The 52,579-nt window shown below is 39.2% G+C and overlaps 1 protein-coding gene across 3 annotated transcripts; it reads left to right on the top strand.

Annotated features, from left to right (window-relative positions):
• Positions 1 to 21,811: 21,811 nt before the first annotated feature.
• On the top strand, positions 21,812 to 52,276 carry SLC25A14 (solute carrier family 25 member 14). 3 transcript variants are annotated; one of them, XM_028122762.2, is made up of 10 exons: positions 21,812 to 22,057; positions 27,538 to 27,631; positions 28,921 to 29,068; positions 31,886 to 31,980; positions 33,450 to 33,535; positions 38,076 to 38,171; positions 42,929 to 43,053; positions 44,354 to 44,489; positions 50,784 to 50,864; positions 51,828 to 52,276. In XM_028122762.2, the coding sequence occupies exons 1-10, from the start codon at positions 21,926 to 21,928 to the stop codon at positions 51,867 to 51,869; spliced, it is 1,035 nt and encodes a 344-aa protein (XP_027978563.1). In that variant the 5' UTR covers positions 21,812 to 21,925; the 3' UTR covers positions 51,870 to 52,276. The 3 variants fall into 3 exon arrangements, with proteins under 3 accessions (XP_027978563.1, XP_027978565.1, XP_027978564.1); XM_028122764.2 differs by lacking the exon at positions 21,812 to 22,057 and adding an exon at positions 22,193 to 22,427; XM_028122763.2 differs by lacking the exon at positions 21,812 to 22,057 and adding an exon at positions 22,193 to 22,436.
• Positions 52,277 to 52,579: the final 303 nt, after the last annotated feature.

The following is a 52,579-nucleotide window of genomic DNA, read 5'->3' as shown; positions in this document are numbered from 1 at the left end:
ATGTTTTCTTGACCTCTGCTTTATTTTAACTTGGCTCTTTGTTATGTTGAGATATGGCTGCCCACAGTATCAGGAGCTCCTTGTTTCTTTGAGCACATGCAGAAGAGGGGATTGCCTCTGAAACTCCTCCAGAACATGAAAGAAAAACTTTTCCCAAAGCCCTCAGGAGATTGCTACACTCACTGGCCCCAACTGGGTCATGTTCGTAGTCAATCAATGGCAGGGAATGGGATTATGCTGATTAATTTAGATTTGAATTGTGCTAATTCGCTAAGATTGGAATCACACATATCAGAAGGGATTCAGGGCAGGGATGTAACGTTAAAGAACAGCAGGTGTTTACTAACAAGGAGAAGCGGATATTGGGGAAGTTACCATAGGGTCAGTCTGCCTCAGGGTCTTGGTTTAAGCCATTGATATCATGGAAATTCCCACCCCCAAGCTACAATTGCCTTCCCTGCCGGACACTTTCTTTTCTTTTTAAGATTTTATTTATTTATTTGACAGAGAGACACAGCGAGAGAGGGAACACAAGCAGGGGGAAGGGGAGAGGGAGAAGGAGGCTTCCCGCGGAGTAGGGAGCCCGATGTGGGGCTCGGGGCTGGATCCCAGGACCCTGGGATCATGACCTGAGCCAAAGGCAGACGCTTAACGACTGAGCCACCCAGGGCCCCCGGACACTTTCTTTTGTAAGTGTAATATATCCATATATTTTCCATTGACTCTACCTCCCTGTTTTCATCCAATTCAGAGTACCAATGGCTCCTTCTTGTCCTGGTGTTGCCCTCAGCTATGGCTGTTTCCTTCAATTTACTACTCTGGATTGTCTTCTGTCTCTGCACTGCCTCTTCTGCTTGGGCCTTACGGGTTCTATTGCATTCACTGACCGAAAAAGTGACTGGTTGTCAGTGGAGAAGTCCTTACTTCCATCCCTGAAATGAACATAATAGAGGTCTAGTAATGTTTTCTTTCTCCGTTTGAGGCTTCTTCCTCAAGTCAAGTTCAAAATTTGTGCCAGATAGTGGCTATGTGACAAAACCTGTCTTGTTCACCTCTGTGAAATGAAAAGGATTTTTCTGATCCATTTCCAAGGACTGGTTCCACTGCGAAATTCCGTGGAGCATTCCGAACAGAATTCGGATGGGAGGACATGATTTGTGGACATGGAGGGGGTTGAGTGATTGTAGTGTGTGGAAACATGAAGCCCACACTGCTTTGTGGAATTCAAGGGCGGTTCTGCCCTTTATTCTGCATTGGGTGCCGCACGAATTTGACCAACCAAAACCTACTTCGAGAGTGGGCCGAGATGGGCCGACAGGGCCTGGCCTCCCCTCCCCCACGCGCCCATCTTCAGCGCGGAGCGCAGCGCAACCTCGCGGGGCATGAATCTCCAGCATCCAGCGCGGCTTGATGGGGGCCGACAGCTAGCCGTGGCATGGGCAATGGATCCAGATGCGTTCGCTGCTGCTTCTCCTTCTGGCTCCTCTTCGGAGCGGAGTAAGGAGTGAGAAGAGCGGGAGGCAGGCTGTGCCCACGCCCGCCGCGCTGCGTTCCCCAGGGGACCTGCATGCCTCTCCCGCCAGCCCTCCCTCCCGCCACTGAGGGCTTTGTACCGGCGCGCACAGCGGTTCCTCCCGGTTCCCGCCGGCTCTTCCGCGTCCCCCCACCCACCCTACTTCCTCCGCGCAGGTGACGACAGCGAGCTGGGGACTAAGGGGTTAACTAGGGGCTTTTCCAGGCATAGAGGGCGCCAGAGCTGGAGCCGTGGCCAAGCCCCGGGCTAAAACCACCCCAGGGAACAAATGCCCGCCCCAGACCCACCAGTTCAAGTCCCGGGGAGGGGGGGGGGCGGCCACTTGGTCCTGGGAGGAAGGGGCGGGCTGGGAGCACCCTCCGCCCTCGCTCGGACCCAGAGCCCTTTGGGGCAAAGTAAACCCAGCCAAGGGGAACTTTAATCCCGGTGGTTGGATGCGACCTGAGGGTGGCAGGCAATTTCAGGCGGGGGGGGCGGCCCTGGCCCGCGCTCCTCTGCAGGGTGCCGAACTCGGAGTCAGCTCCACGTTGGCGAGCTGAGCCGCGCAGCGACTCACGGTCACGAGCTCGCGGGCGGCTGCCGGGGCTCCCGGGCAAGTGGGAGAACACGTGACTTTGGCGCGCAGCGGGCTTCGTGGGCTCGGCGCGTCCAGGGGTAGTCGCTCGCGCACAGGGCAGCAAAGGCAGGAGGAGGCCAGGCGAGAGTGACAACTAGTGGTCGGTATCTCTGTTTTCTTTGTAACAACGCGCCTTGGACCTGCAGAGGGGAGCTTTCCGACTGCACACCTGCCTGGGGATATAAGGCGGTTGTAACACCTCAGACGTGCGCCCTGCAGCTTGTCAATTCTATCCTTGCGGGGCCAACGGGTCACTTCTCGTCTCTCCTCGCCGCCCAGCTGGCGGGACGCCGAACTGAGCCTTCACCCGTTCCGGGCTCTGCCGCTTCCTGTTCACACTACTTTGGGAAGGAGTAGGGGACGTTGGAAATCAGCCCAGCGCCCCCAACTTTCTTCCTCTTTCCTAACGCGCTGCCTCATCTCCCCACTCTCCACTTTGGGCTTTGGTGGTCTCCTACTGAGCCCCTCTTCGCAGCTTTAGGACTTCCTAAGAAGTGGCCAAAGATGAATCCCAGCAGCGCATGGCCGCTCACAGGGATCAACAAGCAGCTGAGCGACCTGCTCGACTTTAGTGCCCTTTGAGAATTTTCCACGGCATCTTGGACTTCTGACGAGGTTTCCACAAAGAGAAAGAAAGAAAAAGGGAAAAAGGCGATGTGTAGACTAGGTAGCGTGAACTCCATCTGTTTTGGGTGGTAGTTCCTGGGACTGGAGTCCATCCAGCTTCCCCAAGTTGGACATCTAAATTTTGATGTAATGTCTAGACTTGCAGATTTAAAATGTGAATGCCAGAGGGGTCATTTGATTTAACCAGTTAAAAAGGATAAAAGTGTAATCATGAGTCACCCTCTGATCCTGCTGTTTATTAGGAATTTAGGGATCAGGTCTTACATGCAAAAAGAATATTAATTTTTTTCAACATCCCTTTCCATTCCCCTCCCAAGATCAGATTAATAATGGTTTATGATACCTGAAATGTCAGTTATAGGAAAGCCAGTACAGGGCTGGAATTTCCAGCCATTTGAGCTGGGCACTTTTATTTTAAGACTGCTTTGGAATTTTGGGGGAAGGGGGGAATAACTTAATGACCTAAAAAAATATATCAACTCAAACCAGAGGGCCTGCCCTTACTTTTAATGGGTTGAATTTTGTTGTTAAGTGCTGGGTAGGAGGCAGGACCAACACCTGCTCTATAGAACTGTGTGTGTGTGTGTTTTTTTAAGATTTTATTTATTTATTTGACAGAAAGAGAGACAGCTTGAGAGGAAACACAAGCAGGGGGAGTGGGAAAGGGAGAAAGCAGGCTTTCCGCGGAGCAGGGAGCCCAGTGTGGGGCTCCATCCCAGGGTCCTGGGATCATGACCTGAGTGGAAGTCAGACGCTTAACCACTGAGCCACCCAGGCGCCCCTAGAACTGTGTTATAATAAATCTTTCCTGCGGTAGAGTTATTGAACACGACTTTGACTGCATCTGTGTAAATGTAAATGTAATGAAATTTACTTTTTTCCAAAGCGAAGATCATAGGTTAACTTTACAATTTAAACTTAATCTTAAGATCTCTCATCTCATCTAAGTGACTAGTTTTCTACAATAGAGCATAACTAATATTTCCAAGTGGTGTTAGGAAATATTATCAATATAGTTGCCTTATATTTGTGGACTATTATTTAAAATGTTACTGAGTGATATAAATGAATAGAAATTTATATGTAAAGTTAAATTAGGTTTTATTCCTGTAGTAGTGCTGTCTTTAAGTTTACTTTATGTATATTTATGACTAATTTCCATTCTTAAACATTTATCCCATTTGTGTCCCTTGTTTTTCTAACTTTTAAAACTCGTAATTTTTGATAAACATTCCGAAAGCAAGGTCCATTTTATCTCAAAAGGAAGGTATGAGAATTATATACAGGAAGCTTTTTAAAGTGTTTAGCACAATATCTGGAATTTATTAAGCACTCTATAAGCGTTCATTCCGCTTTTTCTTCTCTTCCCATGAAAAGTTACAAATTGATTTTGATACAAAACCCATATTAGGAACTCTTAAAAGTCTTGGATGCTCCTTAGAGAGGCAGCTGTTTTGAATTCCTACAGTTTGTCCTGAACAAGATGATGCACCTGTTATCATTATTAAATGCTCAACAAGAAGTTATGTGAGTCAGAAAAATTAAACTCTTTTTATAAAATTGAGGTCACTGGAGAAGTTCACCACATTAGAGCAACTTTGGTTTTGGAAATTATTGGAGGGAAAATTGGGGCAACCCAGATTCTTATGACAGAATGCAGATTCTTAGAAGAGAAGATTTAGTTCCTCAAATCTTTTTATTTTTTAATTTTTAAAAAGATTTTATTTATTTATTTGAGAGAGAGAGAGAGGGAGAGAGCATGAGCAGGGGAGAGAGGCAGAGGGAAAGGGAAAAGCAGGCTTCCTGCTGAGCAGGAGCCCCTGTGCTCAATCCCAGGGCCCTGGGATCATGACCTGAGCTGAAAGCAGACCCTTAACTGACTGAGCCACCCAGGCACCCCTCCTCAAATCTCTTAAAAATGAACAGGGAAATGTTTACCTTACAGGGTAGTTATTAGACCTAAATGAGCTTATGTATGCTAACAGCTTGTTGTGATCAATAATGTTCTTTTTGTGATGTAATTTTGTTTTCATATATTTGATTTTTATTTTGAGAGTAACAAGCTTGAAATGATTTCCCCCAACATATTGAACTGATACTTATGATAGATATTCAGTGTTACCCAACTGAAATAATTATTTATTTACCTATTTCTTAAAGCACACTCCACCCCAACGTGGGGCTTGAATTGAGTACCCTGAGATTAAAAGTTGCATGCTCTACTGAGCCAGCCCGATGCCCCTGAAATAATTATTTTAATGTGGTTATGTCATAATATGTTATTTTTTTTGCATGGAGGAGAGCATTTTCTTGGCATTTAGTATAGCTAATTATTTAGAGATTATGCAATAATGCACCAGCTGTCCTGAACCAAATATCTTCTCTGCATTGGTGACTACTTTCCTGATTCCTTGTTGTGAGAATACTGTTCTTAATTTTTCTTCAGTCCTGTCTCCCTCCCCTGGATCACTGTTCCTCAGTATCTTTTTTCCCAACTTGGAGTCTTGTGCTCTTCTCTTGGATATCTGTACTCTCGTTATTGGGCTGTTCACATGGAAGTCCTTCCCCCACCCCAAGTCCTTTTATTCGTGGGACAATTACTGAGATTCCACTATATTCTAGTCACTGGAACTACCTGGGCAAAACAAAATATATCCATCCACATTCCCTGGGCAGAGAGAGTGCTCAGTCTAATGGGGAAGACAGATTACTGTACTATATGATGATAAGTGCTATAATAGGGACAGGCCCTGGAGTAGTGGAAGCACAGAAATAGAAAGAGTACTTGCTTATGAAACCTTCAAGACTTATCCCATATCTAATGAAAATGATAATCTGTTGCATAATACAAGGAGCAGAGAATTTATGCCTGGAGACATCATTAGACAAGTGGTCTTGGTCAAGTGAGTTACTGTCTTTGAGTATCAGATTCCTCAGAAGTAAAGCAAAAGTGATGAACAGAATCATGGTTTCCAAAGTGTGTTTCATAGAGTATTACTAATGTGCAAATAAAGAGCTCCATGATCAAATACATTTGTGTATTACTGGATTAAACAAAATTAAAGAGATTTGTTTATTGTTGGATTTCTCAGTTTTTAAAAAAGATTCATTTATTTGTCAGAGAGAGAGAGAAAGCACACACAAGCAGCGGGAGCAGCAGGCTCCTCGCCAAGCAAGGAGCCCGATGCGGGACTTGATCCCAGGACTCTGGGATCATGACCTGAGCCTAAGGCAGACGTTTAACTGACTGAGCCACCCAGGCGTCCCATATTTCTCAGTTTTTAATCGGTTATTTTACATTATAAATATTTAAGAGAGGAATATAATTCTTCATATTTTTTAACACCACGGAATCCCTCTATATCAGGAATTAAGTTTAACTGCTGCATAACAGCTTCAAGTATTTTAATACCTATAGGTCTATAGTACATTGTGAATTTATTTTTGTATATGACAAAATGAATCAAACTTGATTTTTTTGCATAAGGTTATCCAATTTTGACAGCATCATTTGTTGAAAATATTATCCTTGTCACTTTGGTAAAAAATCAGTTGACCATATATGCAACATGGACCCTCTATTCTGTTCTTTTTTTGTTTGTTTAGTAATCCATTATGTTTTATTATTAATACATCTTGGATTTTACCCTGCCCTTTTACCAAGGGTATTACCATTTTGGAAAAATCTAAACAACAGACATATCAATCAAAATAATCCTGCAGAATCTTTCTGAAATGATCTAGAGAAGACTATCAAATGGTGTTCGCTGGTCCCAGGATACAGAATCTGTGACTTCCTGGAATTCTAGAAATGCAGCCATATGCTGAGGGGATTGATGCAAAATGTTCAGCAGCTTTTCCAATGTATCTTAGGCAGCTTTCATCATTTGTGTGAAAGAAGTGCCTTCACCTCAGGGAAGAGATCCAGTGCAGATTCAGTATCTTGAGGTGGCAAGTTCAGGGCAGAGGACAAAGGCACCATGCTGTCCACGAGTTCCAGGGAGAGCAGCCTATGGAAAGAGAAGCACCAAGGCGTGGATGCTGCTGGCTGCTGGCTTTAGCAGCCCCATTACCCTTCCTGTGATGTCCAGGGTTAATGAGATCCTGGTCCCATCAGGGCTAGGCATAGATGCATGAAAAAGAATCTTACTGTGGTCTTTCCTCTTCAGAATAACATCTCAGCCACCACCTCGGCTGAGGATCTATCCATCTGCTCCTTGGTCAGCACAAAGCACGTTGGGCAACCTGGTGCTGCCTGGCGTCTTTGCTCACCATTGGCTCCCCATAGAGGTATATACCCATGCCCTGATCCTCCTGGAGGAATCTCTCCACGTCTTTGTACGCTTTTGTGCATTTGTGCTTAACAATGAGTTCACACCACCTATGGCGACCCTCTGCATCCTGTTGGGGGAGGTGGTGTGTCCTCTTGAGGCTTTGCAGAGTTTGGGAGTTCAGTCTTCTGCTCCAAGAGATGCTCCAGAAGAAAGACAAGCTGGTCTGGAAGGAGCTTTTCAAACACTTCTTCTGTCTCCCTTCATTTCCGTTATTGGGGTCTCCGTTTCACTTGAATCCATTTCTCCACCTAGGCGCTTGCTCACCCCGGGGGGCCCCGCACTCCGCCCCGGTCTGGCACTCCCTCTGCAGGGGCTCCTCCTTCTTGGAAGGTGAGGGTGGGAGTGAGGGCCCCACCCCCCGCGCCTAGCGCCTGACCCCCGCCAGCCTGGGAGAGAGCAGTGGACCCTTTATTCTGTTCTGTTGATCTATATGGGTCTATCCTGGCTATACTACTGTCTTGATTACTGTACCTTTATAAGAAATCTGGAAATCAGGTGGTATGTCTTTTAACTTTGTCATTATTATTCAAAATTGTTTTTGCCTATTCTAGGTTCTTTGCATATCAATTAGGAGTTTTAGAATCAGCTTGTCAATTTTTGCAAGAAAGTCTCCTAGGATTTGGTTGGTATTTTGTTCAATCTATTCATCAATTTGAGGAGAATTGACATTAATACCAAGTCTTCTAATTCATAAGTATAGTATATCTTTCTATTTAAGTCTTCTTTAATTTCTCTTAGTAATTTTTTTGTAGTTTTCAATATACAAGACTTGGACATTTTTCATCTAGTTTATCTCTAAATATTTCGTATTTTTGATGCTTAAAAATTTTTAATGTCCAGTTATTCATGGCTAATATATAAAAATACAACTGATCCTTGTATGTTGACTTTATATCCTGCAAACTTGCTAAACTCACTTATTAGTTGTGGCTTGTTTATGCATTCTGGAAGATTTTCTGTGTTGCCAATTTATCATCCATGACTAATGAGAGTTTAATGTTTTCCTTCCCTTAAGGTTTTCCAGTCTAGATGTATTTTTTTTTTTTAATTTACTGGCTTGGCTAGAATTTCCAGTATAATATTGAATGGAAATGGTAAAAGTGGATAGCCTTGCTTTATTCCTGATGTTAAGGGGAAAGCATTTAGTGTGTCATCATTAAATGTGATGTTAGCTGTAGGTTTAATGAGATGATGATATGGTTTTTCTTTATTCTTTTGTTAATGTGGTGAGTTACAGTGATTTTGATTGTTCAACCTACTTTGCATTCCTCAGATAAACCTTCATTTGGTCATGATGAAGTATCCTTTGTACATATAGTTAGATTCAATTTGCTAAAATTTCACAAAGAATTTTTGCATCTAAGTTTTTGAGCAGTATTGGTCCTTGTTTTCTTTCTCATAATGTCTTTAATTTTGGTATCACAGTAATGCTTTCTTATAGAATGAGATGGGAAGTATTCTATTATCTTTTATTTTCTGGAAGAGTTTGTATAGAATTTTAATTATTTCTTAAATGCTTGGGGAATTCACCAGTGAAGTCATTTGGGCCCAGAGTTTTCTTTGTGGGAAAGTTTTTAACTACAAATTTTTAGAAAATATTTATTTATTAATGTGAGAGAGAGAGTGCATGTGCATACGCTGAGAGGTGGGGGGCAGAGGGAAAGAATCTCAAGCAGACTCCCCACTGATTAGGGAGCCCAACCAATGTCTGGCTCCGTCTCACAATCCTGAGATCATGACCTGAGCCAAAATCAAGAGTCTGGCGCTTAACTGACTGAGCCACCCAGGTGCCCCTACAAACTTTTGTAATAGTAATGGGACTATTCAGGTTATTGATTTCTTCTTGAATGAGTTTTGATAGTTCATGTATTTTAAGAAGTTTGTCCATTTTTCCTTTTAATCAAAGTTCACAAATTTATTAGCATGAAGTTGTTGATACTATTTCCTTATTTTAACATTTGTACTAGTTACCTATTTCTACATAACAAATTACTGCAAACTTAACAGCTTAAAACAACACGCATTTACTATTTCACAGATTCTGCAGATCCAGAAGGCACAGCTTAGTTGGGTCCTCTGTTTGGGGTCTCTCACAAGGCTGTAACCCAGGGCCAGAGTCTCATCTAAAGGCTTGACTGGGGGGAAGGATTCTCTTCTAAACTCACATGGTTGTTGGCAGGATTAAGTTCTTTGTGGGCTGTTGGACTGAGGGCCTCGATTTTCTGGTGGCTGTTGGCAAAAGTTTGCCCTCAGTTCCTTGCCATGCTGCCTTTCCAACATGGCAGCTTGCTTTATTAAAGCCAGCAACAGAGAGACTATAACAAGATGGTAGTCATAGCTTAGTCATGGAAGTGATACCACACTACCTTTTTTGTACTTTATTGGTTAGAAGCAAGTCACTACCTCAGACCACACTCAAGGGGAGAGGATTACACAGGAGCATGAATCCCAGGAGACAAGCATCAATGGGGACTATTTTAGAGTCTACCTGCCACAATATTTGTAGGATGTATAATTTATGCTCTTCCTCTCAACCCTAATATTGGTTTGTTGGGTCCTTTTTCCCCCTGGTCAGTATGTCTAGAAGTTTATCTATATTATTGACATTCTCAAAGAACCAGCTTCTTTCCTTCCTTCCTTTCTTTCTTTCTTTCTTTCTTTCTTTCTTTCTTTCTTTCTTTCTTTCTTTCTTTCTTTCTTTCTTTCTCTCTCTCTCTCTCTCTCTCTCTCTCTCTCTCTCTCCCTCTCTTTCTTTCTTTCTTTCTTTCTTTCTTTCTTTCTTTCTTTCTTTCTTTTTCTTCTAATTTTCAGTGTGTTTGAATTCTGTCATCTTTACTTTGGATTTAAGTTTGCTTACTTTAGGTTTAATTTGCTCTTGTCTTCTAGTTTCTTAAGGTGAAAGTTGAGGTCATTGTTTCAAGATCCTTAATGTTTTCTAATATAAGTATTTACTGCTATAAAATTTCTTTTAACTAGGGGTATAACTGCAACCCACAATTTTTGCTGTTTTCTTTTTCTTTCTTAAAAATATTTTATTTATTTATTTGACAGAGAGCACGAGCAGGGAGCAGGGAAGAAGCAGGCAGAGGGAGAGGGAGAGGCAGGCTCCCCGCTGAGCAAGGAGCCTGATCCCAGGACCCTGGGATCATGACCCGACCCGAGCCCAAGGCAGCCGCTTAACAACTGAGCCACCCAGGCACCCTTTTACTGTTTTCATATTCATTCATTTCAAGGTGCTTTATAATTTCCCTTTTGATTTCTTCCTTGACCCATGTGTTATTCAAAAGTTTGTTATTCAGGGCACCTGGGTGGCTCAGTCAGTTAAGCATCTGCCTTCAGCTCAGGTCATGATCCCATGGTCCTGGGATGGAGCCCCACATTGGGCTCCCTGCTCAGTGGGGAGTCGGCTTCTCCCTCTCCCTCTGCCCCTCCTCTGTCCTCCCCCTGCTTATGCTCTCTCTCCTATCTCTCTCTCTCTCCCAAATAAATAAAATCTTTTTAAAAAAGTTTGTTATTCATGTTCCAAATATTTGGGGATTTTCCAGAAATCTTTGTTTTATTGATTTAATTTAATCTAATCTAGTAAAATCTAATTTAATTTCATTGGGTTCAGAAAACATACATTTTATAATTCTAATACTTTTTAAATGTGTTGTGAATTGTTTTGTGGCCCAGAATATGGTCTATTTTGGTAAACCTTACCTGGTCATGTGAAAAGAATGTATATTCTGTTGTTCATTGACTGTTTTATAAATTTCAATTAGGTCAAGTTGGTAGTGTTTTTTTTTAAGATTTACTTATTTGGCAGAGAGAGCACAAGTAGGCAGAGCAGCAAGCAGAGGGAGAGGGAGAAGCAGACTCCCCGCTGAGCAGATAGCCTGAGGCGGGGCTCCATCCTAGGACCTTGGGATCATGGCTGGAGCCTGGGATCATGACCTGAATCGAAGGCAGACATTAAACTGACTGAGCCACCCAGGCACCCCAAGTTGGTAGATAGTGTTAATTCTTCTGTATCCTTACATACTTTCTGTCTACTTTACTATCAATTATTGAAAGGTGTGTTGAAATCTCTAAGTGTGTATTTGTTTATTTTTCATTTCTATTCCATCAGTTTTTGTTTCATGTATTTTGAAGCTTTGTTATTAGGTGTATAAATGTTTAGAATTGTATGTCCTCTTGCAAAATTTACCGCCCCCTTTTATAATCACATTATGTCCATCTCTGTCTCTGGTAATACTCACTTTTATTTACTTATTTATTATTTAAAAAAAAAGATTTATTTATTTTGGGGGGGAAGGGGCAGAGGGAGAGGGAGTGAGAATCTCAAGCAGATTCTGTGCTGAGCACGGAGCTTGATGTGGGGCTGGATCTCAGAACCCTGAGATGAGGACCTGAGCGGAAAGCAAGAGTGGGATGCTCAACAACCTGTGCCACCCAGGTGCCCCTGTAGTACTCACTTTTAATTGGATTGTTTATCTTTTTGTTGAATTATGAAAGTTCTTCATTCTAGATACTAAACTATAATTAGATATATGATTTGCACATATTTTCTCCCTTTCTGTGGGTTATTTTACCACTTTCTTGGTAGTGTCCTTTAAGGCACAAAAATTTTTTTAATTTTAATTTTTTATTTTTTTAATTTATGTATTTATTTATGTATTTATTTATTTTTATTATGTTATGTCAGTCACCATACAGTACATCATTAGTTTTTGATGTAGTGTTCCATGACTCATTATTTGCGGATAACACCCAGTGCTCCTTACAACACGTGCCCTCCTTAATACCCATCACCGGGCTAACCCATCCCCCCACCCCCCTCCCCTCTGAAACCCTTAGATTATTTCCCAGAGTCCATAGTCTCTCATGGTTCATCTCTCCCTCCGATTCCCCCCCCTTCGTTTTTCCCTTCCTTCTCCTAGTGTCCTCCATGCTATTCCTTACGTTCCAAAAATAAGTGAAATCATATGATAATTGACTTTCTCTGCTTGACTTATTTCACTTAGCATAATCCCCTCCAGTTCCATCCATGTTGATGCAAATGGTGGGTATTCATCCTTTCTGATGGCTGAGTAATATTCCACTGTATACATGAACCACATCTTAAAAGTTTTTTATTTTTTTAAGTCACAAAAATTTTTAAATTTTGAAGAACTCCAATTTATCTAAATTTCCTATATTGTTTGTTGTTTATAGTATTCCCTTATCGTTTTGCTGTCTGGAGGATCTATGGTGATATCCCTGCTCTCATTTCTGATAATGATACTTTGTGTCTTCTCTCTCTCTCTCTCTCTCTCTCTCTTTTTTTCTCCTGGATATAGGTTTATAAATTTCATTGATCTTTTGAAATCACCAGTTTTTGGTTTCATTGATTTTTCTCTATATTTCCTGTTTTCTATTTCATTGATTTCTGCCCTTACCTTAATAATTCCTTTCTTCTGCTTACTTTTAGTTTAATTTCTCCTTATTTTTCTAGTTCCTGAAGATCAAAGCTGGAGTTATTGATTTGAAGCCTTTCTTCTTTTTTATATAGGAATTCAGTGCTATAAATTCCCTTCTAAATACAGCTTGATCTGTATCCCACAGCTTTTGTTACGTTGTTAGGTTTTCATTTTCATTTTGTTCAAAATACTTTCTAATTTCCCTTTCAATGTTTTATAGCAGTGAATTCCAGGGACACATGTGGAATATCTATGCCCAGTAAAGCCCATTTTGAGTCTCAGGGTTTGGGTCACAGATGGGAGGGCTGGTCACATATGTATATCTTATTGATAACTGGCCATGACCAGGAGACTCAGGACCTCAACAATGTTGACCTCAACAATGAAATCAGGTTCACATCATCAGTCTTTGTGTTTGTGCCAAGTAATCCTAACAAGATGGCATGGCATGGCCTATTACTCTAGGTGTACACAACAAAATCATCAATCCATTGGCATTATAAAGAACACTTTGACAGATACATTCTCATGAGTTGCCTAAGGGTCTATCCTGGTTCTCTTGGAGACATGCAAGGAGTAAGCCACCAAACCTGCTATGTTAACTCTTTCCTCATAACACCCAAATTCCCTACTGCTAACCCTGCCAGTTTGAGGTAAAGGTCTTAGTGATGGGGGAGTAAAGGATGATTAGGGATTGGGCACCATTTGGTGTATAATCACATATAACTGGAAATCATTTGTTTTAATGGAAATTACTCTTTTTGTTTAAAAATATAAAGGATAGATACCTCTGCTTTCTGTAGGCTTGCTTTCTCCTTATTATGTCAACCTTCCCAGACTTTTAAAATAAAATCCAAAGTTTTTACCATAATATACACAGCTCTACCTGATTTCTCTCAACCCATGACCTCTCCCACCTCATCTCCTACTGCTCTCTCCCTTCATCCCTCTGCTCCAGTCACTCTGGTGACCTGAAGGTTCATCAAACACACCTCCTACTTCAGGGCCTTTCCTGTTGTTGTTCTCTTTGCCTGGAATGTTCTCAGAAATCCTCATAGCTTACTCCCTCACCTCCTCCATGCCTCTCCTCAAATATCACTGCATTAGAGGAGTCCTTCCTGACAATTTAATCTAAAACAGCAGCCCCTGCCATTCTCTGTGTCCTTTCCCTGCCTCATTTTTCTTCACACCGGACGATGTCATTCACCTGAATACTGACTTCCTTTCTGTTTGCCCCTCCCCCAACTACACGGTCTGCTTCATGGAGGCAGGGACTGTTTCTAGTTCACTGCTAGATCCCTCTGCCTAGCACAATGCCTGGCACCCAACAGGTGCTTCTTAAGTACCTATCCAGTGACTGGACGAATAAATTGCATCTATCTATCTACCTAGCTAGCTAGCTAGTTATGTATCTATCTGTCCATGGACACTGAGTGGAGGGGAAGAAGGAAGGTATTTGGAACATGTAAGATTCCTTATTCTCAGCTCCAGAATGCCAGAATGTAGAGGAGATGCTCAATGAAATTCTCAACTTTTCTCTCAGGATTCGAGTATGCAAGCATTATATTTAATATCATAAAACTTCTCTTATAAAGATGATTTTAGTTTCCCCTTGGAGCTTAGCCTTGTCTAAAAAATTTTCTTTTTTTTTTTTTGGATTAGAAATAACAGTTTTGTAGAACACATAAATAATGCAGAAAGAACTGAACTACAAGGTGAGAGTTCTCTGGACTGGAGGTCGGGGGGTGCACTGTGACGGGGACAGCGGAAACAGGCAGCTGTGTCAGGTGTCAGGGCAGCTGTGTCAGGTGTCAGGGCAGCTGTGTCAGGAGGGCTCACCAAAATGTCCCCAGGCATACACATCGGATTGTCTTGCTTGACTGTTTCTATCCTTCATCTATTTTTCCAGGAAAATACCGTTGTTTGTATTTTTTTTTATTGTAAAGCTTGTTGTATATTAAAGACCTTTTTGTCTGTCACATTAGTTACAATTTTCCCCCCAAATTATGGCTTATCTTCTAACTTTTTGGTGTTTTCTGTCACTCAGCCATGATTTGTATTGTGTGGTCAGTTCTAATATTCCTTTGCTTTGTCTCTGCCTTTGATAGTGTGCTTAGAAGGCCTTCCCTGCCCCCAGGGTTATACTTCTAGTATAGTCTATTCTTTTTTTTCACTGAGTGTGGAGGGGAGGTGGAGGGGGGTTGAGGGGAGGGATAGAGAGGGAGAGAGAGTATCTTAAGCAGGCTCCATGTCCAGTATGGAGCCATATGTGACATGGGGCTTATCTCACAACCCTGAGATCATGACCTGAGCCGAAATCAAGAGTCAGAGGCTTAACCCACTGAGCCACCCAGGTGCCCCTAGTATATTCTATTCTTCAAGGACTGTGAGGACTGTCATGGCTGGATTTCATTTTTCATGTTTAAATTGTCAGGGCCCCTGGAATTTATTTGGTGAACATAGACATTTCTTGAGTGCTGATAATGAGCCAGGCTCTGTTCCAAGTGCCTTATGTGGATCCCCTCATTTGAATGCTCAGTAACTCCAGAGGTAGGTGCGAGTAGGTTCTTTGTTTTCATGGGTGAGGGAATGTAGGGACAGGAAGTTTGGGTGCTGGTTCAAGGCCACACAGCTGCCAAAACCGGGCCCATCCAATGGCAAAGCCTACACAGGGCTGTGGTGAGGATTAGAGTCAGCATGTGTAAAGTTTCTGGAATACAGTCGGCATTGAATAGAAGATAAAGCTTATTATTATGATGGCGTAGTTCTCATAAACATAATTTCTGATGGCTGTATATTATTTGAAAAATGGTATATTTTTAAGGCAAGTACATTTCTAAAATATTATTCCTTCAAAAGCATGTTTAGAATTCCATGGTAACAAACAAAACCTTTATTTATTTATTTTTAAAGATTTTATTTATTTATTCGAGAGAGAGAGAGCACATGAGCAGTGGGGAGGGGCAGAGGGAGAGGGAGAGAGAGAAGCAGAATCCCCACTGAGCAGGGAGCCCCATGTTGGGGCTCCATCCCGGGACCAGGGATCAAGACCTGAACCAAAGGCAGATGCTTAACCAACTGAGCCACCCAGGTGCCCCATAGAAACCTTTATTTTAAGGAACAACTGTCATAAAAAGAAATCCTGGGAGAATCTTTATGAACATGTGAAGAGTTTCATTGGATAATGGGATTACAATTTTTTAAAAATCTTTTTTCTCTCTATAGTCCAGTTTTCTTGAAAGAGCATTTTTAAAAATTTTCTGATCAGAAAAATAACCACAATGACTATTTTTAATTTTTATTTATTTATTTAATTTAAATTCACTTGGCCAACAAATAGTACATCATTAGTTTCAGATGTAGTGTTCAATGATTCATCAGTTGCGTATAACACCCAGTGCTCATCACATCACATGCCCTCCTTAATGCCAATTCCCCAGTTGCCCCATCCCCCCACCCACCTCCCCTTCAGCAACCCTCAGCTTGTTTCCCAGAGTCCAGAGTCTCTCATGGTTTGTCTCTGTCTCTGATTTCTTCCCATTCAGTTTTCCCTCCTTTCCCCTCTGCACTATTTCTTATATTCCACATATGATGACTCCTATTTTTTAAGGGCTATGATAAAATGGTACAACTGCTGTGGAAAACAGTATGGTGGTTCCTTAAGTTAAATATATATAATTACCATATGATCCCCAATTCCACTCCTAGGTATTTACCCCAAAGAATTCAAAGCAAGGACTCAAATAGATTCTTGTACACCACTGTTCATAGCAGCCTTATTCACAATAGCCTAAAGGTGGGAACAATCCAAATGTCCATCAGCAGATGAATGGATAAAGAAAATGTGGTACATATATATAATGGAATAATTATTGTAAAAAGGAAGGAAATTCTGATACAGTGTACAACATGGATGAATGTTGAAAACGTTATGCTAGGTGAAATAAACCAGACAAAAAGACAAATATTGTATGATTTCACTTATATGAGGTACGTGGTCAAGGTTGCACAATATTATGAATGTAGTTAATGCCACTGAATTGTACACTTAAAATCGTTAAATGGCAAATTTTTATGTTTTGTATATTTTATTGCAATAAATGGCGACAACAAAAGGAGTCAAAATTGGCAACTATCTCATAGAGTGTTGGGCTTAAATGAGATAATTGACGTGAAGTTCTTAGCACAATGCCAGACTTACAGGGAATCCTCAATAAAGGAAGAACAAATGTTTTTCTAATAATTAGAACCATTTAAAGATGGGATGGGCTTCCTTAGGGATGAGATAGGGAGTTCCTTGTTACTGGAAGTGTTTAATAGAAGGCAGAACAGACTTCTTAAGTTTCATATGCAAACAGTTCACCTGGGCATAGTGTTAAAATGCAGATTCTAATTTAGGTAGGTCCTCTGCGGGGCCTAAGAGTCTGCATTTCTAACAAGCTCCAGGTGATACTGATGCTGCCAATTGGCCACATTTGAGTAGCAGGGTGCTAGATGATTCTTGGAGTGGGGAGGGGGGGATGCTGGAGAAGGTATGTGATCAGATGGAGCAATGAGTTAGATCTCTGCTGCCCAGTATGGTGGCCAACTCACCAATGTGGCTATTGAATGCTTGAAATGTTAGTCTGAACTGAGATGGGCTGTGAGTGTAAAATACACAAAAACTTAGTATCTAAGTAAACTGAAATATCGCAATACTTTTTATACTGATTACATTCCAAAATGATATTATTTTAGATATACTGGGTTAAGTAAAATATTCTTAAAAAATTTTAAAGGAAAAAAATTTAAAGGGCTATGAATGGAAGGTGATCTGGCAGTATCTGGAGGGTGACACAGGGTTAGAAGATTTTCTCTCTTCCCATGTACCCTGGGAAGAACATGAAGCTAATAAGGATAAATGGAGGGAGAGGTTGGCTGTCCAGGATGGGGGGGTGGATGAGTAGGGGTCTGAGATTTGTGAGAAGCCAGGAGGTAAGGCAAGATTTATGAGGTATATATACAATTATATAAAAGATGGAAAGACAGGAAGGAAACACATAGAAATGTTAATGGTGTTATCTGGGTAGTGGAGATGACTAGAAGGAAACACATAGAAATGTTAATGGTATTATCTGGGTAGTGGGGGTGATGCTTACTTTTTTTTTTTTTTACTTCTTTTGCATTTTTATCCTCTTGTTTATGGTTTTTATATTTTCTTTTTCCCTTTATAAAGATACATAACTTTTAAAATTGGGGAAATGTGGGAGGACCATAAGAGGTAGCAGGGGACACTGACTTCAGCACAGAGGCCACCCTGTAGGAACATGTGACAGAAACATGCACATCCCAAGAATGATAGTATAGTATGTGTGCATGCACTGAGGAAGGACTAGAAGGAGGTTCTCCACACTGTTAAGAGTAGTAAACTTCGGATGTTTGGGTTTTGGGTGATTTTTACCTTCTTCTTTCTACTTCTGTGTGCAGTTTAAATGTTTTATAATGACTATGTACTTTTTTAAATCAGAAAAAGAAACCATTCTAATTTTGAAAAATAGGTGTAGACTTCATCACAGAAAAATAATAGTCCCACTATATTCTGTGTTGATAAAACCACATCTTAGGCTCTCATTCTCCTGCTGGCGTGGAAGAAGCAAGTGGCCGTATTGTGAACTGCCCACGGAGAGGGCCATGTTGTAGGAAACTGGGACAGCTTCTAGAGCTGAGAGTGGCCTTTGGCCAACAGCCAGCAAGAAACTGAAGCTCTCAGTGCTACAGCTGCAAGGAAGTGAATTTCACAACAACCTGAGTGAGCTTGGGAAGTGAATTCTTCCCTAATTGTCTTGACATAAACACACCTTGATTGCGCCTCCTGAGACCCAGAGCCCAGGACCCTGTTAAGTCATGTCTGGATTCCTGATCTGCAGAAACTGGAAGACAATAAATGTGTGGTGTTTTAAGCTGCTAACTTTGTGGCAATGTTTTTTACGCAGCAATAGAAAACTAATACATCCTTCTACCAGCAGTGTATGAGAATTTGAGATGCTTTCCACCAAACCCCTTGTACTGTCAGTCCTTTAACTTTGGCCATGTTGGTGGGTGTGTATTGTGATTTTAATTTTAATTTTCTAGATGACTAATAATGTTGAACACTTACTCATATGCTTATATGTCATTTGGATATACTCTTTAATGAAGTACCTCTCAAGTATTTTCCCCATTAAAAAAATTGAGTTGCCTTTTTTTTTTGGCCTGTATGCAGACATAAGAAAAATTTTTTCATTATTGGAGTAGAATTGACATACAATGTTATATTAGTTTCAGGTGTACAACATAGTGATTCAACAATTCTGTATGTTATGCAATGCTCACCATGATAAGTGTACTTACCATCTCTTACCATACAATGTGATTACAATGTTATTGACTATATTCCCTATGCTGTACTTTTCATCTCTGTGACTTATTTATTTTATAACTGGAAGCTTGTACCTCTTAATCCCCTTCACTTATTTCTCCCATTCCCACATCCCCCTCCCCTCTGGTAACCACCAGTTTTGTTCTCTATATTTATGAGTCTTTGGGGTTTTTTGTTTGTTTTTTAGATTCCACATATAGGTAAAATCATATGGTAATTGTCTTTCTCCGTCTGTCTTGTTTCACTTAGCATAAAACCCTTTAGATCCATCCATATTGTCACAAATGGCAAGATCACATTCTTTTTTATGGCTGAATAATATTCCATCTGTGTATATGTGTATGTATACATACTGAGTTGTCTATCTTTTTATTGCTGAGTTTAGGAGTTCTTTATTTATACAGAATATGAGATTTTGTAGGATACATGGATTAGAAGTCTGTTTTCCCAGCCTGTAGCTTGCCTTTTCACTCTCTTAATTATGTCTTTTAATAAAAATAAAAATGTTCTCAATTTTATTTTTTGTTTTTTTTAGTTTTATTGAGATATAATTGACAATATTGTATTAGTGATGTAAACTTCACCTTAATTAATAAAAAAGATTTCTTCTGGCTCCAAATACAATGCTCTTTTCATTCTTTAAGACCAGGTGTTTCTCTTGGGAGAGTAGAAAGAGGAAAACATATTTTGGTTCGACATAAATGAGAACTTCCTAACAGTTATCCAACAGTGTAATGGGCTGACTTGTGATGTATACTTATACTGGAAATATCCTAGCAGAGACTCGATAACTGTACATAATGAATATTATAGAAGGGACCTCTAAGTGCCCCTCCAACTTGAAGATTCCAGGATTCTATCCTCTTGAATACTTTGTCTCCTGGAGAGTTCAGAATTCAGGCATAACATAAGACAGAGTATAATCAAATACTGGTCTGTGAGATAGAGACTACAAATAGAAGGTAATTAAAAAGGAAAATGGTCAACTTTCATAATGAGGATTAGATCTTTTTTATGTTGTTTTAGGAAAATGTTGAAAACAAACTAAACAATCAAATAGCAAATGTGTTAAATAAAAGTGTGGTATGTGTTTATGTTTCTACAAATGCTCCTTTTAATTCATCTATTGTAGAACTTTTAAAATAAGTCATTTGAAAACAAAGCTGTTTTTAACAAAGTTTACCTGGGTGGTCAGTGAGACTAGCTGGTGGTGGCAGTGGCTGAGGAGGCAAAAGTGCAGTCTTGTAGAAAAGTTAAGACAGTGATTTGCTCACAGAGAAAGCCTTAATTTTATAAAGTTCAGTGACTTGGATGTGAGGGACAGGACCAGGCCATAGCTGGAGACATAAAATTCACATCGTTGGAGAGAACACAGTTCTTCCGAGTAAGAAGGACTCTAAGCTACAGCCCTTTTTGGCTAGAAGGGAGTGTTTGCTGAGATGTAAATTGAAGGGAATTCACATTTTGGAATGCATGCACATTTTTTTAAAAGATTTTATTTATTTGAGAGATAGAGAATGAGAGATAGAGAGCACGAGAGGGAAGAGGTTCAGAGGGAGAAGCAGACTCACTGCTGAGCAGGGAGCCCGATGTGGGACTCGATCCCGGGACTCCAGGATCATGACCTGAGCCGAAGGCAGTCGCTTAACCAAATGAGCCACCCAGGCGCCCACATTTTTTTATATTATCTATTTTTAGTAAGAAAGTTTCTGAAGGTAACAAGGGTACTATTAAAGTTGAGCGCAGTATAGCAGGGCAGTTAAGAGCCTAAGCTCTGAAGTCAGACCCAGATTTGAGTCCCAGCTCTGCCAATACCAAGTTTCTCCTTTAAAACCTCAGGTTTCTCATCTATCAAAAGCGGAAAATAATAGTACCTGTCTCATGGAGTAGTTGTCTGCACACGAAGCTCTTGGCACTGTCCTTGGTAAGCATTCTACATCAGGTAATATTATGTGTACTGCCTGAAAAAACTTTTTAATGGGCAGAGAAACCTGAGTGTTAACTAAAATGAGAAAAATCCTTTCGGAACAAAGTATTCTAAATATTTATTAATTCAACAATAACTTAGGGCCACTGCCTTGCATTGACCCACTTTTACTTATACGCAACACGCAAACTGTATTATTTTGTTTTCTCGCGGGATTATGGAACCTTTGCGTGAGCGGCTTAAAAAAAATCAAATGTAGCCCATTGGTCAACGGAATTACCCAGGGTGCTTTGCAAACACTCCTTCCGGTTCCCAGGGGCTAGAGCCAGAAGCCGCATCTCAGGCTCGCTCCTCGTTTTCTGGCTGATTGTGAGGTATGGATTAATTTGGACTCCCTTTTTAGGTTTTCTACTCTTCAGATTCTTTAAGTTTTTATGGTCTCCCTTTCTGTTTCCAACCTCTTTTTTCTCAACTGTATGCTTTGAGTACAGGGCCTGAGTATGATTCCTCAGTCCCTAATACCTGGCGCCCATTCGGTGCCGCGGTTTATTTACTTGATCTTTATTTTCTCTCCGACTTCGGGCACCTACTAAATACCCTTCACTCCTTTCCCTCATTTTCCTACTTTTTAAGTCCTCTGCCCCGCCCCCTCACTTTCCCTCCTTTTTCGTACTCTGCGCGCAGGCGCCCCGTCCCGCCCCTTCACTACGATTGTCTCGTCCCTTCACTACGATTGTCCCGCCCCTCGCGTCACTTAGGTTCGGCTGGCCTCTCTCCTCTTAACCCCCGCCCCTTTTCTAGCCCTAGTACGCGCGAGGTGGGTGGTAACGCGGTAACCAGGCGACATCTCTGCCCCCAACTGGCGAGCATGTGAGCTGCAGAAGCTGCCAAATTCTCACGCGTTAGTTCTCTCTCCCTACACCTCCCAAAAGGTTGCCCTCTCTGGGTCTTTGCATCCGCAGCCGGCTCGACTTCCCCGTTAAGACCCCTGTCGTTTCCACCTCTCATTTCGCACTTTCTTTTTTAGGCTTTGAGGAGGTGGTGTTGCAATGCCTGTGCCACCGTTGCCGGGGCGACGACTTGGTTACTTCCGTTGGTCTCAATGCTTCCGGGTTGGCGTTGCGGTGGCGTTTCCGACTGTGGGAGCCTCGGCTTCCCAGTCGTCCGATGAGCCCGAGCAGGTGAGGGGGAGCTCTTGGACTTAAACAGGCTGGGGAGCGGGGCTGGGCCGCGCCAGGCCGCGCGGGGCCGGGCTGGCCTGGTTCCCGGCCTGGGAGGGGCTTAACGGTCCTTTGATCTCTCTCTCCCCTCAGCTGAGTCCCTTCCCTGTCTTTCACTCTTCTGGCATCGGTGGTTTTACTTCTTCGATTGAACCCTGCTTCCTCGACCCCCTTGGGAGGCCGCCTTCTTCAGGCGCCTCCCTTCTCTCCACGAACTCGCTCTGACAGCTGAGGAACTGGCAAGATCCTGCTACCCAGAGGGTGAATGGGTATCTTTCCTGGAATAATCCTAATTTTTCTAAGGGTGAAGTTTGCAACGGCGGCTGTGATTGTAAGCGGAGTAAGCAAACACCTCCATTGTGTTAGTGTGAGGGATGCTGTTAAAAGATGCTCCCCTTCAGTTTCTACCCCCTGCCACTCTTTAAGGTCAAGGCATTGAAGGCATCTATTAAAATGCAGTTCAGCTAACTAATTGGGATGACAGCCATTATCAACATGAATTAGATTCTCAGACAAGTTAACAGTAGGGACGTTTGTGGTTTTCTGTCAGTGTTTTCTTGTTTTTTCCAGGCTAGGGATGCTTGGAGTTATTATGAACTCTTGTCTTCATTCCCTACATCATCAAGTTCCTTTGTGTTTCTATTTTATAAGTTTATCTCTAACCTCATTGCCAACAAGCATCTTGTCTGCTTTACTTCATACCATCCTAAGCTAGTTTCCTTGCCTCTCTCCTTTGTAATTCACTGCTTGCTGCAGCCCTAGTAGGCTAACTAAAATGTGGATATCCTCATGTCCCTTCCCTGTTCAAAAACTTATAGTATCCCTCTCACCCTGCCACACGTGCATTTTGGTTTTAAGCTTTTCAGTGTAACCTTTTCCTTCCCGTACTTCTTGTCTGATAATTGTTTCAATCTGTTAAGGGAATTTTCTGTTCCAGTTAGGTTGTACTCTTCCTTCTCAGAACAAACTCTACTGATGCCTGCCTCCACATGCTGTGCTTTTTCCACATTTGTGTCTCTGTTCATTCTGTTTTCATCCTCCACCCTTCTCTTACCTACACCTATCCTGATTCTGCCTGCACTCTGGCAAGGCCCATTTTAAGTCAACTCTAGAAGCCTTTCAGATTATTCAGGTCCATGCTGTTTGTCTCCTTTTCCATGCTCCTGCTCTTGTAGTTTGTACTATATAATTTAGTACTTAATTTTTCTCTAATGAACTACTTTGATTTCTTCTGCCAGACTATAAGCTTTTGAAAGGCAAGTACTATATTTTGTACAACTTTATCCCCACCCCAATCTCCTTGATTATCCAGGAAAGATAGGTTGAATGATAGATATTGTCATATGTTAGAACATATGTTTGTTTTTTTTAACATGACGTTTATACCCATAGCATGTTGCAGGTTTGGGCATTAAGTATGCCTTCAATAAATATTTGCTTCTCTTTCCATTATTACCTCCGAAGTCTGAGAATCTGTAATGCCTACTCTTTTTTAAAGGAGAAAGTGAGAAAAGCACCCAGATTTATCTGAGCAGATATTTGGAATAGTGTAGTGCTATGTAACTTGTGTTGTAAGACATTCTTCTCACTCTTTAGGCGATCATATTTTCCTTAGACTTCAGAACACATTTGCATTTTAAAGACATTTTTCATTGGCTGCTTTATGTGATAAATATTTAAGGTACTGTATTTTTGTTTTAACTCAGATGTGACTTCTTTCCTTTTACCCATATCTGGGGATAACCCTCACAAGTAAAAATCATTTTTAGCATGCTTGGGGTCTTTTACACAAGTAATTCTCTGCAAAAAGCCAAGGGAAGAGAATTAGAGAATCGCTGAGGATGAATAAAAACAAAATGTTGTGTACAGAGTGTGTAGCATTGCTCAGGTCTGGCAAGTTAACTTTTTAATTTCTCACATAATCTTTTACATACACACTGCCTAATAGATAAAGGACATTTCACTGGAATCAACCAAGTATTTAATGGCTATATACCCAATTCTGTGCAAGGCTTATGAAAAGTACTGTGAGACATGGTGTTTGCCTTCAGAGATCTTACCTAGTTAAGAGAGAATAACATGGGGCAACTAAAAGAAAAACCTCATCCTATTGCCTGAAATTAAGATATAGAAGGGGGTAAATGAATGTTCAAAAAACGTTGCACAACTGTGGAATAGATATAACATGACATGCATGTATGTGTTTGGCCTTATGTAAAAGACTTAGAGGTTTTAGCTGACATTTTAATGATTTCAGTAGTGTGATATGGCCTCCACAAAAGTGACTGCAATTTTCAGCTGTAGTAAATGGAGTATAATATAGTGAGTGATGAAAATTTTTGTGGATGTTTACACTGAGAAAGATGTAGGAGAACATGATAGCTGTCTTTAAATACTTGAAAGACCCCCATTGGGAAAAATAATATGTTTAATATTACCTCCCCAAATGGGTGAAAACTAGAGGAAAGCAGACTTTTGGCTCCATATGAGGAAAGAATGTCTAAAAGCAGACCTAATTAAAGATATAAAGGACTTTTTCATAACAAGATTCTTTCCTAACATGGAGGAAAAGGGATTTTACTGACAGTTGGGGGAGTGGTAGCAGTGTTGAATTTGGCCAGTGGTCCCTAGACTTTTGGATTTCGTGCACCAATAACATTTAAGTGAAAGTGTGGGGAGGAGGCACAAATTAAGGTAGCCAGTCTTATTTTACTAAGAAGAATACTAAACCAAATCAACTACCTACTACATTTCATACAGGAAAGGTGATTTAAAAAAATGCTCCAGGAGGAAGAACATGATTTCCTAATAGATAGTTCTTTAAATTAAACACATTCAGCTGAAGAAAAAAGCACTAACTAGGTGCCCTTATTTTCTTCATTTCATCTCAGAATTATGAAAACTTCATTAAGGAACCACTGGGCTGACTGACCTAAAATTCCATTCCCTGCTATGGCTCTGCCCCCTGCCTTTAACTGATTTATTATTGTTCCCTGAACCCTGGGAACATCTTCCTTATTAAAAGTCTGGGTAGCAGGTAGTGAAGCTCTGATAGAGGCTTTCTCTGTAATGAGTGGGAAGAAGTTGTAAAAAGAAAGCTTTGGAGAGAAGCATAGCAGCCATTTGAAATGCTTGACTGTTTTGGGAAATCTCTAAATTGTGTGTTGGGGGGAATGCACTCTCTATTGACTAAGAGAGGGGATATGCCATGGTCCTTGCTTTTCCATGCTTACCCTCTCACCATGTGTGTCATGTTTTACTATCAGTTGTAATAAAATGTCATAATTGAAAATGTTAAGATAATAGTACTCAAGACTCATTTCAAACTGCAGCTGGTACTTGAAGTGCCTATTCCTACTTTGCTTTTTAGCATTTCTTTCAACTTTCCTCCAAAAGAGCTATCTATTCCAGACTCTATGTATCAGATGGACTGGCTGATCACACTATGCTTAAATGAAGTGTCCATAATTATTTTTGTGGCCTCTTACCAAAACATTTGTCTGCATGTTTGCTGTCCTCTTTGGAAAATTGTTCATTTGTGCTTAGTTACAGAGATTTCCTTTTGTGGAAATAAAGCAAAACCTTGTCTCCCCTAAAAAGAGACTGTGGCTCAATGGTGCTAACCTCATATTGGGCAGTGGGGGTGGTGAGCAGCAAGTAATAGCTGTTAAAATGTAATTTTGAGTACTTTTCAAAATGTAGTAATGATAATAGCTAATAGTTGAACTAGAGGGTGCTTGGCTGGCTCACTTGGAAAAGCATGCGACTCTTGATCTTGGGGTTGTGAGTTCGAGCCCCATGTTGGGTATAGAGATTACTAAAAAAATAAATAAACTTAAAAAAAAATAGTTGCACTAGGTGCCACTTACTTTTCTAGGTATTTTACATATATCATTTAATTTTCACAATAACCCTATAAGATAGTATTTATTATCATCCCCATTTTATGAAAACGCAGGCATGGAGTAGTTAAGTAACTTGGTCACAGAGCTAGTAAGTGGTAGTGTCAGGATTTGAACCTAGGCAGTCTGACTTCTGAATCTTTATTCCTGACCGTAAAACACTTGAAGATTTTTTTGAAATTCAATAGTATACATACTGTGAAGTTCTGGAAAAGGAATAATTTAAAAGAAATCTCAGAGTCCATCTTAAAAGAGATTACTTCCAGCTGGACCAGGATTTAGTAGGTGATGCATAGAGCAGTAGTAGATCTTTTTTTTTTTTTAAAGATTTTATTTATTTATTTGAGAGAGAATGAGAGATAGCACGAGAGGGAAGAGGGTCAGAGGTAGAAGCAGGCTTCCTGCGGAGCAGGGAGCCCAATGTGGGACTTGATCCCGGGACTCCGGGATCATGACCTGAGCTGAAGGCAGTCACTTAACCAACTGAGCCACCCAGGCGCCCGAGCAGTAGTAGATCTTAAAGTGTGGGAGCACCAGCATTATTTGGAAACTTGCATATTCTTAGGCCAAACCCAGGGCACTAATCAGAAATTCTGAGGGTGAGGCCCAACACTATGTTTTAATTCACCTTCTAGATCATTTTGGTGTACCTAAAATTTGAAAACCACTGATCTAAAGGGCAGAGCTATGGGAAAAAAATAAAATCCAAGAGAGAAATAGCTGAGAGTGGCAGGAAAAATAAAAATGAAAAGATTGAAGATGACAGGTCTAATGGGGGTGGTATGGGGAAGAAGGATAGGGGGCTGGGAATAGAAATACATTGTTGAAGAGTCTAAACATCAAAGAAAAACAATATTTGTATGTATGTGCTTTAAAAGACCAGGGAAAAAGAAATTCACTAGATGGATATATGTTAAATGTCAGAGAGAAGAGAGACATCATTTATATTGTTTTCATTTTTCTGGGAATCAGAAGGAAGATGAAAAAGTACTTAGTTCAGCTTGGGCTTTGAGGGGAGAAGTTGTATATAGCTAGAATTAGCTAGATGAACTAAAACCCTGAAGTTTAGTAAAGAGATGAGAGGTCTAAGAACATGAGAGGGGAGTGGTGTCAGCCCTTGTTTTGCCCCTGAATCAAGGTAACAATACCATGAACTGCTTTTATGAGATGCCTCAGCCTATATAATTTGAACTCCAGGTTCCTTAACTTGTAATTGTCTAGTTGAATGTCTTAAGTTGGTTGTGCTGGTTGGACTGAAACCTCTTCTTCGGGTGGGGACATGGATAAAATTAAACTAGAGAGAATGAAGGGTGCAAGTTGATCTTTGAGGGAATTGCACGCCTACCCATGCAGAATGGTAGTAAAGAACACATTCATGATCATCCAGCACATAAAACAGTATACCCCATTTTGTTTTATTCGGGGGTTTTTCCTCTACATCTGTTTTATTTGTCAATTTTGTTAATATTAATAATGTGATCAGACCCTAACAAATGCTCCTCACTCTTGTGCCTTGTTCTGATTTGTGTTTATTTTTAGCACCAGAAAAGTGCCACTGTAAGCCATGAGATGTCTGGTCTGAATTGGAAGCCCTTTGTATATGGCGGCCTTGCCTCTATTGTTGCTGAGTTTGGTAAGAATGTGAAAACTGACAAATCTGCTTCTATGTTATAGATAGTAGCTTATGGTGACAGTTATTTTTGGTGAAAACTAGAAAAAAAGTTTAAAGAAGCTCATTCTGTTTGTTTTAAAACTATTATCTCCAAGCCATCAAGTAATATTTTCTGAGAAAGTATGACAAATGGTATGGTGAGTGAGATTAAGAAAAGTCAAACTTAAGAAGCTCTTTTGATAGTTTAATGATTTGTTAATTTGCTCTAGGTTTAAGTAATATGAAAAGGTGAAGGGAGTTAGATAATATAGGGTTTTCTGCTATATTTTTGCACTAATGGTCTTTCCTTTATGCTAGGTTGTTTATAGCTTTCTTAGAAAGTATCCAAACTTCTTTTTTTCAAACCTCTGTCCCATTTTAGAAGAAAATTGACTAATAAGATCAAACTAGATTCTTCTCTATTTGATTTTAATTTTGGAATGTTTTTAGATTGTGTTTTTTCATTTTCCAAATTTTCTCTTTCCTAAAATATTCATAAGTGACTCTAATCCATTAATCTTTGTTGACTTTCTTGGCAAATGCTGTGGTGTTGTGATATCAAGGTCATCAGTGACCAGGGCTACATAATCACCTTGTTAGTTTTAGACTTTGAAATATTCCCTGGAACATATTTTGTCAATGTAATGGCCACTTCTGTTTGTTGATGTAATAAAAGAAGTTGGTTAAAGAAATTTCCCAAGCACTGTGCTGGTATTAGTCCCGAATTACCTGGGAATCAAGATGAGTAGACCAAATAGGACTTTGCCATTATCTTTCATAATATTAGGGCACTATTTGTTTCTTGTAAACAGATAAAAAAAAGCCCACAAAACTTTCTAATAGTATATAAGGGTACCTGGAACAGCAATCCCATGCTTTCTTATCTTCTTTGTGAAAATTTGGGGAGATTTTATGAAGACGAAGTGGGGAGATGAGATGGGGGACAGAAGAAGAGACAAATGCCAAATTGTATGGTACAGATGAATAAAACATTTAAATTATTGTGTATTTATAGTATATTAGGACCATCTTAAAGCACTTCACAGTTTCAATTATACTGTGGGTCAAATCCTACTGCCTAGATAAGGTACAGTATATTTCACTTTACCACATTCAACTCTTCTGACAGTGGTACTCCTAGTAGAGATACCCTCTGTGTGTTATAAAAAGGACTTTGTCTTATGTTTTAAAGTTGTCATTGGCTTAAATTCGGCCAAAATTTTAACTGTGACTCTTTGGAAAAACTTATATATCAGTGTGTTCCTTTACAGGAACGTTCCCTGTGGACTTGACCAAAACACGACTTCAAGTTCAAGGCCAAAGCATTGATGTTCGCTTTAAAGAGATAAAATACCGAGGAATGTTTCATGCCTTGTTCCGCATCTATAAAGAAGAAGGTGTATTGGCTCTGTATTCTGGGTGAGAGTGGATTCTTTCCTTACATCATGAAGGGAAATACTTTTTAAAGGAGCCATGTATTTCAGCTGTCTGATAGCGTGTGCCCTTCATATTCACCATTCCAATTTGTAATTCAGTATTGACGTGCCAGTTTATATTTCACTTGCTTGTAGGTCTCGAGCTTTGAATTTTGTGTTCATCTGGCTTTAAGTGATATGTTTTAAAATGGATATCTCATTGCAGCATTGGCTTTCTCCTGTTTTCCTGAGAGTCATCGATAGCCACTGAATAGCAGCACCAGTTAACTGTATATATTTCTGTAATATTCTTCCTGAGTTGCCAAATACTCAGTTCTTTTAAAATTTTCCTCTTTAAAGAAATACTGTGCTGGGAGCTGAAACATAAAATGCAGAATGAGAGAGAGGGAGACCCATCTATTTGTCAATTTTTAATTAGCTGTAGATTTGTGGTTTATCATCCATTTTGTCATGTATCTGCTGCCAATTTCCTAGGTCACTCTTGCATTCAGGTTACCAATTTACTGCTCAGAGAATGGACATCAATTTTATTATTAACCTGTGTTAGACTTAATTTTAAAAGATAATTCTCTTAGGGAAAAAGATCAAGTAATACATTCTGAAGCTAGTGAATCACGCATCAACTGTTTCATCTTGTTCTTTAATCAGCATGGATAATCACAAGATTATTTTTTTCTAATAGCAAGCAATAATGTCAGAAATATGCATATTTAGTCATCATTTTAAAAATCATAACCATCCAAGCTGCTGTCGTCTTTCTATTTATAACTACTAAAGTGTAGTTCTGCAATTTGGAAGAATCTCAAAGGAGGTACGAGTGAGAATGTCTTCACTTTATAAGCGGAACTTAAATAGGGTGAAATCTTGGCTCTGTACCTCCTTGATAGATTAAAGATGTATCTGCAATTGTTAGGAAGTAAGGTTGATTTTTAAAAAACCTCCATGAGGGGGTTGGGGGGAGGATAGAGTAACTTGGGTGATGGACATTAAAGAGGGCACGTGATGTAATAAGCACTGGTTGTTATATAAGACTGATGAATCACTGAACTCTACCTCTGAAACTAATAATACACTATATGTTAATCACTTGAATTTAAATTAAAAAAGAATTTAATAAAAAATAAATGATACCATATAACCCCCCCAAATAAATAAAAAAAATAAAAAATCTCCATGAGGTGAATAGTGGTGTATACTTCTTTTTTTCATTGCTAGATTTGGTTTGCTAATATTTTGTTAAGGATTTTTGCATCTAAATTCCTGAGAGATATTGGCATATAGTTTTTTTGTTTTTGTACTCTTTTTGTCTGGTTTTGGTATCAGGGTAATACTAGCCTCATAAAATGAATTGGGAAATACTCTCTCTTCGGAAGAGATGGTGTAAGATTGGTGTTGATTTTTTAAATGCTTGGTAGAATTCCCCAGTGAAATTATCTGGGCCTGGAGATTTCCTTTTTGGGAACTTTTATTTTTTTAATTTTTTTATTTTTTTAAAGATTTTATTTATTTGAGAGAGAGAGAGAATGAGAGATAGAGAGCGCGAGAGGGAAGAGGGTCAGAGGGAGAAGCAGACTCCCTGCTGAGCAGGGAGCCCGATGCAGGACTTGATTCCGGGACTCCAGGATCATGACCTGAGCCGAAGGCAGTCGCTTAACCAACTGAGCCACCCAGGCGCCCCCCTTTTTGGGAACTTTTAAATTATGAATTAAAAATGTTTTAATGGTTATGAGGCTATTCAGATTATCTGTTTCATCTTTTTTTTTGATGATTCCCATATTTTTATCTGTTTCATTTTGAGTTTTGGTAGTTTGTAGTTTTCAAGGAATTAGTCCATTTCTTCTGAGTTCTTGAATTTATGAGCATAAAGTCACTTATAGCATTCCCTTATTATCCTTTTAATGGCTGCAGAATTTGCGGTGCTCTCCATTTCATTCCTGATATTGGTGACTTATGTCTTCTCTCTTTTTATTACTGTGAACCTTGCTAGAGTTTTATCAATTTTATTGATTTTTTTCAAGAGAGCTATCTTTTTGTTTTATTGATTTTTCTCTATTTTTCTGTTTTCAGTTTTATTAATTTATGCTCTTTATTATTCCCTCCCCTTATGCTTGCTTTGGGTTTACTTTGCTCTTTTTCTAATTTCTTGAGTTAGGGACTTAGATTATTGATTTAAGACTTTCCTCCTCTCTTTCTCTCTCTTCTTCTTCTTTTTTTTTTTTTTTTTTGGGTGGGCAGCAAAGCAAAGTTTATTGAGATAGTAACATGATAGTACAAAGCTCCTAAAGAGGGTTGCTCAAGACTTTCCCCTCCTTTCTAATGTAAGCATTTTGTGCCATAAATTTCCCTCTCAGCACTGCTTTGGCTGTATCCTACATATTTTAATAGGTTGAATTTTCATTTTCATTCAGTTCTGCATATTTTTAACATTTCCTTTGAGAGTTCTTGTGAACCATGGATTGTTTAGAAATGTGTTGTTTAATTTCCAAGTGTTTGAGGATTTTCCTTATTGATTTCTAGTTTAATTCCATTATGGTCAGAGAACACACTCTATATGACTTCAGTTCTTTTAAATTTGTTGAGGTTTGTTTTATGATCCAAATGTGCTCTCTTCATGAATGTTCCATGGGTTCTTGAAAAAAAGCATATTCTGATATAGTTGGGTGGAATGAGGTGAGTAATGGAAATGAGTAAAATAGATATGTATAATCTACAAGTGCAGTGCTCGCTTCGGCAGCATATATAATAATCTAAAAGTGCATGTTGAGTATAATTGACTTTTTCTTTCTTTCTTTTTTGGCAGAATTGCCCCTGCCTTACTAAGACAGGCATCATATGGCACCATTAAAATTGGCATTTACCAAAGCTTGAAGAGATTATTTGTGGAACGTTTAGAAGGTCAGTATAGACTCATTCTCTTTTAGGGTAATAGAGGGATTATTGAAATCATGCTTACTGAGAAGCATGCATCATGGGATGCCTGAGAGTGGGTGACAGTCATTGCAAGGACAAAGCAAGGTCCTACTGACTTGGGATTAATCCTTGCAGAGGTGATATATGGGTTAGAGGGACCTGCTCTTTAAGTTTGTCCCTTTTCCTGTCAAAGAAAAAAAAAGGTTTCTGCTTATCACAGAGGGAACATGTGTAAGTTTGTCCAGAAAATTAATGCTGTCCTCATCAACAAAAGGACTTCAGCTATAAGCAATTCTCTAGCTGCCAATTTTGATAAGCTTTTTTTAGATGGAGTAATTTTAGACTGTTGTAGATTCTGTTATACCTGTGACCACCTTACCCACATTCAGCATTATCATATGTCTCTAAATGTGCTGCTGCAGTGTTTCCAGCTTGATACTGTACTTAATGGTTATTTTGCCACAGGCCTAGGGCTTTTGCATGGTTGGGAATAGCTGGAGAGCCTTTTGATTAGTAATGTCTTTGAATTACTTTATTGTCCTAAATTGACTTTTTCTGGAGCCTCTTTGAGGATTCTGAAGGGTTCGCTTCCTAAAATAATTTCCTTTCACAGATGCTTCACTTGGGTTTACCTAGTTTCTATTTGTAGGCTCTTCATGGTAAGGAGGCATGGTGAAGATGGAATTTTCATTTTGGAACATTATGCTCTGTGGTTTCTTCTTTTTTTCTCTTTTGGCTGAGCAGATTTAGTTTCAAATGACTGGTTTTTCATATTTGTCTAGAGAATCTTCTTTAAATAAATAGAAGCTAGTAGATATCAAGGCCAGTCAAAAACAATATTTAGGTAATCTTTTCTGTTAACACATAAGTTTTTATTTTTTAACATTTGGTTCCTAAGTCTTTTAGAGTTGATGATTCTCCAGAAAAAGACAAAAGAATTTTCTTTAGGTGTTTGAAATGATTGAAGAAGAAATACCACATTCTGAATTTATGTGGGTTACTGGCAGTTGCTGTATATAGAATAATAGGACACATTCCAGTGTCTTTTAGAAATACTTTAAAAAAATAATGATTTATGTTTCAGTACTGATTTGGGATCTAGAAATATTTAAGTTTCTTTAGTTTCGTAAACTTTGGTTCATTTCTTTTTATTTAAAGATTTTATTTGTTTGACAGAGAGAGACACAGTGAGAGAGGGAACACAAGCAGGGGGAGTGGGAGAGGGAGAAGCAGGCCTCCTGCAGAGCAGGGAGCCCGATGCAGGGCTCGAACCCAGAACCCTGGGATCATGACCCGAGCTGAAGGTAGACACTTAATGACTGAGCCACCCAGGCGCCCTTGTGGTTCATTTCTTACAGTCATTTCTCTGCCCAGGGTTCCTGTCCTCTGATAGATGAGTATTCTGTTCTTTGAAACTAGTACTTAATACAGACTTTTTTTTTTCCTTTTTACAGATGAAACTCTTCTAATTAATATGATCTGTGGGGTAGTGTCAGGAGTGATATCTTCCACCATAGCCAACCCCACTGATGTACTAAAGGTAAGAGAGGTCTGGTAGCATTGGATGTATACAAAGTGTCATGAAAAGAACATGAACTTTGAATCAGATTTGGGTTTATTTTTTTTTTAAAGATTTTATTATTTATTTGGCAGAGAGAGACACAGCTAGAGAGGGAACACAAGCAGGGGGAGTGGAAGAGGGAGAAGCAGACTTCCCGCAGAGCCGGGAGCCTGATGTGGGGCTCGGTCCCAGGACCCTGGGATCATGACCTGAGCCGAAGGCAGACGCTTAACGACTGAGCCACCCAGGCGCCCCCAGATTTGGGTTTAGATCTCCACTCTGTCACTTGCCAGCTATAAAACCTTGGGCAAATAACTGCTTTAAGCCTTGGTTTCCTCATTTGTAAAATGAAGATAACTCAGTACTTATTGCATAGGGTTGTTTAGGATTAGAGATAATATATGTGAACTGCCTATCATACTTGGTAGATATAGGTGCTCAGTAAATAGTAGTCAATTTATTATGATATGCATTAATCCATTGGTCTTTAAATTAGTGTACGCAAACACCTGTAAGATTCTTTCCAAGGACTATGCAATTTTAAGGGAATCAGTTTCTAGATCCCTTACTTCCATTTGTTTTCTTCTAAAATTGATCTGAGAATGTGTGTTTTTTTTAAATTTATTTGTCAGAGAGAGCGCACACAAGCAGGGGGAGCAGCAGGCAGAGGGAGAAACTGGCTCCCCACTGAGCAAAGAGCCCAATGTGGGACTCGATCCCTGGACTCTGGTATCATGACCTGAGCCGAAGGCAGACGCTTAACCAACTGAGCCACCCAGGCATCCCAAATTTGTGTTTTTAAAAGTTCTTTCTCCACTTTACAAAAGAAAGGCATATTCCCCACATATTTCAAATCTTAGTATGGTATATTGACCTGTGGTGTAATCTGGGGTACCGGACAAAGGGATAAATCAAAATACAGTTTTTGGAGAAGCCTCCTTTAATAGCTAATTGAGGTACCTTAATCTATAATGCATCTGTCTTTTCTTGTCTTACCTATATTTCCATTAAAGGTGAGATTTGGCTTTAAAATGGTATATTTTGGTCTGTGTTGGGATATTTTAAATTCAGAACTAGAACAGCATAGATTAGTGGTGTTGATTTTTTAAAGATTTTATTTATTTATTTGACAGAAACATAGCGAGAGAGGGAACACAAGCAGGGAGAGTGGGAGGGGGAGAAGCAGGCTTCCTGCTGAGCAGGGAACCTGATGTGAGGCTCGATCCCAGGACCCTGGGATCATGACCTGAGCCGAAGGCAGACGCTTAACGACTGAGCCACCCAGGCGCCCCAGTGGTGTTGATTTTTAAAAATATAATTGGATTTCTTTCAGATTTTATCAAAACAGGATGAAACATTTAATAATATCAATACTCATTTTATCTCATAAAGTGGTACACATTTTCTGCGAAGTTAATAACTTATTTAAACTTATGATTAATTAAAAGCAGTAAATATATAATTATAATGTCTGAGAGGGTCCCTAAGTTTTTGTGATTTATTTTAGGGGAAATGTGAGAAAAAAGAGGACATATGCTTTATTTATTCGAAACCACAGGTGACTAGGTTAGTGAAAGAGATCTATTGCAATTCAGAGAATTTTGAGAACTGAGAGAGTGACTTGAAACAGCACACATGAAAGAAACCAGCGATGGTTGATGGAGAAAAGATATGACATTATCTTTCTGGGTTAAACTGAGAGTAATGTAGCTACAGAATTTTTATATCACTTTAGGTTTATAGAGCAAATATTTATGAGGAGAATTGATTGTATTCTAAAAGTCCAGAACATTTGCAATATAATTACACTTGACCTTTTCAAAGAACAATAATACTTAACTCCCTAAAGCTTCCTTTCTTATCCATCTGGATCCTCGATTTAATCACCTAAGTGATTTGCTTCAAGTTCCTGTCCCTCTGACCTGCCTGGTACAATTACAACCATGGACCAATGCTATAATCTCCCTTTTCCTTTCTTATACGTAGGTAGGGCTGAAGGTGCTAGGGATGGGGAGAATCACAAACTTAGACCGTGACAGTACCAATATAGCATCAATATAGCATCTCTAATCACAGTTGAGCTGTTCACTCCTTTCACATATCCTTGGACAACTTTGTCTCTGATTTCTTTTGTGTTACTTCCTTGCCTTTGTGTATGTAGCTGTCTTTCTGACTGTAATGCCTTTTCCCCCTTTCTTCATGAATTTATCCTTCAAGGCTGCTCAGGAACAGGGACAGGACTAGGACAAATGAGGTATTCCCTTGGATGCAAAATGGAAGGGGACACCAAAAACTCAGTAATCAAGAGAAATAACACTTTTACGCAATATTTTTCAAAAACTAAAATGAATGCAAAATACTCATGATGAATAAAATACCAATATTTTGTATAATTCATCTCACCTCACCCAAATCTCACCCCTTTGGATCCTGTCTTTAGTTAACTACGGTTTTGATATTTGGTTCATTGTGGGTTTTGTGCATAAATTTTCATGTTTTGAAATATTGCATTATTATTTGTCTGGATTACTGAGGTTTTTTGAGTCCTCCTCCTACATTTTGTGTTAGAGGAAAGTGCCACACTTACCTCACCATAGTCCCAGCCCTGCTCAGGAATCCCCTCCTTCAAGAAATCGCCTACTTAGAGTAGGATATTTGTAGTTTCCATTTGTCTTTGTGACAGTTTCTATTCCAATTTAATTGAGTTTAGTTTTTTAAAAAATTTTTATTGTTATGTTAATCACTATACATTACATCATTAGTTTTGGATATAGTGTTCCATGATTCATTGTTTGTGCATAACACCCAGTGCTCCACGCAGAACGTACCCTCTTTAATACCCATCACCAGGCTAACCCATCCCCCTACCCCCCTCCCCTCTAGAACCCTCAGTTTGTTTTTCAGAGTCCATCGTCTCTCATGGTTGGTCTATTGAGTTTAGGTTTTTATTTCAAAACTCTTAGTAGCAATTGACTTTCCACATAAAAACATGCTATTTCATGATTTCCCAGAGACATTTACTGAAACCTGGAGTTGCACGTCATGAAAATCAGGCCACATCTGGGCCACTAATATTTAGTGACTGACTACTATGATTCTAAGTGTGCAGTCAGTGGGAAATTGTACCAAATCTTTCACAGGGCTTTTTAATGTTAGCTCTACTTTTTTGCACCTCTCAAAGGCTACTTTGCAGAATACAGTATCATGCTTTTTACAAATAGAATTCTATTTAAGGTCTTGTAAGCATGAAATATTTTAAAATTTTTTGCTTTTAATAATTACATAAAGAATGCATGTTCAGTGTAGAAAAAAGTAGAAGGCAGAAAAACACAAAAGAGGAAAATGCTCACTTATTCAAACTTAAACCACTGTCTCCATTTGGGTGTGTATATGTTCATCCAGTCTCTTTGCTGTGCATAGTTATTTTTAAGTTTACATCGGTTTTTTTTAAGGGTTTTATTTTTTCTTTATTTATTTTTAATGATTTTATTTATTTATTTGAGAGAGAGAGAGAGCACAAGCAGGGGGAACAGCAGAGGGAGAAGGAGAAGCAGGCTCCCTGAGCAGGGAGCCCGATGTGGGGCTTGATCTCAGGACCCTGGGATCATGACCTGAGCCAAAGACAGACACTTAACCGACTGAGCCACCCAGGTGCCTCTAAAGATTTTATTTTTAAGTAGTCTCTACACCTAACCTGGGGCTGAACTCAGAACCCTGAGATAAAGAGTTGCATGCTCAGAGCGCCTGGGTGGCTCAGTCGGTTAAGCATCCGACTCTTGATTTATGCTCAGGTCGTGATCTCAGGGTGGTGGGATGAAGCCTCATACGTATCAGGCTCTGCACTCAACAGGAAGTCTGCTTGAAATTCTCGCTCTCTCTCCTTCTCTCCCTACCCCCGCTCATGCACATGCACACTCTCTCTCAAATAAATAAATCTTAAAAAAAAATGTATAAAAAAAGTCTCATGCTCTACCAACTGAGTCAGCTAGGCATCCCATTAGTTTACATGTTTTAATAAAAATGACATACCATGCATACTGCTCTGCAACATGCTTTTTCTATGTAGCAGTTAATTGTTGACATTTTCCAATGTGAACAGATATTCTACAACAAAATTTGATGGCTGCATAAATGGACATATCATAATTTATGCAACCAGTCCTTTGTTTTTGCTTTTAGACCTGCAGATTGTTTCTAGTTTTTTACTAAACTGAACACATTTTAGATGAATTATTTTCTACCCTCATTGAGTACTTGTTCTCTCTTCCCTGCAAATTTTCTTTCAACTCCAGAATTGATGGACTTAGTATGAGGGATGTGAGGCTCATGAAAATCATTTTTATAAAATATTCTTTGACACAAATTACATTTTTCAAATATATAGTTTGTCATTAATTTCATCATCATAGCAGGCTAATAGTTCTGATAATTCCCAAATACTGTTCTCTTCATTTTGAGTAAGTGAAACATCTCATTTTGGTCTCTGTTAAAACAAAGAGTAAGAATCTTCTTATTTTAGATTCGAATGCAGGCCCAGGGGAGTTTGTTCCAGGGCAGCATGATCGGCAGCTTCATCGATATATACCAACAAGAAGGTACCAGGGGTCTGTGGAGGGTGAGTACTCTTTTCCTGGTATTATTTTATGCCCATTTCCTATACTTTGCAAAGAATACTTTTTATATAGAGCCCTAAAATTATGAATTGTCATCTTACACTGTTTAGGATTCTTGGTAACCCAGAAGATAAGGTAAGAAACTTCTTATCACCTATGAAAGGGCCAAAACTTACCAGTTGTCTTTATTTCTGCTTAATGTTTGGGGGTTGTTTGAGAGAAGGTTATTATATTATTTGAGGTAGCCATTTGGTTTGCTCAAATTGACAGTGAATTTAGTTCTTCAAAATATATTTTTGCTAGTTTTGTACTAACACAGCAGTATATGTTTATGATAGTCTCTGTTTACCTAAAACAACTTTTTTAACCTTATAGAAAGTAAAAATTGTACAAAAAAATTTTGAAATCTATAGAAGAGAAAAAACCCAGTAGTCTCAGTAGCTAGAGGTAATCACTGTTAACTTTTTGTCATCTTCCAGTTTTTTATCTATACTCCTTTTTTATTGTTTCTATAACTTTTTATCTTATTTTAATCACTTAATATTGTAATACTAAGTAAGACTACTAGCAGAATATGCAGAGAGAGTAGAATGGGAAATCCATTAATAGGCTCTTAAAGAAGAGAGCTTTGTTTTTTCCTTCCTTTATATTTTCCCCGAACTTCCTATAAAAATTTTCAAACATACAGAAATGTTGAAAAGAACAGAACATACCCAGATTAAATGACTGTTATAGTCTGGCTATATTTGCTTTATCTGTGTGTATGTGTATACAGAGATAAACACACACACATTCTTTGTTTTTTGTGTTTCTTTTTTTGTTAAACTATTTGAAAGGAAGTTGCAGACATCCTGTACTCTCCTGAATAGTTCATTATCCATCTCCTAGGAGTAAGGACATTTTCCCACATAGTAATACATAATAACAATATCATTATCACACCTAAGAAAATTAACAAGTCCCTAATATGTAACATCTAGTTTATATTCAGATTTCCTTTATTGATGAGACCAGGCCAGTTTTCTTACAGAATATTTCCCCTGTTTTTCCTGCAAACTGGAAGTTAGGTCTGTTGGCTTGATTAGATTCACGTTAAACATTTTGGTACGAGAACTTCATAGGTGACACTGTATATTTCATATTGCATCACAGCATGAAGCACATGTTAGGTTGTCCCACAATTGATGCTGAATTTGATTACTTAAGACGATGTCCACCAGATCTCACCATTGTAAAAGATTTAACTTTTCTCACTTTGTAATTAGCAGGTAATCTGTAGGATGATATTCTAGCAATGTGCATATATCCTGTTATTTAATAACCTCTCACCTAATGATCTTAGCATCCATTAATGATCCGTGAGGTTTGCTTTTTGATAACAGGGTGCACTTTCTTGATTAGTTTAATTTAAAACCAGAAAATGGACCGAACTAGAAATTTTTCACAAACTAATGCTAAGGGGAAGACAAAGAGCAATAAATATAGCAGGGAGATTTTGTCAGGGGAACATAGCTACTTTATTTTTAATTAAAAATTTTAATTGTAAAATACATACAACATAAAACTTACCATCTTAACCATTTTTAAGTATACAGTTCAGTAGTGGTAAGTACATATACGTTGTTATTCAGCCAGTCTCTGGAACTCTTTTCATCTTGTAAAATTGGAACTCCATACCCATTAAACAACTCCTCCCCATTTCCCCCTGCCCCTAGCCCCTGGCGACCATCCTCCAATCTGTCTCTATGAATTTGGCTTTTCTGGGTACCTCATGTAAGTGGAATCATACAGTATTTGTGTTTTTGTTACTGGTTTATTTTACTTAGCATAATGTCCTCCAGGTTCATTCATGTTGTCACATGTCCTTCCTTTCTTAAGGCTGAATGATCTTCCATTGTATGTATATGCCACATTTTATTTATCCGGTCATCTGTTAATGGGCATGTAGATTGTTTCTGTATCTTGGTTCTTGTGAATTATGCTACTCTGAATATGGGTGTGCAAATATCTCTTCGAGACTCTGATTTCAGTTCTTTTGTGCTGGATCATATGGTAATTCTGTGTTTAATATTTTGAGGAATGGAGCATAGCTACTTTTATGATCCAGGCTGCTCACATCATCCAGGCATGTAAGATAAAGAAGTGAAGTACATTGTGTTATGTATTCTTTTGACACAGACATGTATTATTTGCATGTTAAAATACAGGAGTATTTTTTCACTTGAACAAGGAAATAGGTTTGCATTTGTCTTCAAACACATGGTCTTCTTTGTTAGTGTTTTATTTTTCTGCTTTGATTTTCACATGGGTGGGTACTGGAAACATTTTATTTTCTAACTCCATTGTAAGAAATAACAGCACAAGTGCAGTAACAAAGTGTAACTGGTACTTATATCAGAGTTGGAGAGACTGTAGAGAGTGATGGAGACTCTGGTGAACTGGAGATCACCTGCCCTGTTCATTGTTGTCATGCATGATGGGAATCCAGTGGCCAAATTTTCTGGGCTTTCAAGAGAAGCTGGAGATCTTTATTCCTATGTGAAGTATCCTGTTTTTTATAGGTGATGAATTACAGGTAATTCATCCTTCTAGAAATACAGTGTAGGCCACACACAACATTTCTGTGGCCTGAATTTGGCCTATGGGCTCCTGTTTGGGGCCTTACTATTCAGCAAGGTTGTCTTCTGTGAAGATCATCTTCTAACACAGTTGAGCAGGTGGAAAGGTCAGAGAAAAGGCACTGTTGGGCCAGCCAGCCTGATCAGCAGAATCAGACATCTCCTGGTGATGGCACAGCTATATCACTTCCATTTTATAAATTGAGTTTGGCAACTTATAGATGATTGAGCACTTTAATATAACAGATATCCAAGAAAGCAGTTGTTCCCATGGTGTATTTTCAATTTCAAATGATATTTAAACAGAGTTATAAAAGTAAAACATTCATTGTGAATTTTTTAAAATATAAGAAAGGCATAAAAATAAAAATTAACTTATCAGTTACCCTAATTCCAGATAAAGAAAAATATTTTGGTATATTTTCTTCTAATCCTTTATAAAAATTTGGTGTTTGTACATATATCCTTTTCCCCAAAGTTAGAATAATGCTATATGTCTTGCCTTCTTTAATGTTACCAGCATTTTCTTGTGTCATTAATATTCTTCAAAAATGTGACTTTTAAAGTTCTAGCAGCCCTGTGTTGTAACATGATTTGTGATAAGGGTATTCTGCTAGTGAGTGAAATGCTGATAGCATCCACAGGAGGACCGCTTTGCCTTTCCTTCTCCCTGGCCGCATTATACCTTTGCTGTCATCCTGGTGTGTCTTTTCTGCATATCTTAAAATTCTGTAAATTAAACTTGGAAGCTCTCCTCTCTCCACTGACTTTTGCTTCATGGTTTTATTTTTTTAATTAACATCTTTATTGAGATAATTTGCATACCATAAAAATCATCATCTTGAAGTGTGTAATTTTAAAAGATTTATTTATTTATTTTGGAGAGTGAGCGTGTGCGTGCACACAAGAGAGAGAGCAAGAGTGGTGGGCATGTGAGCAGAGGAAGAGGGAGAGAGAATCCTAAGCAGACTTCCCGCTGAGCAGGGAGCTGGACACAGGGCTTGATTTCATGGCCCTGAGATCATGACCTGAGCTGAAATCAAGAGTTGGACACTCAACTGACTAAGCCACCCAGGTGCCCCTTGAAGTGTGTAATTTAATGGTTTTTAGTTTATTTACAGACTTGTGCAGCCATCACCAATGTGTAAGTTTAGAACATTTTCATCACCACTAAAAGAAACCCCCTATCCATCAACAATCACTTCCATGTCCCCCAACCTTCCCAGCCCTAGACAACCACTAATCTACTTTCTGTTTCTCTAGATTTGCCAATTCTGGCATTTTGGATAAATGGAATCATAAAATGTATGGCATTTGTGACTGGCTTCTTTCATTTAGCATACTGTTTTCAAGTTTCATCTGTGTTTTAGCATTTATCAGTACTTCTTTTTAGAGCTGAATAATAATTAATTGGTGTGAAATTGCTAAGTCATATAGTAATTCTGTATTTAACTCCTTGAGGAATTCCCAAAGTATTTTCCACAGTGGCTGCCTCCCATGTTACATTCCCACCAGCAGTGTATAAGGGTTTCAATTTCTCCACATCGTCACCAATACTTATTATTATAGCCATCCTACTGGTGTGTAGTAGTACGTCACTGTGATTTTGATTTGTCTTTTCTAATGACTGATGATGTTGAACATATTTTCTTAATGCTTATTGTCCATTTGTGTATCTTCTTTGGGGACATGTCTATTCAGATATTTTGCCCATTTTTAAATTGGGTTGTTTGTCTTTTTATTGTTGTGTTGTAAGAGTTCTTTATATATTCTGGCTACTAGCCCCTTATCAGATATATGATTTGCAAGTATTTCCTCCCATTGTGTGGGCTGTGTTTTCACTTTCTTGGTGATATCCTTTGAATCACAAAAATGTTTAATTGTGATGAAGTCCGTTTTATTTTTGTTTCTTTTGTCACTTGTGCTTTTGGTGTCATATCAATGATTTTATTTTTAGTACAGTAAGTGAATTGGGATTTGTAAGTGTTCCACTATTAGCCACTGATTTGAAAGGATGACCTCTGTACTTCAGACTTGGATTTTTATGTCACTTTGTAACTTCCAACCTATTTTGTTCACTTTTAGACTTATGTTACTACTAGTGTATTTCTTTGGTGTGTAATAGCACTTATGTTTTGCAGGGTGTCGTCCCAACTGCTCAGCGGGCTGCCATCGTTGTGGGCGTAGAGCTACCGGTCTATGATATTACAAAGAAGCACTTGATACTGTCAGGGGTGATGGGAGACACAATTTTAACTCACTTTGTGTAAGTGTGTGATAGGTTGTATTTGTTCCGTATTTCCATTATTTTGAACACAAAAAGCATCTTTCACTGAAGTCCTTATATAGAATCAATAATAGGTACAGATGGTCTAAATACCCGTCTTTCTTATCACCAGAACTTCGAGCCTTCCAGTACTTGCACAGAGATCCCAGATGCTATGGGTACTTTGGTACTTGGTAGCAGTGTCTATTACAACAGCCTATCAGATGTCTGTAGGATTTGCATTTGTTCATACACAGCCTCTGTATCTAAACGTATCTGTTATTTGCTCTGGTTAATTTTGGATCAGAAAGCAAACTTTTCTCAATGAGAATGAGAAAAAAGTGAAAATTTATAGGGCCTGTGAAACAAAACCACAGTTTTGGGCTGAAAACTGTTGCTAATCTCAATCTATATTCTCTTCATCTTACAACTTTTATGACACTTTACTGCTCAAATGCATTTGGTATATGATGCTGTGGTATGAAAACTTTATATAACTAATAGATGACGTGTGATACTTTCTGCTTAGGGATCTTGCTAGACTTAAAAATTGCCCCCCCCCAAGGCTTAGTTTTGGTTTTTTTTTTTTTAAAGATTTTATTTATTTATTTATTTAAGAGAGAGAATGAGAGAGAGAGAGCGAGCATGAGAGGGGGGAGGGTCAGAGGGAGAAGCAGACTCCCTGCTGAGCAGGGAGCCCGATGTGGGACTCGATCCCGGGACTCCAAGATCATGACCTGAGCTGAAGGCAGTCGCTTAACCAACTGAGCCACCCAGGCGCCCCTGAGTTTTGGATTAAAAAGTGAAGGGGATAAATTTTTTTAAAAAAGATTTATCTATTCATTCTAGAGAGAGGAAGTGAGTGAGTGGGGGGAGGGCAGAGGGAGAGAATCACCAAGCAGACTCCCTGCTGTGCATGGAGCCCAAGGGGCTCGATTCCACAACCCATGAGATCATGACCTGAGCTGAAACCAAGAGTCAGAAGCTCAACCAATTGAGCCACCCAGGTGCCCCTAACTTTTTTTTAAGATTTTCTTTTTAAGTAAATATGGGGCTCAAACTTACTACCCAGAGTTCAAGAGTTGCATACTCTACTGACTGAGCCAGCCAGACATCCCATGGAGATAACTTTTGAGTGATGTTTCTTTAGAAAATGTTTCTCTTTAGATTGTAATGAAAGGGCAAGAGCCAGGTTTTATCTGATGAGTCTGACTCACTGTACATTCATGCATTTATGTTTGGCTTAATTTCTGTTTAGTCACGGTTGGAAGTGAGGCAGTCTAAAAGTTTTCACCTTTAGTTCCAGCTTTACATGTGGCTTGGCTGGGGCTCTGGCTTCCAATCCAGTTGATGTGGTTCGAACTCGCATGATGAACCAGAGGGCAATCGTGGGACATGTGGACCTCTACAAGGGTACTTTGGATGGTATTTTAAAGGTATATACACTGTAGACTTGTTTTACATTTTTTAATTTTCTTTGATATCTCAGACATTCAGTCCTTACTCTTAGTTGCTATGTATCATTTTGAAGATGGAAGAATCATGATGTATATATTTAATAGCCTGTCAGAGTAGTTCCCAGGTAGAAAAGCTATCTCTTTGGCAATCTACTGATACACATTGGTCCTTAATATTATTATTCCAATTTGAATGCTTGAGACTGCAGGGTACTTTGATAGCACCATGTAGAATTATTGATAGAAGGGACTTAACATCCCACATTTGCCTGCTTCAGACAAGACGGAGACCTTGTAATAGAAAATCCAGTACTCAATTTCAGTTTAGTATTGTGCTATTGTTCACATTTTGCCTTTGAAAAGTTTCTGCTGTTATGTTTGTAGGAAGCTGAATATCAAATGTATTATGTAATCACTGGTGATCATGCTTCTATATAAAGCAAATTTGTGGCTAAAGTATGACATTTCCATATGGTTTCTCTGCTGCTATCAGTTTAGTTTAACAACCATTTATTATCTACCAGGCACCATTTTGTAGATACAGAGAAATTAGAGTATACTGCAGGTGTGCAAACAGATAACTAACAGCTTGGTAAGTGATAAACTCAGGGACCTATGGGAGGGAATTTTAGTCTAATTTGGAGGTTTAGGATAGGCATCTTGAATAATAGTAACTCACGTCCATTGAATGCTTTACTGTGTATCAGAAACCGTCCTAATGAGACTTACATATACTCATTCACTTAATCCTCATTACCCCATGAGGTAGATCCTGAAGCACTAACCTGCCCAAGGTTTCACAGCTAGTGGGATTTCAGCTCAGACCATTTGGCTTCAAACCAACATTTTTAAGCTTTATACTATAGTGCTTTTCTCATGTTGATGGCTAAGGGTTAATTAGGTTATAAAGGATATTGAGCGCTATGCTGAGGTGCTTGGGCTTTTTTCTTTTTACTTGATGAGGAGCTGTTGAAAGATTTTAATCAAGTCAGATTTGTATTTTAGGTCACTTTGGCTTTGTAGAGCCTGGATCTGAGATAGTGGTTCTCAGTCTTTGATGCACAGTTGGAATCACCTGGGGAACTTTCACAGCTCCTGTGTCTACCTTTTAGACCAGTGAACTCAGAACTTCTGGGGGTAGGACCCAGGTTGAAAGTATTTTTAAAACTCCTCAGGTGATCGCAATGTTCACCTAAGGTTGAAAGTCATTAATCTAAGGGGATAAGCCTGGAGCAGTGGTTCTTAAGACATTAACATGGAACCTTATTACCTGGAGGGCTTATTAAAATGCAGATGGCTGGCTGGGCCCCGTCACCAGAGGCCCCATCACCAGATTCTGATTCAGTAGGTCTGGAGTAGGACCTGAGAATTTGCATTTCTAACAGTTCTCAGGCAATATTGATGCTGCTAATCTGGGTACTACACTTTGAGAAACACTGACTTAGAGATAGGGAAGCTGATTAGAGGGCTTTTATAGTAATCTAAGAGGCAATGAAGCCTGAACGTGAGCATTGTAGTGGGGATACAGAAGGTGGGATGGAGTTGAGAATAATTTAGTTGATAAAATCAATAGGATTCGATTGACTGGGTGTGGCGAGATGTGGGAGAAAGGAGGTGTCAGAGATATAACTTCTTGGTTTTTTTGTTTTGGTGACCATGTGGTGATACTCACTGACAGAGGCATCACAGGAAGAGGAGCAGGTTTTTTGGGAGACAGTACAGTTTTGGACACTTAGTTTGAAGTGCATGAGGAACACCCAGTGGATCTATTTGGATATCTTAGTCTTAACTCAGGGGAGAGTTTGGGGGTATAGATAGGAGCCTGGGGAATCAGTAGTGTACAGGTGTTACCTAACTGTGGAAGGGAAGGCCAAGGAGAAAAGGTAGAGGAGTTCTCAACTTTTTTGACTTTCTAGCACACTAGAGTATCATGAGCTCCTTCCATTAATAGTGATTCACAGAGTAAGTGATTCTCAGACTCTGGGGAGTAGCGTTTGGTAAAAGCCTCTCAATATTTCTGACATGCTTATCCTTCCACTTGACAATTGGTGTAGGGACAAAGGTAGGGCCAAGGAAATAACTCTGGGGAATACCGATTGCTAAGGGCTTGGCAGGTGGGGAACCTAGGAAAGAAACCAAAAGATAACAGTCAAAAGATATGGGGAAACTTAGAAGAGTCATGGAAGCCAAGGGAGTAATGAGTTTCAAGAAGAGATGAGTACTTATTGAATGCCAACTGGAATAGAGAGATCGATCCAGTATAAGAACTACAAAATATCTGTTGGATTTAATATGCTCTAGAGGTTTGCTGGGTTGGTGTTTGCAAAAGCTAGATGGCATTGAGGAGTGTGTTTAATTATTCATTGAATACAAAAATGTTTAAGTCTTAAGTGCCAGGTGCTGTTCTAGTTGGGTGAACAAAAAGTTTCAGCCTTCATGACACTTCTAATAGAAACAGATAAACACATAGGAATCAAGGGTAAGTAGACAAGTGTAAAATGCTCTTTCAAGAAGGTTGGTTAAGAGGAGATAGAAGGCACAATAATAGAGTAATAGGTAGCATTTAGTGAATGCCACACACTGTGGTATATCCTTTAATTCACAGTAACCCTATGGAGTAGATATGTTTTCCATTTTTATAAACAAGGGAACTCAGGTCAGAGTGGCTTAAGTATTTACCCAAGATTACACACCTAATAAGTGGCAGATCTGGGACTTAAACCAGAGTCTGATTCCAAAGTTTATATAACCACCATGTTGTATTGTATTGGCAGAAACATATTTTCATATTGGCAGTAATCTTTACTTATATTTACTCACTCATTCACTTACTTGCTGTTAAAATTCTTTATAATGACTGCTCTATATTGTCATTATATATAATCGCATCATGCTTTATTTTTTTCATCAGTAAGAGTCCCAGAGCACTAGTGAATGGAGTTATGCATTCATCCTGACGTAGAAACAAACAGCAGCAAATCTTATTCTGTCACCTCTATCTTAAAACCTTTGGAATGGCCTCTCATTGACCCAAGGCTCTATATGATTTGGCCCCTTTTTCCTTCTACAGCTTTATTGCTGCTATCTTTATTCTACATTCCAGATGGACTGTACAAGTTCTGGTAGACTTTCTTTCATTCCCAAATTTTCATCTATGCCACATACTTTGTTAGATGTCCCCACACTAGCCTAAATATCCTTTTCACTTGGCTAGCTCCTATTCGTTCTTCAGATCTCATTACTTTTTCATAAAGGCCTTCCCTGACTGTTGAACCAGGTTATGTGTACATAGTTTCTTGTACTTGCTCTGTCAACTTTTATTATATTTTTTAAGACATCTTTTTTGAGAACTAATTTACATATCATAAAATTACCTATACAAAGTGGCTTTTGGTATATTCACAGGTATGTGTGACCATTATCACCACAGTTGATTTTAGAACGTTTTCATGAATTCAAAAAGAAACCTTGTACCCTTTAGTTATCACCCCCCTTTTCCCTCCCTCCCTCCCAGTCCTAAAATACCACTAATCTACTTTCTGTCTCTGTAGATTTGCCTGTTCTGGACATCTCATATAAATGGAATCATACACTATGTGACCCTTTTGACTGGCTTCTTTCACTTACCATAATGTTTCAAGGTTCATTCATGTTGTAGTGTGTATCGTTCTGTTTTTCTTTTTATGGCTGGATAATATTCCATTGTATGATTATATCACATTTATTTACACTTGTTACATTTTATTGTAATTGCTTTTAATGTCCGTCTGTCCCCCTAGACTGTAAGTTCCATGAAGGCAGGGCTATGTGCATCTTATCACTTTATCCACAGCAAATTATTCATTGAATGGATGCATAACTTTACGAGGTAGTCTGTTGTCTCTGTTATCTACAGAAGTTCTTGTTTGTTTTCACACAACTGCCTGAAGCCCAAAAGTGCGCCTCCCAGTCCTAATGTTCTAAAGGAGTTGGTCACTGTTTTGGGGCTTTTTAAAGATTCATATGGCTCACAGGAGTGTTAGAGATCCTCACTGTGTTTGTATGTTCATTTACTCAACAAATAATGCATTTAGGTATTTATTGGGAACTTTCTTGTGGCAGACAGTGTTAGGTGGTGGGGATATAATGGTGAACAAGACAAACATAGTCCCTGTTGTCCCGGGGAGCACATTCTAGTTGGGGGAGACAGACAATAAGCACACAAAAAATAATATAATTTTAGATAGAAGTAAATGCTATGAAGACATTAACAGAGCATGAAACAGTGACTTGGTAATGATGGTAGGGAAGTACTTCAGCTAGGCTAGCCAGGAAAAGGCTGTGAGGAGGTGACATTTGAGCAGAGGTCTGAATGATGAGAAGAAGGTGGCCACATGAAAATCTGAGAGAAAAACATTTCATAAAGAGGGAACAGGTACAAAGGCCCTGAGTTGGGAATGAACTGGATATGTTCAAGGATTAAAAAGAAGGTGGTGTGGCTGAGTGTGGTAAATGAAGGAGAGAGTAGCAGGAAATGAAACTGGAGAGACTGGCAGAGGCTGAATCATGTAGGATCCTACAGGTCATCGAAGAAAATGTGCAATTAGAATGAAATCCACAGGGAAGCCATTGGAGAGCATCAGGCAGGAAAGTGACACTATTTATAATTTAATACATAAATTAACTATATTTATTATATTGGACTGTATCTCTAAGGTCTCTTGCCATTTTAGCAGTCTAACTCTAGGTTATCTGCATCTGGGCTTTATTTTGGCTGAATTTCACAATTTTCCAACATTAATTTTGGTCTGAGACCTTCAACATTTGCTGGTAACCCATTGGGGGGAAGCATGTTACCACTTTGTTTCTATAAAAAGTGCCCTTATTCTGTTAATGTTGGATCGAAAAAAGTGGTTAGTAGAGGTAATTATCTTGAGTATTCTAATCTATAGGATGGGATAGGGGATATTTATAAGTTTGGATTCTCATATTATTTTCTTATCCAAATATATCCATTTTTTAGTATAGTGGTGGATTTTACTTTACCAGTGGAAGGGCAGAATAACATTTTCAATGACCCAGTGCCTAACATACAGGAGTTACTTAATAGATATTTTAAAACAGTCCATCCACTAAATAGGAACTGTTTCTTTTGGCTGAATTCAACACACACCACCAGTTTATGACCTTTGGTATGCATAATTTGTCATTTAATTTTAATAACCACTCAGTGGGTGTGTGTAGGGCTCCCACTGTATAAAACAGGAAACCTAAACTCAAAGCAATTCACATTGTTCCTCATGTAATCCTGAAAGCATTTACATGAGGTAGTCACGTTTCTGATGAAACAGAAGGATAGTGACTTACCCACCTCCCTATTCCCTTACCCTACTTCCATTTTCCTACTAGAATTTATCATTTCTGAATATAATATATATCAATCTGTGTATTTGTTTATCAGCTCTGCTAGAGTATGCACTCCATGAGGGGAGGAGCTGTATAAGTTCTCTCTTCCTGTATAACCAATCACTCCAAAACTCGGTGCCTTAAAACCAAAAAGACTTACTATCTCGCTGTTCCGTGGGTCAGGAATTCAGAAGCAACCAACTCCATGATTTCAGCCTAGATTCTCTCATGAGATTATAGTCAGATGCCAAGCTAGGGCTGCAGCCATCTGAAGGCTTGGCTGGAGCTGGGATATCTGCTTCAAAGGTCACTCATGTGGCTATTGGCAGGAAGCCTTATTTTCTCACTATTTGGGCCTCTCCTCATGACAGGACAGCTGGCTTTCTCTACTGTGAACAATTCAAGAGAGAAAAAGAAGCAAAAGCCTTTTAGATATAAAACATCTTTTACAACATAACATGGAGGTGACAGAGTACTGCTGTATTCTCTTGGTGACACCTCTCCTGGGATGTTGTGGGAGGGGTTACACAAGGGTATGAATAACTGGCGGTGGCTTTCATTGGGGTCATCTTGGAGGCTGGCTGCCACAGGTACTTCTCTGGTTTACTATAATAGTAATATTACTACAATAGTAATAATAGTAAACTAGAGAAGAGTATAGTAAGCATCAAGAAAGAGTACCTTGCATATAGAAGGTGCTTAAATATTTGTTGAATGAGTAGGTAGATTTAGAGTACATACGAATTCAAAATGTATGTCTTTAGAAAAACAGCATTCATGGAGCCGTAAGTTGTTGGAGAGGGACATGGAAGAGGAGTACTAAAATAAAAGTTGTTGTCAGTTGTAAATAGTAAGGGGAAATAACTCTTTTTTTATTATATCCCTCAGATGTGGAAACATGAGGGATTTTTTGCACTCTATAAAGGATTTTGGCCAAACTGGCTTCGACTTGGACCCTGGAACATCATTGTATCCTTTTAGAATATGACAATGAAATCAGATGCTTCAAGCTCCCAGGTAATTCTAGATTATGGGAAGGAAAATTTCATTATTGACACCTTTAGGCAAGTGAGAAACTCAAGCATTCTAATTGTAACCATTGAGGATGGAACTAATAGAGAAATGACTTTCAGCTGGAGTCTAGTACAAACTGAAGGCAGCAGAAAAGATATACCAAAATTTCCTCTTTAAAACAAAACAAGTACAACCAAATCGGGAAGGGGTTATGAAGTTTTTGGAAACCCTGTTGGGATTTGCCCTAGGAAAGTGCATGCTGAGGTGGTCCATATTTCCTACTCCTAACTATAGGACCAAAGTAATGGGAAATAATAAGACAGAACACACTCTTAGAGCAAAGGAATCCAGGCCAAGTAGGGCTCTTTTCCTCATGGGTGGATCTCCTTTCTTTAGCCGTGTTTGAGTGCCTCCTCTGTGCAGAGAGTTGAATTGGATATTGTGTGTAGTTTATGTGTACAGTGGTGAGTATTGCAGGGTTGAAAAATAATTCCTTGCCCTTGCAGAGACTATAGGTTGATGGAGATAGTATCTCTTCTCCCTCCTTGGGATTGATCTAATCACCTAAAGTCTGTAACAGTTAACTCTTAGCATGGAATTATATGTTGTCATTAATATTCTTCAGGGTGGAGGTGGTGGTAGTGGTGGGTGTGTGTGTCTGTATGTGTCCTGTTTGCTCCTGAAGACGATAAGTATGTTAATCTGTTTTTATTGCTACGTGCCAAATCATAATGGGTACATGGTGGGCACTCAGCACATGCTTGACTTGCCAGGTATTGTTTTTAAAAAGACTTAAGCAAGTGCAACTCAGAAGAGCCCAGGCTAAATACCTCAATGTAAGAGAATGTAGTACACAATTTTAGAACTTGGTTAGGTTTTCACTATCAATCCAGTGATCTTCCATGACTTACTCTTCAGTTTTTTATTACATACGAGCAGCTCAAGAGGCTTCAGATCTAAGGACTGAATGATATGTGAGCCAAGCCCTGCCAACCTTTCTACTCTTTTCCCTTTTTCTGTGTTCTAATGTATTTTGACAAAGTTGTGTTTACTGAACCACTGGTCTCCCAGGAGCCTCCTGATGGAAGAACTATAGGATGGTTCAAAATTGTTCATGTGTTTGTGTTACCATGTTAACTTTTTCCCTGAGAGGAAGTGTTAACATTGAGACTCTGGCCCCAGATTGGTATCTTCTATGAAGATGGATACTGATGGATGACATTCAACATGGCCTTCTTTTCAAATGTTGGTTAAATGTAGTTGGTTAGCCCCAGACTTGGGCTAGAGCAGAAGGCATAGGCCAGGGCAGTTACTGCTATGTATGTTTCAGACCTCGGTTCTCATTAAAGTATTTATTGGCAGAATCACTTTGGCTTTGTTTTCATTTACTGCTTTCTCTTTTGCCAGCTATTTAAGTTACATTCTCCAGAAAGTGATAAAGGTTACTATGAAATTGAGTCTGGACTCTTAAAGCACATTTATGGGAATAGACAAAGTGCATTGTGTTTTCCCACTGCCACTTGTCATAATGCTACTTACTTGTAAACATCTGGTAAATGGTTCTTTCCTCAGCATGAATAACCAAACAAGTGGCTCATTTGGAAGTTTCTACAGATTAAATGTAAAAAGAGGCTTAAAATAGAACCTTGTGTCCAGGGTTCTAATTGTCT

The sequence above is a fragment of the Eumetopias jubatus genome, unplaced genomic scaffold (assembly GCF_037043125.1).
Source record: "Eumetopias jubatus isolate StellerSeaLion01/CBP00866 unplaced genomic scaffold, mEumJub1_p1.0 scaffold_11, whole genome shotgun sequence".
NCBI classification, from domain to species: domain Eukaryota; kingdom Metazoa; phylum Chordata; class Mammalia; order Carnivora; family Otariidae; genus Eumetopias; species Eumetopias jubatus.
This window is presented reverse-complemented; position numbering and strand designations above follow the sequence as displayed.

What these genes read in the sequence shown, in the direction of transcription:
- SLC25A14 (XM_028122762.2), top strand. Translation starts at nt 21,926, where the DNA reads ATGCCTGTGCCACCGTTGCCGGGGCGACGACTTGGTTACTTCCGTTGG. An exon ending in CTCTATTGTTGCTGAGTTTG is followed by an intron (nt 27,632 to 28,920) that starts GTAAGAATGTGA and finishes GTTCCTTTACAG; the next exon opens with GAACGTTCCCTGTGGACTTG. An exon ending in GTACCAGGGGTCTGTGGAGG is followed by an intron (nt 38,172 to 42,928) that starts GTGAGTACTCTT and finishes TATGTTTTGCAG; the next exon opens with GGTGTCGTCCCAACTGCTCA.